This window comes from Peromyscus maniculatus, chromosome 6 (genome assembly GCF_049852395.1).
Source record: "Peromyscus maniculatus bairdii isolate BWxNUB_F1_BW_parent chromosome 6, HU_Pman_BW_mat_3.1, whole genome shotgun sequence".
Lineage (NCBI taxonomy): Eukaryota > Metazoa > Chordata > Mammalia > Rodentia > Cricetidae > Peromyscus > Peromyscus maniculatus.
In genome coordinates, this window is record NC_134857.1 from 11,329,722 (window position 1) to 11,399,083 (window position 69,362).

Genomic DNA, 69,362 nt, shown 5'->3' on the forward strand with positions numbered 1-69,362 from the left:
GTAGACTCAGTCCAGGTAGGTCCAGTCCCCTCCTCCCAGATTGAGCCAAGCGTCCCTGCATAAGTCCCAGGTTTCAAACAGCTAGCTCATGCAATGAACCCAGAACCTGGTACCACTGCCTAGATGCCTCCCAAACAGATCAAGCCAATCAACTGTCTCACCTATTCAGAGGGCCTGATCCAGTTGGGGGCCCCTCAGCCTTTGGTTCATAGTTCATGTGTTTCCATTCCTTTGGCTATTTGTCCCTGTGCTTTATCCAACCTTGGTTTCAACAATTCTCGATCATATAAACCCTCCTCTTTCTCACTAATTAGACTCCCGGCACTCCACCCTGGGCCTATCCGTGGATGTCTGCATCCAGATTCCTCAGTCCTTGGATGGGGTTTCTGGCACAACTATTAGGGTGTTTGGCCATCCCATCACCAGAGTAGGTCAGTCCCGGCTGTCTCTCGACCATTGCCAGCAGTCTTTTGTGGGGGTATCTTTGTGTATTTCTGTGGGCCTCTTCAGCACTTTGTTTCTTCCTTTGCTCATGTGGTCTTCATTTACCATGGTCTCCTATTCCTTGTTCTCCCTCTCTGTTCTTGATTCAGCTGGGATCTCCCGCTCTCTTCCCCTCAACCCTCGCCCTTCATTGCTCCCACGCATGTCCAGGTTGTTCATGTAGATCTCAGCCATTTCTCCGTCATTGGGCGATCCTCATGTCTTTCTTGGGGTCCCGTTTTCCAGGTAGCCTCACTGGTGATGTGAGTAGCAGTCCAGTCATCCTTGTTCCACATCTAGTATCCTCCTATGAGTGAGTACATACCATATTTGTCTTTCTGAGTCTGGGTTACCTCACTCAGGATGTTTCTAGATCCATCTATTTGTGGCACATATACACAATGGAATACTACTCAGCAGAGAAAAACAAAGACATCATGAGTTTTGCAGGCAAATGGTAGTGTCACTTTTAAGAGACAAAGCCTATAATGAAGCTTCTCTGTCATTGGAAGTGCTCCCTTCCGAAGAGATTAATGCTGTACTGGAACCTGGAACTGGAATTACTGCTGATGGAACTGCATCAGGACTATTGTCAGAGAGTAAGACAGCCTCCTTGTCACTCTGTCTGGCTTCCTCTCACACCATGTGGTTTCTCCTCAATGCCCCATCTGTGAGGCCATGTGACATTACCAGGATGCCATGAGCAGAGGACAAACAGTTGAAACTAGGCCATTTGTCCTTTCAAAACACTGAGCCGGGCGGTGGTGGCACACGCCTTTAATCCCAGCACTCGGGAGGCAGAGCCAGGCGGATCTCTGTGAGTTCGAGGCCAGCCTGGTCTACCAAGTGAGTTCCAGGAAAGGCGCAAAGCTACACAGAGAAACCCTGTCTCGAAAAACCAAAAAAAAAAAAAAAAAAAAAAACCAAAAAAAAAAAAAAACAAAACCACTGAGCAACATAAAATAGTCCTGCATGTCTGATTATGGTAGTACACAAGAGTTTGGGGAGGCACATTGCCATTGATTTTAATCTCTCTACTTGCTATTTTCTATCTATCTATCTATCTATCTATCTATCTATCTATCTATCTATCTATCTATCTATCTATCCATCTAACTATCTATCTTTCTCTATATCTCTGTCATCTATTTCTAGCTATCAATCTACCTATCAATCTATGCTTGTGAAAATCTGTTGTTCTTTACAAACACTTGTGGTTCAACAATTGCTCAAAAATAGTTTTTCAAAGCCAAACAGGGGAAGGAAATGAATATGTCACTTTGTCAGTTATGGCATGAGCCTTAGAATGTTGACATCAGTGGTCTGTCACCATGACTACCTCAGAGTGCTCAGACTTCAGTAGTTGGTCTCCAACTGCTGTGGCCATCTTTGGTGTTTAGTGCCAAGAAGGAAAAAGATAATTTCACGTTCATTGAAAGGTTCTCCATTGCAGACTCCACTGTAAAGGTATTTTTAATAAGTAATTTTGATTCTTATAATAGACTAATGGCATCAGGATCTATTTTCTCTTTCTCTCTCCTCTTTTCTCCCTCCCCTGTCATATCTATCACCTATCTATCTATCTATCTATCTATCTATCTATCTATCTATCTATCTATCTATCTATCTATCTATCTATCTATCTATCTAAATTTGTGTCTACCTGTCAAATCTATCATCTATCTATCTATCTATCTATCTATCTATCTATCTATCTATCTATCTATCTATCTATCTATCTATCTATCTAAATTTGTGTCTACCTGTCAAATCTATCATCTATCTATCTATCTATCTATCTATCTATCTATCTATCTATCTATCTATCTATCTATCTATCTATCTAAATTTGTGTCTACCTGTCAAATCTATCTATCTATCTATCTATCTATCTATCTATCTATCTATCTATCTATCTATCTATCTATCTATCTATCTATCTATCTATCTATCTATCTAAATTTGTGTCTACCTGTCAAATCTATCTATCTATCTATCTATCTATCTATCTATCTATCTATCTATCTATCTATCTATCTATCTATCTATCTGTCTGTCTATCTAAATTTGTGTCTACCTGTCAAATCTATCTATCTATCTATCTATCTATCTATCTATCTATCTATCTATCTAAATTTGTGTCTACCTGTCAAATCTATCTATCATCTATCTATCATCTATCTATCTATCTATCTATCTATCTATCTATCTATCTATCTATCTATCTATCTAAATTTGTGTCTACCTGTCAAATCTATCTATCTATCTATCTATCTATCTATCTATCTATCTATCTATCTATCTATCTATCTATCTATCTATCTGTCTGTCTATCTAAATTTGTGTCTACCTGTCAAATCTATCTATCTATCTATCTATCTATCTATCTATCTATCTATCTATCTAAATTTGTGTCTACCTGTCAAATCTATCTATCATCTATCTATCATCTATCTATCTATCTATCTATCTATCATCTATCTATCTATCTATCTATCTATCTATCTATCTATCTATCTATCTCTATACCTCTGTCATCTATTTCTAGGTATCAATCTACCTATCAGTCTATGCTTGTGTAAATCTGTTGTTCTTTTTTTTTTTTTTTTAAAGATTCATTTATTTATTATGTATACAGAAGAGGACGCCAGATCTCATTACAGATGGTTGTGAGCCACCATGTAGGTGCTGGGAATTGAACTCAGGACCTCTGGAAGAGCAGTCGGTGTTCTTAACCTCTGAGCCATCTCTCCAGCCCTAAATCTGTTGTTCTTTACAAACACTTGTGGTTCAACAATTGCTCAAAAATAATTTTTCAAAGCCAAACAGGGGAAGGAAATGAATATGTCACTTTGTCAGTTATGGCATGAGCCTTAGAATGTTGACATCAGTGGTCTGTCACCATGACTACTTTAGGATGCTCAGACTTCAGTAGTTGGTCTACCAACTGCTGTGGCCATCTTTGGTGTTTAGTGCCAAGAAGGAAAAAGATAATTTCACGTTCATTGAAAGGTTCTCCATTCCAGACTCCACTGTAAAGGTATTTTTAATAAGTAATTTTGATTCTTATAATAGACTAATGGCATCAGGATCTATTTTCTCTTTCTCTCTCCTCTTTTCTCCCTCCCCTGTCATATCTATCATCTATCTATCTATCTATCTATCTATCTATCTATCTATCTATCTATCTATCTATATCTATATTTGTGTCTACCTGTCAAATCTATCATCTATCTATCTATCTATCTATCTATCTATCTATCTATCTATCTATCTATCTTCTATCTAAATTTGTGTCTACCTGTCAAATCTATCTATCATCTATCTATCTATCTATCTATCTATCTATCTATCTATCTATCTATCTATCTATCTATCTCTATACCTCTGTCATCTATTTCTAGGTATCAATCTACCTATCAGTCTATGCTTGTGAAAATCTGTTGTTCTTTACAAACACTTGTGGTTCAACAATTGCTCAAAAATAATTTTTCAAAGCCAAACAGGGGAAGGAAATGAATATGTCACTTTGTCAGTTATGGCATGAGCCTTAGAATGTTGACATCAGTGGTCTGTCACCATGACTACTTTAGGATGCTCAGACTTCAGTAGTTGGTCTACCAACTGCTGTGGCCATCTTTGGTGTTTAGTGCCAAGAAGGAAAAAGATAATTTCACGTTCATTGAAAGGTTCTCCATTCCAGACTCCACTGTAAAGGTATTTTTAATAAGTAGTTTTGATTCTCATGATAACTAATAGTATGAAGATGTATTCTGTCTTGATTCTTGCAGATCATGTGAGCCAATTCTTAACTCAGCCATGGCTTCATGAAAAGCTGCCCATGTTTAGTAATATTCACTACCAATCCACTAAATAAATATGGTTATCATGTCAGGGGAGGTATGTTCTAGGCTACACATGAGAATAGTATCTGTAAATCTACAAAATTACCTGTCCAAGTTATGAGAGATGGTTATATTCTGATCCTTCTAATAGTTTTACCCACTATGACCACAAAAGTTTATAGGAAATGGTCAGATTTCAACCCAAAATAGAAAAACTCTCTGGTTTTCAGCAAATTGTTATGGTTTCCAACATATATTGTGTTCTTTAGAATCTATTTCCCTATATTTTAACATTGATTCAGATTAGACAGGAATAACTTTCCAAACATGTCATTTAATTTCAAATTTGTTTATCATGAAACTGAGTTGGTACTATTTTTTAACGTATCTTTACATGTATGAGGACATGTGCTTGACATGTGTGAGGACAATCATTGGCTGTTTGACTCTCTCTTTGATGCTTTGATTCACAGGTATCTTAAAGCTAAATGAAAGCTATGGTGTTTCTGTGCATATTTCTTGAAAGAGATAACATATGTCTTGGGAAGAGTAATATTCACTTGAAGAAATGTATATTTTGAATATTCAAACTGTAGAGCATGGCACAGAAAAGAAACCACTCCATAATTACAGGGAAGAATTTTATTGTGGATAAGAGAGAATGTTCAGAGGCATCTGGAAGAGTTCAGAGCAGAAATAAAAAGAAACAGACTTGATGTGACCAAAACAGTCTGTGAGAGAAGGGAGAATAGCAAAAGAGAGTAGTGGAGATGGCTGGGGCAGGGGGGAAATACCTAGACCTCCTAAAGAGAGCAAGGGGAGTTCTAGAACATTTTGGGAGTCTGCATAGTGCAGAAGGAGGTGGGGTGGTTGTGAAGGGACTGGAAAGTATATGGGGCTGTGAGATATTTAGCAAGTACTTTTGAATCGAGACACAGGGAACCTGGAAGGCAGCATGGGTGTTGATAGGAGCCACAGGTAATTGGGGATCCATATGTCCCTTTTACCAGAGGCAAGGGAAATGACTCCTTCTGCTGTTCAAGATCCATTTCACAAATTCTTGATGAATGCTAATGTTTGTTTTTGTTTGTTTGTTTGGTTTTGTTTTGTTGTTTTCTAACCACCAGAGACCCTCCTATAGTCCATCTTGTGCTGGACAAAGACTGGCATGTCTGGATATATGTGGTCCCTGAGACCTGACTTATTTAAATCATTAGGAAAAAACTTTTATTTCTTTCACATCTATTTATGACAGACTACAAAGGAATGGGTTAATTATGGCATTTCAATACATAGATTACTTTCTTATTTGTTTTCTTTACCACACTCCAACATATCAGTCATTTTAAAACAGAATTACACAGCAGAAAATCTTTATAAAGAACTTTACAATTTGGTAGAGTTTTGCTATCTTAATTAGTACTATATAATTACATGTATCAGTGAAAACACACAGTTTGCAGAAGGTACAATCTATTACTATCACTAAAATTAAATCATTTTAAAGACATGGGCATTCTAGTTTTACATGATCTTTCTATGATTATTATGAGTCCAAGGTATACTTCATAATGAACTATGAGATTTACACAGCATCTTCCAGGTTGTTTCAGTCACAATCCTTTGTGCCTCTAGGCTTTACTTCTTCTAAGCATGCACCTCTCCTCCATAGTCTTCAAAGCTACCTGACTTACCTGTGCATGCAGCTTTCTGACTGTCTCGCTAAGGCACATTCGTCTATAAAGACTCCTGTGATTCTTGCATCTGTTAGACTCTAAGGTTCACAGTGTTAATGATGTCTGCATGCTGCTTTTATCACACGGATCTTTGATAGCTTAAAAGAATTAGGATTGAGAGTCTTTGGGGATAAATCTGCATTTCACAAGGTTTTGCACAAGAATTCCTCCTGTTATTGCACACATATTATTGCAGTTAGGGTTGGCAATGACATCCAAGTTGCTGCTCCAATGGCCATTTTTCAGGAGTCACCTACTTCTGCCCTCATTTAATGTTAGACATTGATCTCTCCTTTCTTGTGAATCCCTCTAGTGTGTGATTATTTCTTCTCTCCAATAGCATGCCTCAATGTGTTACTACTTTATTTATAAATCATGAATAATGTTGGTAAATCCAAATTCTTTTTTAAAAAATTGATATTTTTTAGTGTTCAATTTTTAAAATGATTTAAAATGAGATGGAATTACATCACTCAGCCCTTTTCTCACTCTAGACTAGTGGTTCTCAACCTGTGGGTAGTGACTCCTTTGGGGTCCCTTATCAGATATTCTGCATATCAGATATTCACATTGAGATTCATAACAGTAGCAAAATTACAGTGATGAAGAAGTAATGAAATAATTGTACAGTTGGGTGTCCACAACATGAAGAACTGTACTGAAGGGATGCATCATTAGAAAGGTGGGGAACCACTTCTCTAGACCCTACCAGCTACCCTTGTTCAGACTGTTCCCAGGCCCCTAAGTTGATACCTTCTGAAAAAGAGCCCAGTCCTGCAATCTGTTCCCAATGCTTCCTTCCCTAAGCACCCTCTTCTTTTCTGTTGCATTTTAAAACTGTTAATAAATTAACAGAGTCCTGTTGGAGAACTGAGCCTGTGTTTTAATATCATTCACCCTTTGAAATTAGGTATCAATTAACAACCACTGAATACCTGTTCTGTTAGTTGGAGACCTGGACCAGGAGAAGCCTTTTTTTTCCTACATGGAAACCCTTGAGGAGAAAGCCATGGGAGGGATACATCGAACCTTGCTGTGCCAAGGCCCCGTGGAACTCAGAAGAGGCTGGAGAAGGAAGAAACAACATCTCTCCTTGTTCAGTGATGTTTTGATTGTATCTAATAACCTGTGAGTATGTGCATTGTGCCTTCCTTACTATGAGAGGCTACACTTTGATTAGGCCTTACTGTTCAAAACCACAAAAGTCTTATTTATTTCTTTTATTTTCTGAGATTATAAATACTTCATTATTACTTCCCCTTTCCCTTTCCACTTGACAAGTCCTCCCATATTCCCCCTCTTGCTCTCTTTGAAAATCATGGCTTCTTTTTTTATTAATTGTTGTTATATATATATATATATATATATATATATATATATATATATATATGTATATATACAATACATATGTATTTTTAGCTATACATATATTAGACACTTGTATATATGTTTTCAGGGCTGTCTATATGCTATCGGGTAACCAATTGTTTTGCTGCTTGATCCTGGGGAAAGAACAGCAACAAACTTGAAAAGGAGGCAGGTGTGGTTGCATATGCCAGCAATTCCAGCATGTTGGAAGCTGATTTATGAGCATCGCAAATTTGTGGATCTTGTGGAGACATCTTCTCAAAGTAAAATATTAAAAACATGATAATCAGGGGCCCTCTTGCTTGGTGTTTACAGATAGATTGTAGAAGCAAGAGGGGAAATCCCTGATTATGATGGTTGCTCATAAGGGGCCACACATATGAACCTCTGTGAGCTCATAACTTTCAAAGCAGTATGAAGAGATGAGAAGCAGCTACTGTCCCTAAACCAATCAGGGGAAACTGCAGATATCAACTAGGTCCAGCATGGTGATCATGTGGATGATATAGGAAACTGCTGTGATTGAAGCTTTATACATGGTGATATTGTCACATAGAACCGTGGAGGTATTTTCTGGGATCATCTCTCCAGAGGATTGTAGCCTTCATATTACTCTCAAAGGTATGAAATAGGTACTGGTCTTATCAAGTAAATATTTTAAGGGTGTGTTCTCATAAAGACATAAGTAGACTGGAGGACAGGTATCAATAGAACAACAGTTCACTCAGTTTTGGGGGTAAACTTTCTAGTCTCCAGTGATTAATATTGCTGAAAATCTACTTCACAAATGGTGAGGAGAAGGAAAGGTGCAGGAGAGAGTTCTGTTCTGCATTCTGGACACAACCAACTGGGTCCATTTCCTTTCAACCCTGAACAGTCCCCCAAAGTTCCCAGTCTAGACACTGATGGTCAGTTAGTGTCCGACAGCGGCAAGAATGAAACGATTGAATGACCTGGCTGTCCATCAACCTGTCCATCTTCCTTGTCATTTCTCCTCAGCACCCCTTCATGCCACGGTTGGAAATCCTCATATTTTAATCTGAAAAGATAGTAATAAATTCTTTTGAAATCAATAAAACATACCGATAACTTCCCATATGAGTGTAATTTGTGAATGTAAGTGAAATTCACTGTTTTTTGAGAATAAATGAAAGTAAAATGGTTGACTTTCCTAAAAGACAAAGTCTTTGTTCCCCTTCTATTGTGTTACAATGGTAATTAAAACTATTTTGAGATTGTCGTTTATATTAAGGAAAGAGGATTATCAAGCTTATGAGATGATTTTCATTATTTACATTTTCAAGGCAGATTATCTCTTAACACAAATATTAGAATTAGAGGTTTCTAGTTTAAGCATTTCATATTATATATATGTACGTGTGTATATGTAATAATTGTGTATTAATATATATGCAATTAGATGTCTTGAGGGTGAAAAGTAAATGGAAATACAGATGTTTCATATATTTGAGACATATGTATGTATGTGAATCCTGAAATGAATGTTACATGCTACGCTTGCATTTTAACTAGAGCATGTTCCATTATATGGGGTGGGCCTTCTTTCATGGGAGTATCATGTTAGTCTTCAGATGTTTTGGATTTGAGAAGATTTACATGTAGGATTTTTGAACCAGAGGTTATACTTTTGACATAGTGTCCTCTGAGAGAGAGAGAGAGAGAGAGAGAGAGAGAGAGAGAGAGAGAGAGAGAGAGAGAGAGAGAGAGAATCATCTTCAATTATGTAGCTCAGCTATTAGCTCACTAGTCTCCAATGGAGAGATCCATGCCCAGGTTCATGCAAAAAATGCCCCAGGTAAAACACAGTCAACTATTTAAAAAAATACAAAAAAAGTGTGCATGTGGGAAGGAGAGTGGTCAAGAGATAGAAGGGAAAGAAGTTAGAGTAATAGAAAATAATCAGAACACGTTGAATACGCATGTGAAATTATCAAAGAACAAGCTCCATATAAAAAGAATAAAGAAAGAAGGAAAATTAATACTCCTAAGACAATTGTTTCTCAAGAACACTTTTGATAGCATCAGAAGGCTTGGTAGGAAGACATATTTGTAATCATCTGACTAGGTTATTGGAGAACAGAATTCTCTTTGTGGTTAGTTGTATGAGAAGCACATAGTGGGTTTATTAAAGGAACAATTGTACTGAGCTCAGACTGTCCTCAGCAATTGCTCACATGACTTGCTAGGACAGGGAGAGGGAAAACAGAATATGAATTTTATTAAGTTAGGCAATATTTCTATATTATTTATTTGGAAAAGGTCATTAAATGTAATTATTTATTTAAGTAAAACATAAAACATTTAACTAATTTTCTTGGTATTGAAGTTATGGAAGTAAACAAGAAGAAAAGTTTAACAGTTAACTAAATAGAGGGGAGAAATATTGAAGCACAGGGTTTTCTAAAAATGCCACATCTTTAAAATACACAGTATGGTCATTCTAAACACTCAACTATCAGAAAAAAGACCAGACTATGGCTATTCTTGGCCATCGAAAAGTGTGAGCCTCATAACTTCCTTCAGCACAGACTTTGCTGAGGCGTATCTACCTACCATGGCATGAGCCCTACCTGCGTGATAGAAATGGATGAGTCCTCCTCTGCTCTGGAGCAGGAAGAACTAGGTCTTGCCACAAGTAATTCCCACTGCAATGAAAAGCAAACTAACAGATGCCTTGATTCTCTCTCTAGGTGTAAGGGACACTTTAAGATGAAATATGTCATCCCACTGAGTTATCTGTGGATGGGTGACTATGTGGATGTAGTCGGGACAGACAACAGATCTGCTTGCAAGTCGATTCTCTTGTCCTGGCCCATGGGAAATTTTGTGGCTTCGTTTCGGTAAGACCTACAGCTTGGACTTCTGTTCACAAGAGGCTGGCTGTGGAAATTGTGGGTCAACTTAATGCTGTCTAATTCACAGGGAAGAAATCAAATCAATGAACCAGCATGTTTACTGATTAAGAAACCATGTTAGTCTAATTGTATACAGGCTGCCAACTCAAGTTTTTTCCTTCCATGATGACCCTCATTTGTACTTTCCACCACACACATTTCTTCATGGAACTAAACTCCTTAAATTTTCACCTGTGATGTTCATCAGGACTCCACAAGATCCTTGGGGTAGAAATGAGGTCATCTTGTTCTTTGAAGGATATGGACAGAACAATGCTTTACTCCATTCCCCACATTCTTCTTCCCCAACTGATCTGGTTTTTCTCTGGGTTTTGAAAGTATACAATTTGATCTCACTCCAATGGTATTGTGTAGTATAAATTTGAAAATTACCTCCTACACTCCCAAGTTAATTTCCTAAAAAAAATATAGTATTTAACCGTACAGATGAACCTAGTTACTCATTAAAAGCTCAGGGTCTTGAGTGATTGTGTACTGGAGTATCATTGGTGTCTATAGTCAACACATGAGGACCAGTGTCCTTAGACCATCAGAGTCAGAGTTATTTTGTGGAGTGCAGGTAAATGTCGAATTCACATTCTTATCTTTCATGAGATGATCTGATCATGGTGTACCAAGAATACCTTGAGTGCATTCATTGGAATCACAGGGATAGTGTAGCACATACCTGCTGTGGGAAAGCATACAGCAGCATTCATCTTTTCCAGATGAAGAGTTCATCATATACAACCCCCCAATTTGGACTCTCCTCATTCCTCTGTCCAAACTTCCAGCCTCATTCCAGAATTTACTCAACTAACATAAACACTTGCAGATTTTATAAAATTTCTGGTTCTGTAAGTTTGCTCTTTACCTGAGAAAAACATTTCCACAGAAATCTTTGAGGAAGAAGATCATCTTTGTGTCATTCTCTAAATACACTCTTTTCCCTTGTTAATGTTCCTGAAGATTATCTATAGTTAATGCTTAGTGTTTCTCCCACATTGAATATGAGAGGAAGTACTGTATTTAGGGATTTATGAAGAGTTTCATGACAACATTTCCATTAAACTTTTCTTTTTATGAAGGAGTGAAATTTGGAAGTCATATTTACACTAGTTCACATTCAGTTGAATGTGTATCAGTGTCTTCAGCCAGCACATCACTAAGTGTCTTAAAGTTCCTGCTGTGTCACTTTTGTAATTGGTGACATTAGATGATTACGTAGACAACAGTCTATGTACATGTGAAGGGTGGGAATCACAGGCACAGTCCACCCTTCTGATGATACTGGTTGCAGGCAGAATATAAAGTGGATGAGCAGGTAATTGTAGAAACATGAAATGTGTTGGTCTTTGGGCAAAAATCAGTCCATAGTTCCACAGGAAGTTACATAGAATTTCCATGTGACTCTGCAGCTCCAAACATGGATGTAGAACCATTGAAAAAGGGAGAAGAAAAGTCTGTGAACAAATATTCTTTACAGCATGGATCATTATATTCAGAATGTGGAAACAACTCACATATTAAACTTATGAATGGAAAAACAATACATGGCACAGGGATGTGGGCAAGGGGAAATAAAAGCAGTGAGGTGCACAGCCAGCCTCCACACTATAGTGAACTTCTTATCATGGAAGATTTCCAGTGAAATAACAGGTCAATCAGAATCCCAGCCATGTGGAGAAGGCCACCTACACCTGTACCCTCATTGATGACAACTGGCTTATAATATTTTTATGAGGAATAGTCTTAAAAATCTTTGCATAAGTGTTTCAAGAGTCTAATTGTTTTTCATTTTTTGTATTACAGTTCCATGGAACAGAAAGATTGGTGGTATTTTTATCTCCAAAGGTATTTTACTAGTATTTGTATTTTAATTCCTTGGTGGTATAGGAATATAGGAATGGTAGTCTGATATATATATATATATATATATATATATATATATATATATATATATATAATCTGATAGATTGTCTCCAAATGTGGTGTTGATTAGATGATCCCTGACTACTGTTTCATTCTCTCCTGTTAATAATGCATATTTTGTTTAATTTTGAGGAAGTCCTGCTTGCCATGCTCTTCATCGTCTCCTCTTTAATCTATATATTGGGGTAAACTACTCCCAGACTTATTTTAAACTCCCACCAATACAGGTTACTCTACCATCCACACTCAAACCATCCACTGCTTCCTACTTTGAAATCAAGCAGGTTCCTGCCCTTCCCTGTCACACAAAACAATTGAGGATTGGATATGCTTCCACAATCACATCTTAGGGCAATGTGCTATTACCTATGGGAGGCCAGCTCCACCTTTTAAAGGGTTCCTATTAGGAGGAGAGATGGATAAGAAAATATTAGATAGAAAGATAGTGAAGAGGAGAAAGACAGAAACACAGGATATTTTCAGGAGGATCTAGATCAAAACCCACCAGCCCCTTCTGCCTCTTCAAAAGGAATTTTTATAATGATGTCAAGGGGCAGGGCAAAAGACCTCCTCTTTGCTAGATCAAAGCACACCACCCAGCCAAGTGTAGACCCTTCCAAACACCTGGTTACCATGCCTGTGGTCAAATCTTCCCCTTACGTAGCCCTGCTGGGTAAAGCAAGTACAAATTCTTGGACCCTGAGTAAGTTCTTACTAGGAAACCTCTGTGGTTGTCTATTGCTCCTGCTTTTTAATACATTAAAGGGCCCCTCAGACCCCTCAGATGGACTGTGCCTGCCTTAGGTTGTCCTTCTTTACTAATCTTTACCCATCATGGAGATACACTTTCCATCAAGCATACTCTGTCATCCGTTAGCAGCTAGCAAGAAGAACTTTACCCGTCTCTGACTACCAGCCTTTGGCAGGGGGAAGTACAGAGCTTAACTCAGCTCTGACTCAGGTCCCTACTAAGAGCTGCAAGTAGTTGGAATAACCACAGCAATCCCTATGGCTGCCCCCGCCACCCCTGTAAAGGAGTGGAGGATGACCAAGATGGAATATCCTTTTTGTATGGGTCAAGATGTTTATAACAGCCTTACCTGTGCCAAGCCCTTTCTAAATCAATAAAGTCTTGATGCAAAGGCATCAAATAAATCAATAAATTCCTGATGCAACTGCATCAAACCTAAAGACTCCCTTAGATTCACCAAACCATGGTTCATTAATATTATGGGTGACTTTGCCATTCTGATAGACGACACCCTCCCCCCCCCAGAAGTTCCCTTCTGAGAAGGAGAGACCTGAAGAGCTTCCAGTTTTTGAGAAAAAGAAATTATGAAGTTTTCCAAGCACTTTAGTTCCTCCCTTGTCTAATCCCAATCCTTAAACTGGGCTTCATGGCCAAGAGGGAACTGACCCTGATTGAGTGATGTTGTAAAAGCATTCTCATTGACCAGCAGCTCAGGCAGAGCAGAGGGTTTTGTTCTGCCTGTATCTGCCTCAGGAAAATTCCCCCCTGCTGCTCAGGACTTAGATCTAAACTGTCCTGAATTGATGCCCACAGACTAAAAGCTTCCACTGGAATTTTTTCCGGCCCATGTTCCTCCTAATGTTTTTGCATTTCAACTCTTATTCTCCCCCAGGAGTCTGCATCCAGAGTCCCATAGTTGGAAAACCAAGAACAGAGTTCCTCTACGAACTCTAAGAACCTCTGTACTTGTGCTGTTCTACCTTAACTCCCTAGTTTTCAAACTCTCTACAAATGAGTATACAAACATCTGCCTCCTATTTCCCTGCCCTATAGCAGCTTTTCTCCTCAGACTGCTAAGTCCACAGTGGCTGCTTGTTCCTGGACGCTGTTTTCAGGTCCGGCACTATGAAAATTCTACTCTTAAATTTCTTTCTACGCAATATTCCTATACCCAAACCCTACACTTTTTTTTTTATTAATTTAATAGATAGAAATTGAGAGAGAGAGAGAGAGAGAGAGAGAGAGAGAGAGAGAGAGAGAGAGAGAGAGAGAACCTAGACAGAGAGATACTTGCTGCAGCCTAACTTTTCTATATAGTTTTTGCTCTCAAAGAATAAAATACCACCACCTTAAACTTAATACAAAACCAGACATGTCCAGCTGCTTCTGTGGTTCTTTCTCCCCCACTTACTTCCTCTGCACCCAAGTCCCTAGTTCTGGTGCCAATCTGTGTGAGGCCAGCTCCCACCTTTTAAAGCGTTCCTATGAGGAGGAGAGAGGGATAAGAAACTTTTAGATAGAAAGAAAACGAAGAGGAGAAAGACAGAAACACAGGATAGCTTCAGGAGGACCTGGATCAAACCCACCCAGTCCCTCTGCCTCTTCAAAGGGGTTTTTTTAATAACAATACTAGGGGGCGGGGCAAAAGACCTCCTCCTGTCTAGATCAATGCACACCACACAGCCAATTGTAGACCCTTCCAAATACCTGGTAACCATACCCATGGTCAAATACCCTTTATGCAGCCCTGCTGGGTAAAGCAAGCTCAGATTCTCAGACACTGCATAAGTTGCTAATAAGAAACCTCTGTGGGTCTCTGCAATTACCTAAACATGTCTTTGTTGCTGAAATATTTTTGAACATTCCCTAATCTATAATGCATATTGCTGAACTGATAGTCTTTTATTTAAAACCAACATGATATTGATAAAATATTGATAGTGACTAGTGCAAAATAAGATATTAACAAATTCATTACTGTATTGTGTGTTTTAATGCATTTGAACAGGTCCATTAATGAAGCCACAAAGGGCTACAGGAAGCATGTTAAACTCCCGATATTCACCGAGGACATCCCAAGCTGTGACAGTGTATGTGAATATAAAACCAAAAATGACATCCCAAGTTCATGACTAGGAGAGACATGCAGTTTATAGAGCAATGGAAGTTAGGGACATAAAAAGAGGGTGGAGGGGAGAGAGAGTTTGAGATTTAGGTAGTATTTTGTTAAAAAGGGATATGTGTATGCCATGCATACATGTCTTTCATATGTGATATGTAGAAAGCAACATGAAGCAAGATTGATCTACACTAGCTACAGTGCTAAAACAAAAGAAATAACTTTTGGTTATATGACTGAAGATTGACTCAGGTAGTTCCAACAACATCCATTTCCAAGCTAAGTATTCCTACTGCAATTAAATTTTTTCCGGTCCTTATTGCTTACATAGAGACTTACATGTTGTTTTTACTATTCCTTATTTATTTTAAAATATTTTGTCTAATCATAAATAATTCTAATCATAGATAATCATAAACAAATTTTAAACAAAATATTATCAAGAATTTTATTCACTCTCCATACTCACCTGCTTGATCATAATTGATCTCTATGAACCCGACCCTGTTCCTTCTCTTTGTCTCTCACTGGGCATTCTCTCACGTGCTTTGAAGAACAGCTGCATCACCATGTGAATCTCAAGGCATAAGGACATCCTTTCATGGAACTTCAGTTTAGAATCTACCTTTAGACACTTAACATTGTGTGTGTGTGTGTGTGTGTGTGTGTGTGTGTGTGTGTGTGTGTGTGTGTGAGAGAGAGAGAGAGAGAGAGAGAGAGAGAGAGAGAGAGAGAGAGAGAGAGAGGAGAGAGATCGATCATGTGTGTAGTCTTTAAAATACTAGACAGTTGTTCTGTTATTGAGTTACACCCATGTTTATTAATATACTTGTTTGCTTTTCTGGTTTGTTTTTCTAATTTTTCTATTTTTGTTCCCATTCCACTACTGGATTCACTGAAAATCAGCAATTTAGCTATTATATAGAATGTTAAGCATTGAAAAAACCTTTCCTACTATAAAAACAGGATGGAATCTAGCTGAAAGGATCGCCACCTTTCTGACTTTTATATAAAACACATTAGAGTCAATATTCTAATGTGTCACTGTTGAAATTGAACTCGGGTAACCAAGGTGTGTCTGATGAAGATAGTTTAGATCATGCAGCAATTGGTTCTGCATAGCAGGTCCCCATCATACACAACAGTCCTTAAGGAGAAGTGTTGTATAAAAGTAATTTCTAGCCTGTAATGTAAATCATGAGAACACTCTAGCTGGCTTTGCTGAACCAGATGTGTCTTCAGGGCAGAGCAGAACAGAATGACCAGTAGGGAAATGTTCTCTTGCCCCTGCTTGCTTGATTTCAGCCATGGCAAATGTTCAGTATTGTACACGAGAAATCTCCCCAATACCTTAAGACACCATTGCAAATGAGACCTAATTCTTTTAAAATAAAATTACCTACCAATTTTCATCCAAGATTCTGTTGCTTTTATATTTTATCCTGCAATATTTTATCCAGTACCCTTTTGTGTAGTGCAGGTAATTGGCTATAGATATGTTTTGGTTTTCTTCATGTGATAATGTGTTTATTTCCCTCTTCTTCTTAAAGAGATATTCTCAGAACATAGAACATTCTTTTGATTTTTTGGTTCTTAAATATCATCCATCATTTTTCTTTCTCCATGTTTTTCAGTCAGCAATGATCCTTCATACATATTTTTATATACTTCTTTAAGTTTTTCTATTGATATTCTATTTATAATTTGGCTTTTTGAGGTTTGATACTTCTTTGAATCATATGTGTATTTCATTACACTTAAAATAAATCTGAATTTTTTGTACAAATTAAGGAAAATTTTATAGCTATTCTTACTTGAGGACTATTTTGCTTCCTAATTTTCACAGTAAAATTCTTGGAATTGAACATAGATCCCTCAGACTGTTTATATTTTTAAATACATAGATGCAGATGATTTCTAAAGTTATCTTCCATAATTTTATACAAGTATACAAATCCATTGCCATCTCACCTACACCACTCCTAAGGTATCCCAAAATCAATCATTCTCTCTCTCTCTCTCTCTCTCTCTCTCTCTCTCTCTCTCTCTCTCTCTCTCTCTCTCTCTTTCCCCATTGACTTCAGTTACACATGCAGGAAATACTAACTTTTGAAACTTAATCTTGTGTAGATAATTAACTGTGCTGTCCTCATGAGTCAATGGCTATGCTATGGCTGGAAGAAAGCATTTCACTGCATGCCTATATGATTTTAAATAATAGGTTTTGAAATTCATGCCTTGTTAGTGATATCAATAATATTATTTTACCTGTTCATTATTTTTATTTAGTTTTCTTAATGTATAATTTCATTATTATTATACTTTATATTTCTATCTGAGGCTATAGTTATTTTTAACATTAAACATAATTCCTTTATATCATTAAGAATAATTATAAAAACTTATAATTCCTCATAGTTTCAACATGTGATCTATTATGAGGTTGGTCTTCGCTCTTAAGAATTATTTACATATCCCTGGTTCTTTATGTGTCAAGTAATATTTTAACATACACAGCAAAATTATGTTATATTTTCATCTTTAATTCTCCAGTAAACCCTATTTTCAGAAATAGTTTCTTTATATAGACTCTGTCTCTTGAAATATGTCTGTTTTATGAACAAAATCACCATCAGGAAGGAATGTACACATCCCTGCAATCATTATTTAGATCTTAATATGTTCCAAATGCTTTGAACATGCAATATCTTCCAATGATGTCAATTAAAACACTATTAGCCCATCACACAATTTTTTTTGTAAAAAAATACTTCAGTTTTAAAATTATTGCAAAGAGTTTTCACACATTCACCAAAATATCAGAAGCTTTTCTTATCGTTAAAGATATTACTCCTCTCTCTCTCTCTCCATATATATATATATATATATATATATATATATATATATATATATATATATATATATATATTCTACACTTAGTAAGATGTTAAATCAGTGAGTGAAAGATGTTCTTGTTCATAAAATTCAATTAACCTGGCATGTTACGGCAAAGTTTGGCATCAATCTTCAGCATTGCACACACATTTATTTTCAAGTTAGTCAGTTATGCCCAGCAGTTAGAGGATAATAAATAAAATTGCCCTGAAAGAGGTGGTTTATGGAGTGGTTGCTTTCACCTTGCTTCAGTGATGTTGTTAAGGCTAGGGAGAGGGCATCTGTGCTGTTTTTCTCCTTTAAAGGACAGTTTCCTAGAGTCTTCCTACAATCCTTATTGCAGACATATCTGATATTGTAGAACCCATGTGCATAAAACTATACCTATCTATTGATTGTCTATTGATTATTCTATAAAGATGTATTAGAATTCCACTATATCAGAGCTATCAACTCAGATTCCTATCAATTGGTTTCATTCTATTTTCTACACAGTCTTCCTAGATCTTTGGAGAAGATTCTAAACATGAGAAACAGTAAAGAGCTAATACTATGAGCACATTGTTTGTTCTTAAGAGTTTTGAAAGATGGGGTTTCATTTCTAAAATCTTCTAGATCTATCACCTCAACAGGTTTTTTTTTAATTTAAGAAAATTTTTTATTCATTTACATACCAACCATAGATCCCCCACTCATTTCCTCCCCGCCCCGTTCCTCTCCAGCCTTCCTCCCCACTGTCCCATCCCCCCATCCCCTCCTCCAAAAGGGTAAAGGATGCCATGGGGAGTCTGTAAAGCCTGGTACATTTAGTTGAGGCAGGACCAATCCACTTCCCCCTGCATCTAGGCTGAGCAAGGCATCCCACCATAGTTAGTGGACTCCAAAAGGCAGCTCATGCACCAGGGATGGGTCCTGATCCCACTGCCAGGGTCCCCTCAAACAGATCAAGCTACACAACTGTCTCCCATATGTAGACGGCCTAATCTGGTCCAATACAGGTTCCACAGCTGTTGGTCTAAAGTTCGTGAGTTCCTATGAGCTTGGTTCAGTTGTCTCTGTAGATTTACCCATCATGATCTTGAACCCCCTTGCTCATATAATCCCTCTTCCCTCTCTTCGACTGGACTCCCAGAGTTTGGCCTGCTGCTTAGCTGTGGATCTCTGCATCTGCTTCCATCAGTTACTGGATGAAGGCTCTATGATGACAGGGTATTCACCAATCTGATTACAGCAGTAAGCCAGCTCAAGCACCTTCTTCACTATTGCTAGTAGTCTAGGCTGGGGTTGTCCTTGTGGATTGCTGGGAACTTTCCTAACCCCATAATGTCTCCCTCCATCAAAATATCTCTTTCATTGCTCTCCCACTTCATCCCTCTCTCAGCTCAACTATCCTGTTCCCTTGTGTCCCCATCCCCTCCTCTCTACTGCCCCCCCCCCAGTTTACTCATGGAGATCTCATCCATTTTCCCTTCCCAAGGTGATCCATGGGATCCTCTATGATCCTCCTTGTTACCTAGCTTCTCTGGAGCTGTGGGTTGTAGCCTAGTTACTCTTTGCTTTACATCTAGTATCCACATTTGAGTGAGTATATACCTTATTTGTCATTCTGAGTGGGTTACCTCACTCAGGATGATATTTTCTAGTTCCATCCATTTGCTTGCAAATTTTATGATGTCATTGTTTTTTACAGCTGAGTAATACTCCATTGTGTGTATGTACCACATTTTCTTTATCCATTCTTCAGTTGAGGGGTATCTAGGCTGTAGCATGAATCTTAAAAGTTCTTATTAGTAAAATCAAAACTGAGGCCAGTTATTTGAGTGAACACTGGAAGATCAGAGAGACAGAACAAGCTACAGCTAACCTCACCTGGCCAACTTCTCAGCTGGTCTTGTTTCCTCAGACTGGAAGCCTCTGTGTCCTCATATCCGAATGGCTCTCAGCTGAACCGTGCTGCTCAAAACCTAAAAGCTTAACCAGCCAAATGCTTCTTGTTTCTGGTCCTCATGCCTTATATATCTTTCTGCTTTCTGCCATCACTCCCTGGGATTAAAGGCATGAGTCACCATGCTTGACTGTGTCCTTGAACATATGGATTTCTGCCTCTGGAATGCTAGAATTAAAGGTGTGTGCTACCACTGCTTATCCTTTATGTTTAATAGTATAGCTGTTCTGTCTCTGACCCCAGATAAGTTTATTAGCATGCACAATATTTCGGGGAACACAATACCACACTAGGTTGTTTCCAGGTTCTGGCTATTATGAATAATGCTGCTATGAACATAGTTGAGTGAGTGTCCTTGTGGTATGGTTGAGTCTGCCTTGGGTATATGCCCAAGAGTTATATCATTGGGTCTTGAAGTAGATTGATTCCCAATTTTCTGAGAAGTCACCATACTGATTTCCAAAAGGCTGTACAAGCTTGCATTCCCACCAGCAGTGGAGGAGTGTTCCCTTTGCTCTACATCCTCTCCAACATAAGCTGTCTTCAGTGTTTTTGATCTTAGCCATTCTGACAGGTGTAAAATGGTATCTCAGAGTTGTTTTGATTTGCATTTTCCTGATGACTAAGGATGTTGAGCAATTCCTTAAATGACTTTGAGCCATTTGAGATTGTTCTTTTGAAAATTCTCTGTATAGCTCTGTAGCCCATTTTTTAACTGGATTGTTTGGTATTTTGATGTCTAGTTTCTTGAGTTCTTTATATATTTTGGAGATCAGCCCTCTATCAGATGTGGGGTTGGTGAAGATGTTTTCTCATTCTGTAGGCTATCATTTTGTCTTATTGACCATGTCCTTTGCCCTACAAAAGCTCCTCAGTTTCAGGAGGTCCCATTTATTAATTGTTACTCTCAGTGTCTGTGCGACTGGTGTTATATTTAGTAAGTGGTCTCCTGTAGCTAGAGTTTTCCTGCCTTGCCCACAGTCAGGACAAATCTCTGTCACCCGCCAATCCCACAGCCGCTCAGACCCAACCAAATAAACACAGAGACTTATATTGCTTACAAGCTGTATGGCCGTGGCAGGCTTCCCGCTAACTCCTCTTACAGCTCAAATTAATCCATTTCCATAAGTCTATACCTTGCCACGTGGCTGGTGGCTTGCTGGCGTCTTCACATGCTACTGGTCATGGCGGCGGCTGCAGCGTCTCTCTCTGCCTTCCTGTTCTTTTATTTCTCCTCTCTGTTAGTCCCGCCTATACTTCCTGCCTAGCCACGACCAATCGGGTTTTATTTATTGACCAATCAGAGCAACTTGACATACAGACCATCCCCCCAGTACAGCCAGGTGCAGACCATCTCAGACACCTGCACTCAGGCCCATGGTCCTAATCATCCTCTATGCAGACCTGCTGGGTAACACCACAAGGAACCCAAGAAGGGCTCCCACAGGACATACATTAACATCCCACAGCAGTCTCCTGTGCCGATGCATTCAAGGCTACTTCCTACTTTCTCTTCTGTCAGGTTCAGTGTAGCTGAATTTGTGACCTCAACAGATTTCTACACTGAATATCATCTATTTGCAAAGCCTGACATGGAGAAAGTGCTCATCCATATTGGTATTTTGAAAAGACAGAAAAAATGCAGCCAGTTCTTATCTTGACTTTCCTAGATGTGCACACATGATGTGCAGGAAAATAAAGCTGTAACATGATGGAGGCAGAGCTGGGGTGGAAGGAAAAGCATCAGCCCTCTTTTTAACCCCCACCCCCAATAAGGAAAGAAAATTCACAACGCTGAGTTCCAGCACCAATGGCTCCACAGTCTCCCTTTATCATAAAACCTGGTTACCTGCTATGTTTGAATACCCAGTACCCACGCACTTAAATTGAAGTATATATGTTAGACTTACAGTCTCCAGCATGATGGTATATAAAGGGAAGAAAACAAGATATTTATTCTACATTAGAGTTGTCATGATAGCCCATAGATTATAAGTGATGATTAGACAATAGCTAATTGTGTGCTTTTAAGTTATTTTATAGCATTTTCTCTGCACTTTTTATAGCCTTTATATGTAACAACAACAGACTTGGAGACGGTGAATGATGTTATCAAGAAGTTGCTACCTATGATAGGAATGCCTGTAAGTTACTTTCAAGCTACTTTGACTTAAATTTGAGCTTTTTTTTTTTTTGAGATCTACATATATGCAAATGTGCATATAAAGATATACGGAAGACACTTGATCATGATAAATTTACAAATCATATTTTACAATCTCCTTTGGAACTGAAACATCTAAGATATAATGATAAATTAGAGGGACGTTTTTCTTGAATATTTGTCTAAGGTTCATGTGAAATGAAACTCATAGCTCAATGGTTTTGAGCTATACTTTTAGTTTCCCTGGGCAATTTACATTTTCTATTATAAAAAATAATTGAGATTATTTGGTCATATGCACACATCAAATTTAAAGACTGCCTATCATAGAACGAATGATGTTCTTCTTTTTTATTTTTGATTATATTGTACTTCATATTTAGTATATAATTCCTTCTCTTCTCCCATTCCTTCTTCTTTCACTTCTCTGTGTGTGGAGGTGTAGATGTTGTGTTTGGATGTGTTCTTTTTCCTCTCTCTCTTTCTCTCTCTCTCTCTCTCTCTCTCTCTCTCTCTCTCTCTCTCTCTCTCTCTCTCTCTTTTGGTTTTTCGAGACAGGGTTTCTCTGTGTAGCTTTGCGCCTTTCCTGGAACTCATTTGGTAGCCCAGGCTGGCCTCGAACTCACAGAGATCCGCCTGCCTCTGCCTCCCGAGTGCTGGGATTAAAGGCGTGCACCACCACCACCCGGCTCCTCTCTCTCTCTTAATATTTATGTGTATGTGTCTATTTCTATCTCTGTTCTTTCTCTCTGCATACATGTCTGTGTTTAACTTTGTCTTTTAGTGTGTGAAATACATGTGTCTCTGTGTATTTATGTTTCTCTTTGTGTATATGTTTTTCTGTATGTGTAGATGACCCTCTCTATCACCTCCTGTGAGTTTGTATGATTTCTCTGTGTTGTTCTCTCTGTCTCTGTCTCTCCCTGTGTCTATGTCTGTCTCTCCCTGGGTCTATGTCCCTCTCTCTTTCTCTCACTCCCATGGTGTGTTGGGTGGGTGGTAGTGGTGTGTTTGTCTGCTTGAGTGTGTATGTCTGCTCGTTTTAATAATTAAGACTTCTACAGGAAAGTGCAATTGTTTTTAATCCGGAATCAACAATAAAGTCCAATTAATGATAACTCCAGTTAAAGCATATTTTTACTTTACCCACTATAGTAGGGTGCTAAATATTTCAACAGAATACTCTATTTAGATGGTTGTTCCAAATGGATCCATAGCACTGTGTACAGTAATTGTGTTGTGGAGCTTGTTTCAGCATTTTCTAGGTTAGACACAAGTCCTTCCTCTCCACAGATTGGACATCTCTGAAGGAAAGCCAAAAGTTGTTTTCACTCCTAGGCATCCTAAAAACCTCTCTGTTTTTTGTCTATTTTTCCTGGTCTTGCTGAGGTTACCACATCTTTCAAATGTTACTTTGCTCAAGAAATCATAGGCACTGAGGGTGTATGGCTCTCTGGGTAATAGGTTGTGTGGGCATTTCAAGTCAAAGTTCAATATTCCTCACATACGTGGACAAACAGATGTAACAGATCTTGAAATAAACTTTTTCTTGGTAAGTGTTGATGGGTGAATGTAATTTTTTATTCCATGGCCATTCACATTCTATTGTGGATCAATAGATCTAGGCTCCATGAGAAAGGCAAGCCAAGTACCCAAGGGTTTTCTCCTGAAATCATGGCAGATGACTCAAACCTGTAGTCAAAAAACACATCATTAATACTGATCCTAAAAATTTTCCTTCTGGAGAGCTGGTAATGGTGAGGAAAGGTATTCTTAAAGAATCCACTGTGAAAGATTATCTATGATGGTTGGTTCTTTTTACCCCTCCCCCCCAGAGTGCTCAAGATTACCAACTGTGGTTCTGTCGTGGCTTCCAAGAAGCCCCAAGCCTACTCCAAGGTAAGTAACAGGGAAAAGAGGGCTGACCAAGGCAATGTTTTCACCCTGAATTCTCAATGTTTCCGTCATTCATTCTTGAAGTTAAATCAACATTAAAAGAAAATAACTTAAACATTATTTCATTCATTTAATTCACAATTACCAACTATTTAATAGAACCTAGTCACATGATACTATCTCTTTATGCAACAGTCTATGGTCTGGTGAAAAAAAAAAAAAACCCTGGAAGTTTCCTGTGCATTTCCACCTGAGAAACAGAATTTTCCTAAAAAGACAAACAAAACAAGACTTTGGATTTCTTGATTCTAAATAAAAAAATTTTTAATTTTCATTCATTGAAGATTAAAGACAATGCTAGGGGCTAGAGACATGTCTCAGTGATTAAGAGCACTTTTTAACTTGTTCTTGCAAAAGGACTTGTTTTGATCCACAACACCCACAACCATCCAAAACTCAAGTTTCAGGGGATATGATTCCCTCTTCTGACCTGCTCAGGTACCAGGTACAACATGGTGCACAGATATACATGTGAGAAAAAAACACACACGTAACTAAAACTGAAATTTAAAAACTTTAAAGAATATTCTGTTTACTCCAAACTATACAGCTTGTGTTTTGGAATGAAAATGTGAAATCTAGCCATTTCTCTGAATCCATGTAAATATAGTCAGTTCACATCTCTCTATGACCTCATTGAATGACAGATATTCTGTTCAGACTTTGGGAGCCTTCCTGACTGAATCATCTGCTATTCCTTATATTGCATTTTTCTGGAATTTTTCATAAGATTATTGACACATAGGTAATAGTAATAAAAGAATTATCTGAAGCATTTGGATAAGAATTAAAAATCTGAGATTACCAAGTCTGCTCCTGAGGCTGACCTTCAAAAGATACTGAAAAGGTGATGTTCTAAGACATGTAGTGATCCTCAGACAAGTATCAGTGAGGATGTCTGTTGGAGATGAGAGAACATTGCCTTGTTGTTCAAACTTTTCTCATATATCCTGAAAACAATCTCTGGGGATATTCTTGGTTACTCAAAGTACAGAAATCAGACTATTTTTTTAAAATATTTATTTTCTGGGTTTTAGTACACTGGGCAATATGGGGGGAATAATCCACCCACATATTTGATATTTTTTTCTTTAAGGCACAGGGTATTGATATGGAGCCCAGGCAGGTAAGGGACTCCTGACCCTCACTGTCACAATCAAATGAGTGCTGGGAATACAGACATGTGCCAAAAATGTCTGGTCCTTTTGCTTTTTATAAGGTGGATACAATTACAGCTCTCAGTCAATGATAAGACAAATGTGGGGGCTTATTACAAAATATATTTAATTACTGAAAGGTGTCAACTTGGTAATATTTTAATTCTAAGGTTTGGAAGAGCTTTGTACATCATGGATGCTTCAGAAATCCCAAGAGTCTACTAATTTAAATGTTACTGTAACTCTTGATCTGATTGTAGCACTGACATTGTATCTGTGTCAGAAGGAAAGGCAAAGCAAAAGCTTAATTGTGTTGGTGATTCATCAGAAATGGACAAGAGCAAGGTTCCATCTTCCCAGAAAATCATATCCACACCACAGCACAGACTCTTTAAGGTTCCTTTAGAGAAAAAAAAATGTAAAACGTGGGAGAGCAAAGAAAACATCTCTACATTAATTCCAATTTCGTAGATGTATTTCCAGCCCACAGTCACTGTCAGAACACATTCTAAGAATGGAGTCGTGAGAGGGAAATTCTGAGTGCTTGTGAGAAAACTCCACAAGACCAAGACAACGGTCTTGTGACTTCAGTTTCATCAAAAACACAGAAATGTTTTGTGATTTTGTGCTCTTCCCAGGTGTAGCAGATAGGAGTGAGTTCACTTCAGCTGCTGTTACTCAGCAGCCTCCATGGAAAGTATTTTTGCCATGTGCAGCTTGTCCTTGTGATTGTGCACTTTGCTCAGGAGACGACTCTTCACCCTCAGAGTACCAATTGTCTAATGCTCTCAATAAAGTTGGCTGCTTCATGAGACTTTAATCCACCTCATGTTAAGGCTCCATATCTCAGGTTCGTGCCCCCTCAAGTGGTAAACAACTGCTGTGTGCAGGAGGCTTCTGTGTTTTCAAGGCAGAAACCAGCAGGCCTTAAAACTGTCACAGGGAGCACAGCAAAATCCCCCACACAGTGCGCTGATGGGCCTATGTTCTTCAAACAAAGTGACAAGTTGAAAGTTTTCTGTTTTCAGACTCTTGGCTTACACATCCTTACCTCATCAGAGCATCCCAGGGAGGCTCCTGATGCTCAGCGTGTACAGTCTACTTGGTTGAGAAGCACAAGGAGAAATCCAATATAACAGTGCATGCTAAAGCACATTGGCAGGTTTGCTCACATTCATTGCCCTCAGTTTCAACTCACATTCCTATTTTCTTCTCATAGAGCATGAGCATCCCTATGACATCATCATGAGAAACATTCAAAGTAACGTCAGTCAACGACGACGGAAATCAAGGAAGTGCACAGCTTTTCCTGCCCTGCCTGGGCTGTATGTGGAACAACCAGATCTACAGGGGCGATTCATCCTAAAGCCCAGAGACCCAGCAGGAAGCCAGAAGCAGAGCAGTGAGTCCCTGACCTTCCTTCAAGTGGCCTTTCTCAATTCCAGTTTCTGTTCTGCATACAATATCAATGCATAGTGTCATTTCTTGCTTGGAAAGGGGCACAATAAGGAACAAAATAAAAAACCAAACAACATTCCCCAGGCCAGACTTGAGAGAATTCTAAGTGCTGCAAGACTCAGCTTGTCTACAGGGAGGACATTTTATTCTTCCAGGCAGATTGTCACCATAAGTATGCCAAGATACTGCCTACATATAACCATGTGTGCAGACAACTTTGATCTCATTAGAATATGATTTCTAAGACCTGGATCCTCATATGTTCCCCATCATGTGGTTTCATGATCAGAGCAAAAAATGTCCTAATCACTACACTTAGACAAACCTGTAATGAAAGTTATACAGAAAAGTTACATGTACGGAAGGGGAGATCATCTGTTCTGGACTTGGGTACAAATGGCCTTAGGATTGGAGCCCAGTCTCTAATCTCATTTCAGTTCACAAAACAACTGTGTTTTATGTGTGTCTTTGGATCTGAGTGGACCTAATATTTGTATACTGGGGCCTTTGAATTTATTTAAATACTTTTTCAAATTATATTATACTTTCATTATTTTCCCCTTTCCTCTCCTTTCTCCAAAATCTCCCATGAACCACTTTGATTGCTTTCAAATTTTTGTCTTTTAAAAAATTATTACATATAAACATGTATAAGTACATATGCACATGAACATACACACACACACACATACATACTCACTCACTCACTCACTCACTCACTCACACATCTTACTCAATCTGAATGATATTACTTGTGTTTTAAGGCCTGACTATTTGGTATTGGGAAGCCAACCAGTATATTGTATGCTGAGAAAGACTGTTTATTTTGTGTTTTGTTCTGTGACTCTTTTGTTTACTGTTAATGTGTTTGTAGTAACTTTTTTAAGATTTCACTATGGTCCAATATTCTAAAAGCAATCTTAGAAGAGAAAAAGAGACTTTGATCTCAGCTTTGAACTAACACATGGGGGCATGGGCCCAGAGTCTGCCTGACAAACGTAGTCATGCACACTTTCTCATGAGGGCATCTGCTGCTGAGGAAAGAAATCTGACAGTGGTTCTTCAAAAAGCTCAGCAAGACAGCTAAGAATGGGACACTATGACACTGGAGGACAAGAACACAGCTTGATCTGAATACCAGTGAGGGAGGCTGTGAGAAAGGAAATGACCGCTGAGGCCTCTGATGGTGTATAACTCAGGAAGCTTGTTCAACTGGCTGTCAAGTACCTCATGATGTAATGGGGGCTAGACAGCATTGTGTTGTGAGAATTCCCACCGAAGAACACTCAGATCAAGCCTCTGAGGTTAACAACAGTGTAGAGTATAGAGAAGAAGAATACACACACACACACACACACACACACACACACACACACACACACACACACACAAACACACACAGACAGGATGAGTAACCAACTTAAGAATGTGGGGAATTTTATATCAGAAATTGATAACCTCTTTGTATGTGTTACACCAGGTACATTATAAACTGGGAATCTGCGACAAAGGTTACATAAATGAAACTACTCCGTGTAATGATCTTATCTCCTCTTTAGATACAGAGGAGCCAACAGTTAAGAGAAGACGGCCTTTCAGATCCTGGTTGTTCCACAAGGGCTCTGTGCCCCACGAGGACCAAGTGTGTTCAGCCCCGCCAGTTGTGAAGACAGGAAAACTCTTCGGAAAAGATCTGACTGCCATTTGTGAGGATGGCAATCTACCCACAGCAATTCTGGTAGGTCTCATATGGTTCTTCTCTGGCTGCCCTGAGGACAAAATCCTGCTTCTCCTAAATATCCCCCCTTCGAGTCTATCATCAAGTGGAGAAACAAGTGTGCATCAAATCATTGGCTTAAGAATAGGAAGGTAAGAGAGGGCTGTTCACTATAAACCGTGTATTGGAAAAGTTGGATTAAATCACTTTACTGTAGTGGAAAATCTGATTACAAATAAACATTGCCTGAGGTCTCAGGGTTAACATTAGGGTAGGATTGGTACAACAGGAAATAGAAGCACCAAAACCAGGTCAAGATCCTCGTCATCCACGCCAGCTCTGGCATTGCACCTGCACACACCATTAGCCTGGTTCTCAAGAAGAAGGGACACCTGCTCTGTGCTGCCAGTGGAGTGACAGGTGTTTCTCTTTCTTTTCTCAGGACATACTATCCTTTATTAGTATAAGAGGGCCAATCACTGAAGGCATCTTCAGAACATCTGGTGATATAAGAGCATTCCTATCCCTAAAAGAAAGGCTGGATTCCGGGACAGAAGTGAACTTGAACAACGAAAGTGTCCCTGTTGTGGCATCTATCTTAAAGGTAGGGCGAGTCCTCGCATCCTCTACACTCAGGATTCCTCCCAGTCGGTGTGAGTAGTTTCCTGCATCATGTGTACTCTTGAAGGACAGTAGACAGGACTGATAGAAATCTGATAAGCCAAAGGTTCCTCTGATGCTCACAACAGAAGGGTTCAAGCATAAACCTGTCACAGTGAAGGGTAATGTGACTAAGTATCTTTTATTTGATTCCTCTGTTCCTCATGCAAAACAGGTTTCAAAATAATAATAGGGTATGGAGGGTCATTTTATACAGACACATGAGTGTCACCTGTGTACATGCCTAGTCAGATGTGTTTTGTTACCAGTTTTCATCATTCTCTGTCACTCCTTAAGTTTTTTTCTGAGAGGCGAGTTTTTCTTCCTTAGTAGAGCTTGCATCTCCTCCACATACACTTTGGCTACACATAGCCAGCAAGATCCCATGATTTTCCTGTCTCCCTCTCATGCAATGTTGAGATCCAAATGCAGGTCCTCATGGCTTTGAAGCTGGCATTCTTAATCACTGAGCCATTTCTTCAGCCCCATAAAATGATACTTTTATGTTACTATTAAAATTCAACTTAAATCACATAATTTCATTCCTTCCCTTTGCTTGCTCTAAGTCCTCTTGTTTCCCATCAACTTCCCACTTCCTCTCAAATACAGGGTCCATTTTTTTTAATTTTTGTTATTACATACATATATACATATACATCCATAAAAATGTTAAAACAACCTGATGAGTCCACTAATGGGTAGCAGTATATGCACTATTTCTTAGCCACCAATTGGTATTGGATTACCAATTAGGGGGTTCATCTTTGAGGAAGACTTATTTTTCCACTCTCAGTAGTATTTATGTGTCTGTAGTTCTATATCTAGAAGTCTGGCTTCATGAGATTTCCCCATCCCAAGTTAGTGCTACTGAGGATGATATTTTTGTTCAGGAATATTGTTTAAGCAACCATATTGTTGCTCAGTTTTGAGATATTTATTTGACAGTCACTATACAAAGACATACATTCCATTTCCTCTGCCACTTAGAGGAAGGATGTTATGTTGTTGTTTTGCTCTTTTTGGGAGGAGGGGGCACTCAGTTCTCAAACCACACATAAGGCTTATTCTTAATTATAAATGTCCAGCCTTAGCTTGGCTTATTTCTTGCCAGCTTTTCTTACCTTTAAATTATCCCATCTACCTTTCCCCCTCTGGGCTTTTCCTTTTCTTACTTCTGTATATCTTACTTTCATTCTTACTCCCTGGCTTGCTATGTAGCTGGGTGGCAGGCCCCTGGAGGCCTCATCCTCTGGCTCCTTGATCTCCCCCTTCCCAGATTTCTCCTATGTATTCTTTCTGCCTGCCAGCCCCACCTATTTTTCTCTCCTGTCTCCCTCCTGGCCATTCAGCTCTTTATTAGGCCATCAGGTGTTTTAGACAGGCACAGTAACAGTTTCACAGAGTTAAACAAATGCAACATAAACAAAAATAACACACCTTAAAACAATATTCTACAACAATGTTACTACAAGCATTTTCTCTTGGAGAATGAAGCACATGAAAGAAAGTCCAGGCTCACCCAGCCTTGGCTTATGTGTGCATGGGTCCATACAGTTAGGTCACTTGTTTCAGAGCCGTTAGAGTGAGAAGCAAAAAGTCCTTGATCATGAAGAAATTACTGTAATGCATATGTTTGTCATTTGAACATAAGAGTTGAGATGAGGTATTGATCTCTTAAGTGTGTGCCAGTGTGCTCTACCCAAAATCTGCTCTTAGGTTTCTAGTTTTGATGGACAAAACATAGTGGGTCTACATGTCAGACTAGGCTCCAACTAGGGTATAGGTTGGGAACTAAGAATGAAGTTGGAACTAAGCTGAATTTTAAAGTTGAAAGTATTTTGAGTAATTTCTGTGATATATATTTTTCACAAAATATTTTTCTATGTATGTCAGGAGTTTCTAAGAAATATACCAGGAAGTGTGCTGACATCTAGACTATATGAGGAATGGCTTGGTGTCCTCGACCAAGTGTATGAAGAGAAGAAAGTAGCTGCAGTGAAGAGGTAATGATTCACTAATTTCCTGAGCAACACCAACAAAAAGAGGAATAATGTTTGCTTAGACACATTAGATCCTATACCACAGAATCATTTACTAAACATATTGACTGACAACAAAAGGTTTCAATTGTTCACAACACAGAAGACATTTTGAAAGGATAAGTATGACTTGGGGAGTCACATTGGCCCATGCTTTTAATCTCAGCATTTATGTAACGTGTGTGTGTGTGTGTGTGTGTGTGTGTGTGTGTGTGTGTGTGTGTGTGTACATATCAATTAAATTTGTCCTTTTTTCTGACTTTGGAGAGATATTGCAAGCATAATTTATAGGACACATTCCTACTTTCACTTTACTCTCAAGGAACCATGAATAAGATACAATTACTCTGTTCCCTCTGTTCGTATTTACAATTTCATGAGTAAAATTTATTGTTTTTAAATAACTTGTCTCTGTGTTCAGTCTTTTAGAGCAACTACCCCAAGCAAATATCATTCTTTTGAAACCACTTTTCGGGATATTATATAAAATTGAGAGAAACTCTAGATTCAACAGCATGACATCTTCTAATTTAGCCATTTGCATAGCCCTGTGTATTCTATGCCTGCCTAGCTCTGGCAACTCAACATTGGCAGATATCACCAAAAAGGTAATGAGACATATGTTTTATGCCTAGAGTAAACAAGTCTTCACAATGAGACAGGAACACAGGATTATTCCGAGAGTCTGGGGTTTATTTTTTTGTTTGTTTGTTTTTGTTTTTGTTTTTTAAATGAGTGCACCCTTGATTGTCACTCATCTGGAGAGGAAGAATCATTTGTGGATTTTGAGTAAGTAGAATTTAAATGGGTATTTGAGCTCAGTGACTCAGTCCTTTGTTGATTGTGATTTGGAATATTGTTAGACTAACCCACTGAGAGCTAACATTGTGAAATGATAAGAAAACGCAGGTGTGGGTTAGAAAATCAAGACTGAACCCTTGATGTCATCACTGAGGAATGTGTGAATTTCTACTTGTTTTCAAGGTGGTTTCCCAGTGAAACAAAGGCAATATGGGTTGTTTTATCAGATATGTTGTACTGAGGCATGGTTAGTGTGATCAAATATATCCTTGGCCTCTTGTTGCTGATTATGGTTGAATTAGAGATACTTTTCTATGGCAGGCACATTTCAAATATGATAACAAAATACCAGAATTTATTTAGTATAAAGACCAAATGGTTATTTGGACTCTCAGTATTTGAGTTTCTGATTAACTATTGATTGAACAATTGCTCTTGGTCCTGTAAGAAGTATATCACAGGAAGACCTGACTCAGGACAGCTTTCCTCATATTGTGTAGAATCAACAAACAGAAGAGAAAGCTAGGGTTCCAAACAACCTGTCATTTCAGATCCACAATTACCCACTTCACTGCAAATAGGCCTTACATCAAATATTTCCCAATATAATTGTAGGGAAAGGGGGCTGGCTAAAGAAACCCACCCTGACCCTGGAACCCAGAACTAGGGAAAGATGGATCAGATCAGGACAGAAAGAAATAGAGTTAGGCTCAGATCAGAGTCATCTCTGCTCCTGGACAACTGACCTATGAAACTAACCAATCACAGAGCAGGAAAGTAGCATTCTGGCCCTGGATCCCAGGACCAGGGAAAGAAACACAGCCTGGGTTTGGGACCTGAGCCAGATAAATGAACACTTTATCCCCAAACCCAGAACTAAGGAAACATGCCCTGACTCTGAAACCAGTACCAAAGAAACACTCTTGGTCCCTAGACTCAGAGTGAGTGAAAGAAATGTATCCTGGCCTTGGAATTCCTGTCAGAAAGCTAAGAAAGGCCAGTGAAGGAAACTCAGGCTCAGATCAGGGCCATCTCTGTCCCTAGCCAACTGACCTGTGGAACCAACCAATCACAGACAGGAAAGTAGCACCCTGGCCCTGGGCTCCTAAGCAGCTCGAGGTGTCTGGGACATCTCCTGGGCAGAGCTGTTCTATGCAGCTGGAGGTGTCCAGGATACTGAACCCTCCAGGGCTGAGCTGTCTCTTTGCAGCTCTAGCCTTCAGCTGTCCTAGCAGCCCCAAGCAAACCCCCAGAATTGCACCTAAGTTACTTATATTTTGAAGCTGAAACCTGGAGCCAAGACTACAGAGTTACAAAGTTACTTATAATAATGAACCTGTTTGTTGAACCCTTAACATTGCCTCTGCACTGAGCAATCAGAGACACATGAATGCTCTTGCTCAGTTGGCTTTGCCTGTCTCTTCATTTTTAGTCACCCAGTAGGAACTTTCAATAGGATGGAACCCACATTGAGGGTTAGTCTTCCCTTCTTAACTGTACCTTTCTGTAAGCATCCTTAGAGACATGCTCAGCCATGTCTGTCACAAATGGAACAAAAGTTACTCAAGTTAACAGTATATACTGGCCATCACATTGGGAGCACTAGAAATCATCCTCTTATGTAGTATTGCACTGTGATGATCACATTTTATTATCTGACCTCAAAAATCTTCTTTCATATTTCTAACAGGACCCCCCCCATATTTTGTAGAAGCTGACCTTTTCTCTGAATTTTGAACTACATACTTTTAGCCTCAAGGCTCATATATCAAATGTGATTTACAACCATGCAAAATGACAGAGACCCTTTGTGTTTGCCTTGTTTTGTCTCAGGTTTCTCTCGTCAAATTTCTCATTGAGAATTATCCAAAAATATTTGGAGAGGAGCTCATTTATGAGAGCTCATTATGAGAGCTCATTGCTTTGCTCTGATGGGGAGAAGGCTTACAATTCCCTGAATACTCCAACCACCAACAGTGTTGAGACAGAGGAGAAGGAACAAGAAGACAACCCCTGTCCCAGCGGGAGGACAAGCCCCACAGTTAGTGATGCAGAGCCCAGAAGTCCAACTGCTCCTCTCCACAGTAAGGGAACTATAGGTAAGTATAGATGATGTATTACCTTAACCTATGAGTTAGACACATTTAACCCTGAAAACATCATTTAGCTGGAAGTTTCTTTGGTCCTGCCTGGCCCCACAGCCAGGATGAATCTCCCACTTGTGTCCCACAGCCACTTGGTCCCAAGCAAACACACAGAGGCTTATATTATTTACAAACTGTATGGCCTAATGGCTCAGGCTTCTCGCTAGCTAGCTCTTACAACTTAACTCAGCCCATTTCTAATGACCTATACATTGGCGTGTGGCTTCATGGCTTACCATTACTTTCACATCTCGCTTCTCCTGGTGGTGGCTCACAGCGTCTTCCCCACCCTCCTTTTCTCCTCCTCTCTCCAGTTCAAATGTACTGCTTCACCTTATTCTGCCTCATCATTGGCCAAACAGCTTTATTTATCAACCAATGAGAGCAACACATATTCACAGCGTACAGAAAGACATCCCACGGCACAGCGATTGGGAGTCTGCTAAAACCATTTGGAATTAAAACTTTACCTGTACATTATAGGTATTTTCCTGTTGTCAGAAACTGCCTGTAAAATGTCATTCCTTCTTCACAGTGGTCCTGAATTTATGTAAGAAGTAAATTCTAGAAGTGCCACGTATACAATTAGTTAGGAATATGTGGAGAAATGTCACTTACCTTGATATCTTGACTCCTGACTGATTTTTATAATACTCAGAATAGCCATTCAATTTTGCCAGTCAGGGTTTCTCTCTTTAACAGCCCTGACTGTCTTGGAACTAGCTTTGTAGAGCAGGGTGGTCACAATCCCACAGAGATCCTCTTGGCTCTACCTCCTGAAAACTGGGATTAAAGGTGTGCACCACCATGCATTTTCTTTTGGAAGTCTTCATATAGCATAATATACCCATAGGGGAAAATTATGCTATGAGCTCAGATTTGACCTCATAGTTCAAGGGAGAAAAGCTAAAGACTGTCAGAGAAATACAGTCAGGCAGGTTATGAGATGAAGTGCAGATACTGCTCTTAAATTATAGTTTCCCTGCTGCAAGCCACAGGAATGTAGTAGGAATTCAACCAAATATGGAAAAGCTAATACCTGGAAGAAGCTAAGGGCCTTTGAGAGAATTAAGCCAAATCTCAAGGAGTATTTGGTGTTATTCAGCTTTTAATATATCAGCTATCTTCTGCTATTAATTTCATATGCACTCATAACTTCCCAAGAACTTTTAACAGTGTATTTTTCCTAAAATTCTTCTTAAGCATCCTAGGCTGTAATGGCAAATGGTCTCCTGAATTAAGGTAAACACCCTTCTGGAGACACCACTTTGGAGGCAGGCTAGGTGCATAGCTTTATTTCTTGTGCAGATGAAACCCAGGGACCCCTCCCCCCCCCCCCCCCCCCGCCACCGCCCCGCTTCCTCTCACAGGCCAAGTGACTCAGGACAAAGAGTGTTTTTTGTTGTTGTTGTTTTTGGTTTTTTGTTTTGTTTTGTTTTTCATATCAGGTAGAGGGAAGCAATTGAGGCAAGATTCCTAGCAGAGTGGCATGGCCCAAGGAGAAAGCAACAAGGCAGAGTTTTTGCAGAGTGTAGGTGGATTGAGTCAGGTCCTGACAGCAGGAGAGGAAGTGAGGAAGATGGACAGAGGAATTGACAGAGATGAAAAGAGCTTAGTAGGAACTAGGACAATGATAGGACAGGAAGAGAAGGGACAGTGAGGAGCTAAGTATAAGAACAGAAAAGAAACTATGTAGAGAGAGAACTAACTCAGAAAAATGAAGCATATGAACTAAAGAGTTTCATGTGCATAGATTTATTTAATATTGTCAAAGATTAGATTATCAGCTGGTTGTAGATTTTTCCTGGACCCTGGGAGAGGGCTATCGAGGGGCTGTACCCCCCATAGTCTCATATACTGCCCATGGCTGTTAAGTCAAGAATTCACACAGGAGGACTCAGATTGTATACTACATCACTGCTTGATTCTAATATGTATATGCATAGCTTTCAAGACAAACACCAAAAATTACTGATTATGGGCCATATACCACTAGATATCATGTCCCTCGGGATGCAGTCTTATTATTATAAATGTTATATTATTGGTTCTTGTCTATGTATTATGGTGATGCTGAAGGTATGTAAGCTATAAAATGAAAAGGCATGGAAGGGTTAAGTGAGTCCAATTATAACATACAGTGATTTCCCTTTTTTAGATTCTAAGGAACATGTCAAAACATCTTTAATAAATCCAGTGATTACATGGGGCTCAGATATCTGCCAAGACAACGTGTGCTTAATTCCACCAGCACCAAATGAGGAACACCCCACTGGAAATGCTGACACTCCACCAGCACCAAACAAGGAACTCCTTGTTGGAAGTTCTGACACCCAATCACCAACAAGTGAGGAACAACTCATTGTAAATCCTGACACCCATCACCACCCATCAAAAGACACCTCTTCAGGATGTCTTTCCTGAGTGTGTTTGAGGATGGCAATCTGTCTACTCCAGTACTGGTGAGTTTCACTCTGGGTGTCTACAGCTCTCCTGTTCAACATAATTTCCAGAAACCTCTGTCTTCGGTGAATTGTAAGACTAATGAATGTCTAGATAATCTGTCTATGAGAGTGAGATCCTTTTAAAATACTGCCTCAAAGAAATTAATCCTGCTGAAGTTAGAGCCATGCAATCCAAGAAGACTGAAAAAAAAAAAAACCCGTAACAAAAACCTACAGTGTTTCAACGTCTTCCACTATTTTCCACAAAGACCCAAACCCACCAGCTTATTGGAGGAAATAGGTTTATGGGTGAGACCCTCTGAGTCCCCAAACCTCAACTCTTCCAGCTTCTTTCATGACTCTGAATTACTCTGGGGTCTTCCTTAGTATCATTGCCACTGAGATTATTCCACTTTATAATCCAAAATATCTAGAGTGCTTTCTTTTGTATTGTAAAGGAATTATGTATAAGCATTGTTCTGTGCTATGTATTAACCCTTTCATTCTAGTAGAATGTATTTACAAGCCACCCAATATGACACGAGCTATTTTAAATGTTACTAAATTGCCATTGAAAATAAACATTAAGTGTGTGGCATCCATTTTAGTTCTATACTCAGTTTCAGGAATTTATGCTGCATATGAACAAGCTTGTCATGTCAGAGACACAATAATTACTGTCCACACCTTGTGTATTTTACAAAATTTTTCTGGTAACCATGATTATGATCATCCCAAATCTGATAACAGAGAAAATATTCAGTAAAGGTTATGTATGGTAGTCATTTTTACATACTGAAAACATGGAAGACAAATTGATATTCCCTTGGGTCCTTGACTGTGACAACACCTTATGACATTAATAGTTGAAAAGAAAAGTCACAGACAAAGGAAATGAAAGTCTCTGTCAAAGGAAGTATAACAAGATAAAGCTTTCTTAAAAACACAGGTTTTAAGACTCATAACAGGACCCAGGACAGACAGGAAGTAATAATAACAGCTGGGACACTGGAAGGGAAATATACCAATAGTAACTGAGAAAGGCAGGCGTGGGAAAGATGTTCATAGAAGAGAAGGCAAGAGTAAGAGGGGACCATTCACCAAAACACTTGGGGACAGAAGTGTGAGTCAGTGCCGAGGAATAACTGATTCCAACAAAACCCCAATGTTTCAAATTAGGAAAAAGTAATTAGGGGAGAAGATATATCTAGAAGCTATAAAAAGAAACAAAAAATGAAAGAAAAAATTCAAAATCTTCCTTCCTCCCAGGTGTAGCTCTGCACCCGTGCCTACCCTTGCTCTGGTTCTCAGTAAGAGACATACTGGTGCTTCAAAAGAGTGGATCTATAATAACAGAAGCTTTTCTTTACCTCACACAGGACATGCTCTCTATTATTGAGGAAAAGGGACTACATATGGAGAAGATCTTCAGAACAATAGCCAACAAATCCTTCCAAACCCTTAAAGAAAAGCTTGATGATGGGGAGGAAGTCAACTTGACTGAGGAATCTGTCCTTGTTGTTGCATCTGTCTTAAAGGTAAAGAAAGTTTAGCATCCTTCACACTCAGCATCCCTCTAGAGATGCATAAGTACTTTCCTTCCTTGAGATAAACTGATGATGATAGTTTCCTTCACATAATGACCTAAGGATAAGAGGCCTGGTAGATAAAAGTCTGACAAGCTAAAGGATTTATCACAAAGACACAGTTGAAGAGTCTTCTGTTAGAAGTGACTTCCCCATATGTTAGATGTGCTTTGGTTTGCCATTGCAAAGGACTCCACTGATTTCACCTCTGACCACACCATGTGAGGAAAAACAAAACAAGTAGATAGTGGGGAAAGTGATTTACAAATATATATGTATATATATCCTTCAACTACAACACAATGGCTAGTCCACCAATGACCTGTAATAGGTTCACAGAGAGTTGGATGTTGCCAAGTACAGACATGAAATTGTTTTCATCGCTACCAAAAAATAAATAAGTACTTTCACATTTACCAGACATTGCTATCCTAATCCCATGTCAGAGAATCAAGAAGTAGCCTAACCTACTAATGAAGAGTCTACCACATTGAACTTGCCATGAAGCTGCTGCTTACAATTTAAAGAGTGGAAATTTTGCACAGTTAAGGGAGTAAATGTGAAACAGACATTCTCACATGGGACACAGGGGTCAGGTGAGAAAGTTCAGCCCATCCAAGTGTGCCTGTAAGCAGAGCTCTACATGCACATTAGAACTTTTCTTACCATGAATCTGAATTAAAAGCTCTAATTCATCAAATTGTAGCCTCTGGATGAAGTGTTTACTGACCCTGTCCATTTATGGTTGCTTATATCCAGGAAGAGCACTTTTAACAGAGAATAGGTTTATTTCATTGCCACCACATCCAGACCCTGCTCCTTTGACTCCAGTCTTAGGTGAGAAAACCCAGGCTCCTGCTTCTGGCTTTCACAGTTGAGCTGAGATTCTGGGTAGATGATATGTTGGGAATCCCTTAAGGAAGTGGGGTCTAATCCAGTGGTTCTCAACCCTCCGAATTCTCTGACCCTTTAATACAGTTCCTTGTGTTGTGGTAACCCTTAACCATAAAATTATTTTGTTGCTACTTTATATCTGTAATTTTCTACTGTCATGAATTGTAACTTAAATGTCTGATATGCAAACTCCAAAGGGATCAGGACCCAATGGCCATGAACCACTGTTCTAAACAGATACTTTTCAACAAAACTGTTTCTCAATAATTTCTCCGATGTATATTGACCATTACGATTCTTATTTTTCTTTTTCAAAAAATATAAGGAATTTTTTTGACGTATACAAGGAAGCTTGCTTTGTTTCCACCTATATGAAAAATGGCTTGAAGTCCCTGATAAAGGATTTCTGAATCAAAATATTGCTGCTATCCAGAGGTAATGATACATTAATCACTTGGGGAACAACACAAAAAAGAAGTGGTATGTTCTTAGAGGTGTATTAGCTTGTATTTACATGATTATCCACTGAAAGGATGTCCCATGACAAGAGGTTTCTTTTGCTCATACATGTAGAGTCACTTTATAAACAGATGCATTTCTCAGTCATGTGTGTTGCCTCATGCCTGTAATCTCACCATCTGGGAGGCTGCAACATTATAATTGTCATGGTTTGGCAGACAGCCTCGGCTAGATAGTTGGGTCCAGACCAGTCCAGAATACAGTTTTGAGTTCCTGCATGAGACAAAAGTGTGTGTGTGTGTGTGTGTGTGTGTGTGTGTGTGTGTGTGTGTGTGTGTGCCTGTGTGTGTGTGATGCCTGTGGGTTATTTCTGTCCTAATATTACCATGCAGTATTTAATGATATTTCACATGCTGAATATCTGACATTGATTGGTATATAGAGCTGTTAATGAATTCAACTTGCTGAACTCTAGCAAGCTAGAGAAGTCTAGGTGAGGTTCAACTTCAACTTCTTTGAAACATTTTCCAGTTCAATACTCCATAGAATGATTTCTAAGGTAACAGAGGAGCTTTGAGCTCCTATTACCAGCCAGGACTCTAGCATCTCAGCCTTATCTATAGAAGCAGCTTTTATAAGTGCTTGGCTTAGTTTCATCAGTCCTGTTCAGCTCATCACATTCTAGAATGACAAATGACTGTTACATGTGTTTATATGAAGTTACATATTACATGTGTCCATCTCCATGATGTCTGGAGAGGACAGATGGTTCCATGTTTAACATCTCTGGATGTTTCCATTCCCGGGACCCACATGACGGTTTGTAACAAGTACACATGTGGTGCACAGACGCACATACATGATTTTCAAAGACTTCCCATGGCTCTCTACACAGAAGTGGTTTGCAGAAAATGTCTTAGGCAATACTTTAGCTATATTCTTGACTTCTTTTGAATTCTACCAGTTCTATGAACTAGTCTACAAAAGATTCACCCTTCTTTCTCTTGGTATTTACAGATTCATAAGTAACATTACTTGTAGGACAAACAAACATAACTGTCCCATTTTTCTCTGCTTAGTCTTTTATCACAGATGCCAAAACCTAATTTCATCCTCTTGAGACACCTTATGAGTGTATTATACAAGATTAAAAGTCATTCTTCCATTAATCACATGGACGCTTATGGATTGTCAGTTTGCATAGCCCCTAATCTTCTATGGAGGCCTACTTCTTGCAGCTTGGGATTTGGAGATGATCTCTCAAAAAAAGGTAAGGGCACTTGTTCTCTGCCTTTGGAAACAAAGTCTCCATTGTGATCTAGGAATTGGGCATACCTTGGACAGATCATTGCTGTTAATGGAACCCTGTAGACCAGGTTGGCCTCGAACTCACAGATCCACCTGGCTCCACCTCCCCAGTGCTGGGATTAAAGGCGTACACCACCACGCCCAGCTTGAGTTGCATTCTTGTGAGGTGGACGAGGAATTGGTCTATTTCAGAGAGCTTTGGGAAGGGAAAGAGTAAATGTGGATTGGAAGGAAGTAAATCATTCCTTTCTTAATTGAGATTGAGAATCTGATGTGCCTGAACCATAGAGATGAGAAATGAGATGTGTGCTGGAGTTCAACAAACTAATATTCAGGACTGTGGACAAATATGGAACAATACATAGACTTGGACAAATACTCCAAAGTAGTTTTCTTATCCTAGGGAATGACCTTTACTCCCAGCTGCTCTGGTCTTTAGTCACACTTATGTGTGGATTGAACATATGGGCACCAAGGCTCTATATACAGTGTATTCTGTTGGCTGTTTATGGCTCAGTCAGCAAAATCTTGTCTATCAGCTCCTATGACAGACAGCTTTTCATTTGGATAACTACATACTGTAAGGATTCACTTATAAAAATTAACATTGATATTATTAAAGTATTTAAAAAAATTTTGTGTTATTAATGTTCTGATTGAATGTAAGCTTGTATATTCCAACCTTGCCTAGTGCCTCTGGATGTCAGAATAAAGCTTTGGATTCTTTGGAATTAAAGTCACATACAGCTGTGAGCTACCATGAGGTCCTGAGAATCCAAACTGGATCCTCTAGACTCTCAACCAGTGCCCTTATCTACTGATCCATAATTTTAGCACAAAATGTTTATTTTAATTTGTATGAAGCATGAATGAAATGTTTATTTTTTTACTTTACAGTAAGTTTTATGTTTCCTGCATGTAAGTTTGGGCCCTTGGAAGCAATGCAACATTGGATCCCATGGAACTGGAGTTCCAGATGGTTGTGATCCAAAATACGGGTGCTGGGAGCAAGAGCTGGGTCCTCCGAGACAGCTGCCAGTGGTCACAACTTCTGAGCCAGCGCTCCACACAACAGCTTATGTTAACTTGTGTTGTTGATGTTTCAGATTTATTATTGATATGCTTTCTTTATTTAGATAGCCTGAGAGTAATACTTCATGTGTGGGGGAAAATTCCTGAGAGAACATACTCATCTGCTAGGAAAAAAGCAGAATGAGAGACAGCCAGAGAGGAAGATGGGGTCTTATATTCCCTCTAACGTCACAGCAGCATGATCCATTTGCCTCACAGCTTGGTTTATCTATTAAAACTTAATTACCAGTAGAAGAGCCTGAAAGATTAAGTCATTAATATATAAATCTCCTGAGGAAATCTGCAACGAACAAATCAGACATGATGCCTTTAAGCAAAGGAAGGGTACAAAGTTCAGTAGGAATAGATTATGGGAAGAGTTCTGGGAGTGGAATACGATCAAAACATTTTGTACTAAATTCAGAAAACTGAGAAAATAAAAATAAATAGTAAACCCTTAATGTACAATGTATATTTCAGCTAGTAGATTCCAGGGATAAGGCCCATAGGAAGGAAGTCATGTGACTCACAATGGGGCAGTATAGCATGAGGAACAGCTTACTCACCTAGGACTCTAGTTGGCTTGGGCTATGCACAACCCCCTTTAAACTATTCAACTACCAAGCTACTGGCAATATAAAATCCAAGCCTAAGTTAAGCTGCATGTTCAATCCAAATGGATCAATAAAATATGGTTTTTCACTTCTAACAACTGTTAATGCTTCTCCCATTATGGACAATTCTGTTCAGATATGTTCCTTTATATGTTCAGGTATGAAAGCAAAGAGCAAAACCGTTCTGAACTATTTGCATATGAAATACAGCAATCATCTGAGTGTGATCTTCCTTATAATCATTTCTTTCCTATCTCGTGCAAGACTGGTCAAACATAAAATTAGGTGCATCCTGAGAAGGAACATAAGTGATTAGTAAAGTTGACTTAACTCCACCATCTCAATCAAAAGACAATTATCAGTATTATTCAACTTAGCAAGTGCCTTACTTTGTGACTATTGCTGTGATGAAACACTGACAAAAATAAGTTTATGGAGGAAAGGATTCCCTTCATGATCCACTCCCAGTGAGCAGTCCATTACTGAGAATTGCCAGGGCTCCCACTGATGCAGAGCGGGGACTGGAGGTAGAGCCGAAGCAGAAGGCATGCAGGAGTTCTGCTCACTGCCTTGCTCTGTTCCCCTTCCTCAGAAAGCTTTCTTACATGACCCAGGATCAACAGCTCAGGGATGGCACCATCCTGGCGATCTGGACCCTGCAAATTCATCTGTTAATCAGGACAGTGTCCCCTACACTTCCCAGTGCTATAGGCCAATCTATGGAGGCATCTTCTCAATTCAGATTCCCTCTTCTCAGATATCTCTACATGATTTGCTGCCCCTGAAACCAACTACTTCTCTTGGTTACTTTCTATTGCTTTGGTATAAAACCATGGCCAAGGCAACTTCTAGAAGCATGTGTTTATTTGGGGCTTCAAGATTAGAATCCTCATAATCACAGCAGAGGAGCAGGGCCGCAGGCAGGCAGAGCAACTCAAACAGGAAGCTGAGAGCTGAGGTTCTTACCTTGGATAGCAAACATGAAGTAGAGAAGAGAGTGACCGGAAATGGCTTAGGGCCTAAATTCCAACCAATGACGTACTTTCTCTAGGAACCCAAATCACCTACACCACCCAAATGGTGTCAAAAAGAGAACGGCAAGTTTTGAGATACCTGAACTTAGAGTGCATCCCATTCAAACCACTGCAACCAAACCCCTCCTCCTTCTCATCTCAAAACAAACAAACAAACAAAACCAAGGGAAAATCATGGTACCTGTAAATTCACCAATTCAATTCATTCCCAGTTCCTCTTGGCAGCATATCAGTTCTGAAATGTCTGTTTGCTTTCTAGTAATTTCTTTTTCTTTGAAATATGTATGAGATTTTAACCAAATATTTTTAGTAAGATGCAAAGACCCTAGAATCTCCATTCTAGACAGAGACCTTGGAAAACAGCAGTGTGTTTGCAAAAAGAAATAAAAGCTGGTGCTGAGTGATTTCAGCATTATTTATTCTTTTAGTCAATCTTGGACATATGTCAGTGGATTTGGGAAGACTTACCTCCTCATTTAAGGCTGTCTGGAAATATAGACATACCTGGAGGTTTTGTGTGTGTGTGTGTGTGTGTGTGTGTGTGTGTGTGTGTGTGTGTGTGTGTGTGTGTGCAAGGTAAATCACAATTTAGTCAGGTTAACAGTAAGAAATTTCCATGGGGAGAGATACATGTCTCAAATGTTAATAGGACTCTTGCTGTGGACCTGAGTTGGGTCTCTATCACCCATGTATGGTGCTCTACAACTGCCTGAAATCTCGGCCTCAAGCATCTGACCACCTTTTCTAGTTTCCATGGCCATCAAGTACTCACAAGGGCATATAACTGTGCACACAGAGAGAGAGAGAGAGAGAGAGAGAGAGAGAGAGAGAGAAGAGAGAGAGGAGAGAGGCACACACGCATGCACCATTAAGAAGAAACATAAAACATTAGTCATTGCAATGATATTGAAACTTTTGAAATATTGAAGCTTTTTCTATTTATTATAATGTATTATAATGATTGTATAATTAAATACATGTTCATAATATTCTTAGTCATTCATGGGTTCATATCTGTTTGTAGTAACTGCTATTCTCTTCATAATTCTGGATTTCAAGTTTTTCTTCCTTTCAAGACTCTGATGTCAAATATGTAAACTATGTGGAATGACAGAGGATCCTGTTTTTGCCTTGTGGTGTTACAGATCCCCATTGTAGAAATTCTTATTGAGAATTTTCAAGAGATATTTGGAGAAGATACCACTGTATTTCCTGAAGACATCGGAAAGAGTTGTGATGACATAGAAATGTCTTCAGATTCACTATATGATGGTGAGTCTGACGACATGAAGGATGCCAGTGATGACCACAGTGGCTGTCCTGTTAAAGGACCTGTCCTAATGGTGATGATAAAGTATTCAAGAGTCCATCTGCTCCTCCTCAGGAGGACTGTCCTGCATGTAAGGGAAAGTTTTAAATCATCATCAAGTGAATGGAAGGATGACACCATTCCCTGATTCCATAAAGTTGTATGTGACCTCTCAGCAGCATTGGGCACATCATGATGTCACAGCATGGGGAAAGTTCTTTAAATAACACTTTATTTAAATATATACATGTACTTATATACACATGTATAAGCATGTGTATATATTTATATGTATGTATATATGCTTATATTTGTATGCAATTCAGTTAAAGTACTTACACATATATAAGTATGTGTATATATGACACATGAACTCCTAATTTAGCACTGTAAGGACCCCAGAATATTGCTTGCTATATTTCTCACCTTTCTTCTTCATGGTCCATGAGTCATGGAAGATATCTTAGATATTAAATTATTAGTTTTGAAAAGATCATTTACAATAACTTGATTTAAAATCCATCAAACATTCTGGAAGATAAATCCCTCAGGACTACTGTCTATGAACTGTGCTATCCTTGTGCATAAACAATATTGTTGGTTTGATTTCATAACAGAGATCAATCTTATCAAATACTTAGCATTGGTGTAAATATTAAATGACACAGAATCACTACAATAGATATGTGAAGAATGGTCAAGAGGCTAAAATTTACCAGGACCAACAGTTGTCATTCAAATTCAGGTAGATTGTTAACACAAGTAATTCACTGGGTAGAGCTGAGATGAGGTTCATAGTTGACTTTCTTGGCTTGATAATATTTATCTCATTGACTTGAGAAAATACACAGAAAAACTTATTTTATCTGAATTGATGTGACTCTATAATCTAACAATCTTTGTATCAAGATGACATTTTATGTTTCATTTAGCAGTGAGCAATGGAACAACTTCCGCATCCAGTACCATCGAAGGTCATAGTGTTCTACAGAACCAAAAACTGGAGGATGATGACTGAGTCAGCATCTGGATCGATCAAGCTATCTTCCTGCCCATGATTTTCTCAGTAACTGGAGACTTGAATCCCAAGAACTCCATTGGGCTACATCCTTCACTTTCTATATTATTCCACTGAAAACTAGTTTTGGAAACCACTTACAGCATTTAACAGAATTTGTTTGAATCTTCTGGTTTTTTCCAGAAATGAGAATTCCTTTTTAAAAGATATTGAGCATGTCACCATTAACCAGAGGAGAAACCCAAAGTGAGGCTTTTAGAGTATGAACTTGAGCCATGAGTAAGAACTTCTCAGGTTCCAACTCATTCCATTTGAGGGTTTCCTTCTACCTCACACTTACCCATAGTTCGGAAAACCTTATTATATGACATTCCTTCTGTTCTTCTATTTTATCCTATTTGTTACAGATAGTTTCACTTGCTATATTTTATGCTGTATGTTACATATTCTTTACTGTTTTAGTAAATGTCATCCAATAACTTGATTGCTTTGACTCCTTCTGTTCTTCTATTTTATCCTATTTGTTACAGATAGTTTCACTTGCTATATTTTATGCTGTATATTACATATTCTTTACTGTTATAGTAAATGTCATCCAATAACTTGATTGCTTAGACTGCAGTGTGTCTGTTTCATGATTCTCCATAGTCTTTGGAGGACGCCGTCCGGCAGTCTCCTCCTCTGCCTCCGTTACTCAGGCTGTGCAGTTATGTGGCAGAGCTACTGGAATCACATGAATGGATTTCTCAAACTGTCTTTATCTGTAATTCCTTCAAGTTTCATACTTAGTTCAGTAGCTCTGACAACACTGTTTGCAAAAGTAATATTTTGGTATTCTTAACTGAAGCAAAAGTAATACCTTGGTATTCCTAACTGAAGACAATCTTATATTTTATGCTTGAATGAGTTCATAAGGGAAGTATTTCCAGTCTCAGAGTTCAATGTTTCAAATACTTAATGTGAGTACTTATTTGTTTTATTAGTATCTCCAGCCTCCTTACAACTTCATCAAGTAGGTGTAGTTTAATAGTTTTTGAAAGATCACCACTAATTATTTCACAGAATTTACCTGAGATACTCATCGATACCACTTTTGCCAGATACTTTTTATCCCTTTGAAAGTCAGTGCATGGTGATCACACAAGCATAAAGGTAAATGGAATTGATACAGCCCAGGAATCTGAAATTACAAAGCAGACAGCTCAGAGGTTGAACAAGGAGCACATGGCTGCAGAGATACAAACACAGAGTTCTTAATGTTCTGTTGCCAGGGAGAGAAACCTGACCCTTCTGATAAAGCCACTTTCACCACCAACAGGGATTGGAGAGCCAGTGTCTCCAACAGCAGGGAGGGTCCGGTACTGTTTCCAGCAGCAGGAAATGCTGCTGAATAAACAGGGCTTTGAAATCCTCAGATATTCAGAGATGTTCTCAGAAGGTGAGCCTCGAATTGTTAGATCATGATGGTCATTATCATCACGATAATCAAAATTATTATCAAAATTATCATCAAAAACATCACCAACTTCCTCATCATCATCACCATCACCATCATCACCATTATCACTATCATCATCCATCATCATCATCATCATCCCTCATCTGCACTCAGACTTGGGTCACACCATAGACTTTAGATTAGATCTTTTCTGAAGTGTGAGGTCCATTGCTAAGCACTTTGCATAGAACATTTCATTTGTTAAGTTTTTAACCTAATTTTAGAGATAGGAAAATTAGCTTTTTTGAGTCAGAAGTAACAGAATCTTCAACACAATTAGAATTTAAAGTATTGTGTAAATAGCAATCCATCCAACTTTGTGTATGTGTGTGTGTGTGTGTGTGTGTGTGTGTGTGTGTCCTAGATGGGGAGATGGTGGGGAGGAAATGATGAAAACAGCACTTTTGTATGAAATTAATAAAATACAAAAATAAGCCAGGCGGTGGTGGCACACGCCTTTAATCCCAGTACTCAGGAGGCAGAGGCAGGCGGATCTCTGTGAGTTCAAGGCCAGCCTGGGCTACCAAGTGAGTTCCAGGAAAAGGTGCAAAGCTACACAGAGAAACCCTGTCTCGAAAAACCAAAATAAATAAATAAATAAATAAATAAATAAATAAATAAATAAATAAAATAAAATACAAAAATATTACTACCAGCTCTCAAATATTTTTGTTTATATGTATATACATACACGTATATGTGTATATATAACAAATTTCTATCACCCATGATAAGAATGTTTTATCAGAATGTGAAATGTAGATAATATTTCTCAATGTGTCCCCAGACATATCAAACTTGCTGTCAAACTCACTAAATATTTATTGAAAAAAATGAATAAATTCTCAGATATTAGCTAATCTCAGAAATTATATTACTGTAAATTCAAGAATATCTGTTTAATAAAAGGGTATGTGTGGAGAAAAGTAGGAATTCAGACACTGACCACCGAAGTTACAGTCCATTTATGGTCCACAGCCATGATACATAGATGTGGATTGGACAACTAAATGATCATTTTGATAACTGTCACTTATTATAAGAGAATATTGTCATGAAGTCTGGACACACTTAATTTGATGGAGATATCATTTATCCTCTATTTTTAATATTTGACATTATAATTTAATTACCACATTTCTCCCATTTCATTTCCCCAAATCCTCCCATATACCCCTCACCACTCTCCTTAACATTCATGGCCACTTTTTTCACTAAGTGTTATTGCACTCATGTATGTATATGTATACACATATATATTTTAAAATATTAACTGTTAAGTCAGGATAAAGTTACTTTTATGTTTGTTTTCAGGGATGACTGTTTGGTACAGGACAACCAATTGGTGTGTTCTTCCCTGGGGATGATCACGATTACCCCTCCCAGCTTTCCTCAGTTGCCTGTGTTTCTTTGTGTAGAATTCAGCCCTCAGGGACTTTTCCCCATTCAGTTTCTCGTGTACATGGGTGTTATTCTTGTTCAGCTAACATGTAGACAGTCATGTCGAGGCTTTATGGGTAAGGCTCAGGGAACATTGCAGAAGAGAGGGAGAAGAGTGTAAAAACCAAAGGATCAGGAAGTTTTCTGTGAGATTGTTTTCCTAGTAATATCAGAAGCCTTACAAATTTTATCAGGCTGAAAAAGGATAGAATCAAATGATATTTTATAGGCTGTTCATTTTTATTATATTAATTCTACCAATTCTTGAGCATGGGAGAATATTTTCATCTTCTGTCATCTTCTTCATCTTCTTTCCTCAGTGTCTAAAAGCTTTGATCATACAAGTCTTTCACTTCTCAGAGTTACCCCAAGACAGTTCGGATTTTTGAGCTGATTGTGCAGAATGGTGGTGTTTCCCTGGCTTCCTTTTCAGTAAGTTTGTCGTTTGTGTACAGGTGGGTTACTGGTGAGTGTGTGTTTATTTTATACCCTGCCACTTGCTGAAAGAGTTTATCAGCTGTGAGTTTCCCGGTGGAATTTTAGGCTCACAAATGCATACTATCATATAATCTGCAAATAAAGATACTTTGACTTTTTCATTTCCAACTTGTATTCCACAAGTCAAACAGATTCCAAGTTTTTCACTCGGTGCAGACACCATCAAGGCAGCTCACCCTTCTTGTGACAGTTTGGCCTTGGCATTGCAATGGGGGATTGTGTTGAGTGTTAACTGACATTGGAAGATACAGCCCACTGTGGGTGGCACCATTCTCTAGGCCTGAACACTGTATGACTGAAGGAAGTCAGCAGGCAGACAGGCAGTGTGGGTGCACCTGTTCCTCTCTGCTCTCGACTGTGGATGATATGTGACCAGCTGACTCATGCTCCTGCCTCTATGACTTCCCTGCAGTGATGAACCCCTTCCTCCTGAAGTTGTTTCTTTGGTCAGGGCATTTTATGAACAACAGAAGTAAAAATGGGACAGGAAATAATGAGCACAGCTTTGGGTTCCTCCAGCACGTGGAAATGACCACATGTCCTAGACGACTCCAAATTTCCTATCAACCAGACATTAGAAAAGCACACACATTTACCTTTGAAGTCTGGTCTCCACTGCCATCAACTACTATCACCTCGGAAGTGAGGGTAGGGTTTTGTTTCTTCAAGAAGCAAAAATAACACCAAAATTTGGCAAAATTATGATAGAGATTAATAAAGATATAACAGTATTTTTAAATTGTCTTTAATGTTTGTGGGCATGTGTGTACATATGTATGTGTGTGTGGGGGGGATGATCATGGTGCACATATGAGGTCAGAAGACAACTTGTGGGGGTCAGCTCTCTCCTACCATGTGACTCACAGGCATCAGACTCAGATGGTCAGGCTTGACAGCAGGGGTCTTTACCCAGTGAGCCACCTTGCCAGCCTGTAAAACTGTAGTTTAAAAAACATTTTTCTCTCAAATTTATTTTTAATAGTGTGTGTGTGTGTGTGTGTGTGTGTGTGTGTGTGTGTGTGCGCGCGCGTGTGTATGGAGGTTAGAGGACAACTTGCAGGAGTTGGTTCTCTCCTTCCACTGTGGGGTTTCAGGATGAACACAGGTCATCAGGCTTGGACAACAAGCACCTTCACCTGCTAAGACATCTTCTCAGCCCTAAGGAAGTTATAATTTAAGCAACAGGTGTTCTAGTGTTGCTAGGGACAAATACACATAGTAGTAACAAACCACATGAAATACAAAAGGCTCAGAAGGAACAGGACAGATGATGGGCAGACATCTGCCCTGTACCACATGAGTGGAGGCAGCATGCATCTGTGATGCTAAGGCAGACTGGGGAGGAGAGCCATGTATGAGAAAGAAGTCCCTGAGGTCTAGGGTAGAGGGAGATTCAATGTGTGCACCAATCCTCAGCCCAGTTCAGTTCTGCTTTATCTTACACAAGTCCAAGTCTGTAATAGTCCTTTTCAGTCAAAAAATCTGTCTTAAAACCAAAGCAAAGCAAAGCAAAGCAATATAAGGAACGTTCTAGACAGAGATAGAAAGAGATGAGGTTTAAAGCTCACTCCATCTTTAACTGTCCTAAGTCAACTCCAAAGAGATATATTAATTGCTGTGCTTCTGAGTATAGAAAGTGCAAGCATTTAAAAAATAGACATCTTTTAGGGTTTGATTTTATATAGCCCCTGTAGCATGCCTGCCTAGGATGTTTGAGTGCCTGCTTGCATGTTTAGATGTAAATAAGCCCAATATTGGGATTGTTTCTGAAGTAAGGTTGTACTAAAATATTTTATTTTTGTGCGATTAGTTTATAATTAAAAAATTTAAGGCTATAACTTTGAATCACTTAATCGATGTGATTTCATTTGAGAAACAAAGTTCTACAGACGATGTTATAAAGACTCCAGTGGATCTCTATACATGAATCTATGTGGTGATATTTTATTTGTGCTGAAATGTGGTGATGTTTTATTTGTGCTTTGATAAATAAAGCTTGCTTGGAGATCAGGGGGAAAAGGCCAGCCATTTTAAGTAAACAAAGTCGGGCACCACATGCCCTTAATCCAATCACTTGTCAGGCAGGGTCTCTGTGTGTTCAAGGCCACACTAGGGAACAGAGCCAAGTCTGATGACACATTCCTTTAATCCCAGTACCAACCATAGAGACCTGGAAGTCTTTACAGACAGAAAGTGTCAAGGAAGTGAGGTAGCTGGGCTAAGAGCCAATGAGAGGACAGAAAAGCAAGGCATATGAAGACATGGGTAGACAGGAAGTAGCTTATATTTGGAAGCTGCAGAGTTGGTGAGGTAAGGTTGGCTGGTGGCTTTTCCTATTTCCATGATCTCTAAGGCTTTTTTACCCCTACATTTGGCTTCATGTTTTTTATTTAATAAGACCATTTAGAAATTCATCTACATTTGGTGCCCCATGTTGGGTGCCATTTGTAGCTGAAAGTTTTCCTGTGTCCTGCCCAGTCTGCAGCCGCTCAGACCTAAGTAGACCCATAGAGGCTTCTATCAACTAAAACTGCTCAGTCATTAGCTCAGGCTAACTACTGACTAGCTTTTACATGTAAACTCAGCCCATTACTGTTAATCTATATGTCACCACATGTTCTGTGGCTTTACCTGTGTGCCATTACATGCTGCTCCCTGGATGGTGGGATGGCATCTCCTGACTCAGCCATCCTCTTCCCAGAATTCTCCTTGTCTGCTTATCCCACCTTTACTTCCTGCCTGGCTACTGGCCAATCAGCGTTTTATTAAACCAGTGTACAAAAGCATTATTCCACAGCAGGGAGGCTTGTGACCCTTTGCAGCCACCTGGCAGAGACACTGAGGGCAACTGAGGCAACGAGGTGACAGGAAGCCTGTTACTCAGAGCTGCTGTGGTTAGAGGAGGGTGCACCATGAGGAGAAACCCTCTGTCAAAGCAGAGACAACAAGACAGAGTGACTGTTCTGTCTCCAGGACAAACGGCCACAGGAGCTGTCTGCAAAGAGGGCATATCACTAACCCTTTAAGTGGTTGTGCCAATGGCCACTATGAAGTGCTCCAAGTCTCATTACCTGTGACCCAAAACATCTGCTCAAACCCCAGCACAGTGTGCAAACATTTCATGTAGTGGGTAGCTGTTCCAGCTTTGATCTGGAAGTACTAACCCCAGTGAGGCTTCTGGTAACTGTCATGCCTACTGATGGCCTGCCTTAGGCAGGGCTGAGATGGGAGCCCTTAAGACCTGAGATCCAGATGTGCTGGCTGTCTTGGTTCCTGGTGATCCTGAATGCTGGATGGTAGACTGAGCAGAGTTCTCCAGAGAACCCAGCTGGATTGCACCTCACTTCTCCCAGATCCTGTAACCAACCCCTTTACTGGCTGTAAGTTAGCTCCCCCCGCCCCCCAAATAAACCTCCTTTTTAACTATGTTGAGTTGCCTTAATATTTCCCCTATTAATTTCATTCTGGCTGCACATTAATTACAATCTGGCCAGCTGTTGAGGAGTTTTTGTGTCTTCTCTGCCTGTCTTCCATAGCCACACTGTTTTCTCTTTCCAGGTGATCCCTGCTATTCCATAGTTTTTGAAACACCAACAATAAAGAGAGTTCATTGGTGATGGTGGTTGGAGTTAACAGAGATGAGTTTTGAGAGGAACTTTAGAGTCTCAGACATTAGACAATTCTCCAAGGACCAAATGAGTCACAGAAGATAGGATGCAGGCAGCTTTCTGTTGGTGACATATTTAAAGCCTTTCTGCATCCAGGGATGGGCTGGGAGATGGCTCAGTGGGTAAAGCACTTGCTGTACAGGCATGAAGACCTGAGTTAGAATTCCCAGAACTCACATAAAGCCAGGCACAGTAGTGTGTCCGTAATGCCAGTGTGCTTATGGCGAGGCGGCAGGCAGCAGCACGTGAGCCCTGAGGAGCTTGAGGACAGCCAGCCTGTAGAAACAGTGAACAGTAACAATCACAGGGAAGAGACCCTGTCTCTAACAAGATGGAAAGTGAAGACCAACCCTGGAGTTGGGGCTGCCCTCTGACTTCTGCATGTATACCATGACATGTGCATGACTGTAAACACACACATGCACATACACACACACGTGCACACACATTACATACATTGTAGATGAATTTCTAAACAGCCATTAAATAAGAAATAGAGCCAAATACAGGGGCAATAGCTGAAGAGATCAATGAAATATCAAATAGCCACGGCTAGCCTTAGCTTACCACCACGCCATAGCTTCCCCAGAGAGAGCTTCTTCCTGTCTAACCTGCGCTTTTATTGCCTTCCTGATCTGCCTTCTCATTGGCTCTAAGCCCAGACACATCACTTCCTTGTCACTGCCTGTCTATACAAATCTCCAGGTCTCTATGGTTGGTACTGGGATTAAAGGCTCATGTCACCACACTTGGCTGTGTCCTTGACCACACAGAGACTCTGCCTGCCATGTGATTGGATTAAGGGCATGTGCTACCACCACCTGACTTCTGTTCCTGGCTTGCTATGATCTCTGATCTCCAGGCAAACTTAATTTATTAACATACAAATAAAATCACATTTCAGCACATAAAATATCACCACAACACATACACAAAGATATAGATATAGATATAAAATTCAGGAATGATTAAAAGTCAAGGTCAAATTCCAATTAGAAATGGCAAATTGAATAGTCCACTTAATATCATTTCTCCCACAAATCCTATTAAAACAGCAATAATAAAAGTTTGAAGCATAAACCCACAAGTTAAAAAAGAATGAAGATAAGATGAAAACAACCTTTGGAAGCTGGAATCCTAAAGGAAAGAGTGGTAGGCAACTTCAACATAGTCAAGAAGGCTAAATCCTGTGCTGGAAGATCAGAAAGGTGAGAAAAGAATTGGCAGCCCAAGTGTTATTTATTATGCGGTGCTGTTTACCGTGCGAGAAAAGCTACGAGGCTCAACAGAACCCACTCTAAGAGTTGATTAGGGGAAGGGAACGGAGGGACATGCTTAGGCCTATGGAAAGATTGTGGAGGAAGCGGGGAAGGGTGTGCAGGATCCGTTCTTATGGATTCCGCCCCCATGTGCATATGGGCTTACATAGCTATGCCACGCATGTGCATAGATTACATGATCCCACTGTACACGGATTATGTAGGAAGTAAGGCCCCCAATGACTAAGTGTCTTGCCAGGGCATGCGTGGTCATGGGGGAGTGGCTAGGAATTCTATCACCAAGATCTCTGAAAGTCTCTCTCTCTGTCTCTCTTTCTCTGTCTCTGTCTCTGTCTCTGTCTCTGTCTCTCTCTCTCTCTCTCTCTCTGTGTGTGTGTGTGTGTGTGTAATTAAGACAAGACTGAAAGTACTTTAAAGATGCATTTGAAAGCTGGATCTACTGTCACAGATTTACATTGCCAGCACCTGTCGAGGCAGGAGCATAAGGACTTCACAGATAGCCTCAGCTACACAGCAGTCTGAAGCGAGCCTGGGCTGCAAGAAGCTCTTTGTCAGAACAGCAAGACAAAAACAAGACAAAAGAAACATTAACCTCCACAATCCTCTCCCCAAGCCCAAATGGCTGTTCTTTGCCTTCCCCAGGCTTGGCTGGCAGCTGGAGAGCTGCTTGGTGAACACAGCGGACCCTCGGCCACACTCTTGCAGTTCCTATTGTTATGTGGCACACCAGCCCGCGATGGAGTGGGACTGATTAACTGTATGTTTTGCTTATTTAATGATAACTCACAAATGTCAACCAGTTTACTTCAATGGTACAGGATAAAGACGGCTCATAGCTGCTGCACATGCCTGAGATGTCTCATCTGGGAAGCCTTAACTGTCTGCTGCTGGCGTCATCCAGAAGTGTCTCCACACAACGTGTCTGAGAGTTGATGCTGCTCACAGCATTCTTAGCTGGGTTAAGTTGGCCGGATGCCCATGTGTGGGCTTGTGCTCTGTGCCATGGTCTCTCTGCCTAGGCTGCTTTGGGCTCCTTCAGGGAACGGTGCTGGATTTTAAGCACATGGGTCCACAAGAGTGAGAGAGGGTTGTGCAGATTTCTTGCCATAAAATCTTTTAAGATATTGGGAATTCTGAAAGGTGGAGCTAGCTTTTGCTTTTGAATTCTCAGCCCATCCACCCCTTCTCCCTTAAAAGAAATTACGATGTCATCCTGTCTACCTGGGATGCCATGTTTCCCAGAGGCTGCTTTGGCTTCGTTTTAACCTCTGATGATTCATCACACAGAACACCATATCTCACTTCCAGAATGATTCCTATAGGTGGCTTTGTTCCTGTCTCTTGCCCTCAGAGCTCAGCAGAGATGCATTTCCTGCAATGTTTTAAGTTCAATTTTTGAGTTGTCTTGGTTACTTTAAGTTTGGCTTATCATTTAGATTGGCATTTGCTGAGTCCTTTAGCCATTTTATATTTAGATTTAAAATTTCTCCATTGTAGGAGAAGGAAGGAGTGTGGGAGGCAGAGGGTCAAGGACACCATGGGAAGGCTCACACCATCAACTAACCTGGGCTCACAGGGGCTCACAGAGACGGAACCGACAACCAGGGAGCCTGCATGGGACTGACCTAGGCACTCTGCATGTATGTGACAGTCATGTAGCTTGGTCTTCTTGTGGGACTCCTAACAGTGGGAACAGGGGCTGTCTCTGACTCTTTTACTGGCTTTTGTGACCCTACTCCTCATACTGGGTCACCTTGCCCAGCCTTAATACCAGGGGAGGTGCTCAATATGCCGTGTTTTATTGATACTCGTGGGAGACCTGCCCTTTCCTGGATGAAGACGGAGGAGGAGGGAATTGAGGGTGGAGGAGAGGGACTGGGAGGGGAGGATGAGGTGTGAGGCTGCAGCTGGGCCATAAAATAAATAGATGAATAAAAAAATTCTCCATTGTAGAATGTTTCTATGGTATGTGTTTAATGATCAGAGGTCACCTGAGGTTTCTCCATGTTGGTCAGAGAGTTTGTCTTGCAGGTAAATGAACTGAGAAAGACACTCTGTTTCTTTGCCCAGCAATAATATAAAATACTATATTTAAGGAATAGATATAAGGGATGTGGGTGTAGCTCACTCGGTAGAATGCTTTCCTAATATGTATGAATCCCTGGGCTCCATCTTTAGCACCTCCAAACCAGGCATGGTGGTGCACGCCTGTTACCCCAGCACTTGAGGCAGGGAGGTAAGAAGCTCAGAAGTTCAAGGTCATCGTGGCTACATAGTGAGTTGGAGGCCATCTGCGATAGACCATCAAAGAGCACTAGTTATCAACACACCATTTCTTTTTTATATAATTTAACTTCTTATTGAAAATACGTTTTTTTCATAAAATATGTTCTGATCACAGTTTCCCCTCCACCCACCTATCCATCCACACCTTTTTTCTCACTCCCTTGAAAACAAACAGGCAACTTAAAAAAAAGAATAGGACAAAGCAACCAAGCAAGCAAACAAATGAGCAAACAAACAAAGGGGGAAAGAGTCAGATAAAAAGAAACACGTGATGCATAGACACACATGCTTAAACACACAGAAGCCCCATAAGAACAAAACTGGAAACCATGATATATAAGCAAAAAGTCTGGAAGGTTAAAAAAATGCCCAAACAAAGCACCATTCTTAAACAGCAAGACTTCCAGGAATGAATACCCGTGTGTATTTCCCTTTCCATGTCCTCCTGTAGACAGAGCTCCAGTCTCTCTCAGTCTCTCCCCTTTGTGGTTTTTGGAGTCTTCCTTTAGTCTCTGAGACCCTTACCTCTGCAATGAGGTAGCAGAGCAATTCTTATAGCAATGGCCTTCCATGAGTGGCCCCCACTGGACTGCTTTTGACTCCCTCTAGCTGCTTGCTCTGATAAATGGGGTCACCCCTTAAATCAGAACTGTTCCCAGTAGGTCTTCCAAACTCTAGCCTGATTAAGTTTGGCAAAGTCCTAGAAAAGTCGTCATAAATGTAGGACCACCTGTGCACTGAAGAGGAGATAGTTTGAGACCAGTGGCTTTGGTAGAAAGTGTCAGGGACAAGGACAGAATCTCTAGTTAGTGGAAAAATACAGATCCCCCAATAAGATGGGGAACTAGATCATCTTACAGTCAGGTTGCCTAGCAACAGGACATTGAGTCAGAGCCCTTGACCCTCTCACCCTGTAAACATCCTATACAAACATCCTGTTAGCTTGCCCCACCTTATGCAGATGGCAGCTTCTTGCTCCCCCCACCCTGCAGGAACTATATAAACCTTTGTGGAAGAGAAATAAAGTGGCACCTTGATCAGAATCCAGACTTGGTGTCTTTCCTTTCTATCTCCTGCCCCTACAATCCCTCCTTAGGGTGGTCGAGAACCCGTTGTGGCCCTGCAGGCGGGGCAGAAAGGCCGTTACCTGCTCAGTGTCTGAGTGTTAGAAAGAGGTGTGCCCTCTCTCTCTATCAAACTCTTCATAAGCATGGAACGGGTTCCTGGCTGGGCCAGACCTTGCCTAGGCACTGGGTGAGGACTAGCTAACGCAATGCCAGCTCTCAAAGAGTTCATGGTTGAAGGAAACAGGAATTTGATTCTGTAGCCATTAGAGTGGGGTTCAGTGAGGCTGGCGGGAGTCACGGACGGGGAGATTTGAAAACAGTTGGGGAGGGTTGTTTCAGCCAACATGGTAAGATGTACTTTCTCAGTGTGCTCCTGACTAAGTCCTCTCCCTGCTGAAAGGCAGCCGTCTCAGCAGAGGAATTAGCCATTTTCTTACTTGGCTCCCTGTGGTGGTATTGTGTTCCCAAAATATTGTGTACTCTAATAAATTTATCTGGGGTCAGAGAACAGACAGCCACTAGATACAAAGGCTAGAAAATGATGGCACTCACACCTTTAATCCTAGCATTCCAGAGATAGAAATCCCTCTGGATCTCTGTGAGTTCAAGGCCACCTTGGAAATAGCCAATCATGGTGACACACGCCTTTAATCCCAGAAAGCCAGCCTTTAATCCCAGGGAGTGGTGGTAGAAAGCAGAAAGATATATAAGGCGTGAGGACCAGAAACTAGAAGCTTTTGGCTGGTTAAGCATTCAGGCTTTTGAGCAGTAATTCAGCTGAGACCCATTCCGGATGAGGACTCAGAGACCTCCAGTCTGAGGAGACAAGACCAGTTGAGGATCCGGCGAGGTGAGATAGCTGTGGCTTGTTCTGTCTCTCTGATCTACCAGCATGGACCCCAATAACTCGCCTCAGGTTTGATTTTATTAATAAGAACTTTTAAGATTCCTGCTACATCTCCCTGCTGTGGGATGGTCTGTATGTCAAATTGCTCGATTGGTCAATAAATAAAACACTGATTGGCCAGTGGCTAGGCAGGAAGTATAGGTGGGACTAACAGAGAGGAGAATTGGAACAGGAAGGCAGGAGTCACTGCCAGCTGCCGCCAGGACAAGCAGAATGTGAAGATGCTGGTAAGCCATGAGCCACGTGGCAAGGTATAGATTTATGGAAATGGATTAATTTAAGCTATAAGAACAGTTAGCAAGAAGCCTGCCACAGCCATACAGTTTGTAAGCAATATAAGTCTCTGTGTTTACTTGGTTGGGTCTGAGCGGCTGTGGGACTGGTGGGTGACAGAGATTTGTCCTGACTGTGGGCAAGGCAGGAAAACTCTAGCTACAGCTCCCCCAGGGAGGGGAAAACAGAGTCTGAAGGTTTGCATTCTTCTTGCAGAAGCAGTACAGGTGCTTGAGACACATGTCTCCATCTGTCTTCTGGACTCCACATTCTGTGTTCCTAAGGACATCTCAGAAAATGGCCAGGGCTTTGCCTCAGCAGAATCGAGCTGTAGCTTTAGAACTGTTCTATGCTGCATGGATGGTTAGCCCTCCCACACTTCAGCTCTGGTCCAGAGGTACCTTCTAATGGTTGATGCACATCACCAACTCCTTGCTGTTACCACCTCCACTCTGGATTAGGTAAAACAATGTCTTCATTCCTTTTAATTCGATCCTTCAGAGTTTCATCCACCAGACCTGTTTCTTCTCAGGCTGAAAAAGTCGGTTTGCTGAGGAGTGGAGGGAATTCCCCGATTCCACTCAGAAACTAAGATATGAGGCATGCTGTCCTTTTCACGTCACCACTGCCCTGTGTGACACGGGACACTGATCTTCTGGATGGGAGATGGAAATGGGGTTGAAATAAAACATCTGCAAGTGGACAAATGCTGGGAAGCTGGAGAAGCCCGGAACCTGGGTCTGGCTGAGCGGTAGAAGTGAGAAAGATGTCTCATTAAGTAGAATTCAATGACTTAATGGGTGAGAACGCTTGCTGCTCAAACCGAGGGCCCGAGTTCAGATCCCACAGCGTAAGTCAAAAGCCAGATGCGGTCACTACAAGCACCTCTAACCCCAGTGCGGTCAGGAGTGGAGACAGGAGGATCCACGGGCCTCACAGGCTGCCAGCCTAGCTCCAGGTTCAGTAAGAGACCCTGTCTCAAGGGAATGAGATGGAGAGTGACAGAGCAGGATACCCGATGTCCTCCTCTGGCCTCCACAGCTACCCACAGATGTGACATGTACATACCCTGCCCCCTGCAAAATAAAAATTTAAAACTAGGCAGAATTCAGCACAAAATGACATGATTGAGAGTTTTTTTAAACCCTGTGAATTATTAAAATATCATAGAAACAAACAAATCTCTTACAATATTTTATGCTTCCATGCTGACAGTTGTAACAATTTTTGTTGTTGCTGTTGTGAATCACGGGAACTCATTACAAATTAGGGAAGATTCTGGAAACACCCCCTCAGGTCCTAAGAAGGAGTCACTTATGGATAAAGAGAGAAGCTCAGAAAACTTCCCTGTTGAAACACTCTTTCCACACGTCTGTGCGAGTGTGTGGTGCCACAGCGTTACTGTTTCTTGGTTTGTGAACACAGACGGGGGCTCCCTGCTGGGAAGGGCTGTGCTGTTCTGCTGACTCCATTCACAGTTCTTCCAAAGTTTAATGAATGGAAGCAAGACTAAAATAACAGAATTATAGACTTAAACATAGAGGAGACATGTGATCAAGAGGCCGGTCTACCCAGGTTTGGACTGCCTTTCTCCCTCTCTGCCCTGAGTTTCTCAGGGAAAGGACTCCGTCCGCCCTGCATCACTAACTCCTGGTACACTTGAGGCAGAACTATTGCTGTGGTTTGAATGAGAATGGTCCCCATGGGCTAAAATATGTGTAAGCATAGTCCCCATTTGGAGAACTGTTTGAGAAGAATCAGAAGGTATGGAGGTATGGACTTGGTGGAGGAAGTGTGTCACTAGGGATGGGCTTTGAGGTCCAGTCTCTCTCTCTACCTCTCTCTCTCTCCCTCTCTCTCTCCACCCTGCTGCCTAAAGATATAAAGCTCTCAGCTACTTCTCTAGCACCATGCCTGCCTGAGAACCGCCCTGCTCTCCATTATAGTGATAATGGACTAAGCCTCTGAAACGGTAAGCCATCCCCCAGTTGCTTTCCTTTATGAGTTGCCTTGCTATGGCGTCTCTTCACAGCACTAGAACAGTGACTAAGAGCTACCTGAAAGTATTTCATGACTTGAGGGAGACTAGACATGGAGAGACGTGACATGGAGAGGGAGAGGGATAGGGATGCCGAGACAAGAATGAGGAGAAGCTCTTTTCTAGATGGCCCTGGCAGAGCAGTGAGTGAAGGAAAAAGCTAGCTTTTATTGGACACTAACTGTATGCCTGGCACTTGTAATATTTTTATATATTATAGTGGTAAATTACTTCTAAAATTTCTAAGACATATATTGTCCCTGATTAGCAATATCTCTGAAGTCTGGGTACTTTACTTCAAAGAGAAAAAAATAATTTGCTAGACTGTCATTTGTGATTTAAAAAATGAACAATTTTTGAAACAGTTATAATTTAAAACAATTTAGTATAAATGCATCCTGCATACACCCTTTGCATTTTATACAAATACATTTTGCAAATTGGTTGAAGAAAGCAATATATTCCTATCACTATTTTCCATAGATTAAAGCATCTGCATGTACCCAAAAAAGAGAATAAATAACATGTTCTGTAAAGCCCCAAAACTTCAGGTGCATAAGCAAGCATACAAAAACATTCTATTTAGTTTTCCACATGATGAGATTCAGGATTTGCAGCGCTCACTCATCATCTTAGAACTGCTGAGAAAAGCGTGGTTTTTAATCCTTTGGAAATGCTTCAGGAAGAGCTGCCATCCTTGAAGCTGACATAATTGCATCTGCAGAACCAGAGGAGCAGGCAATGCAGTTGCTCTGCCCAGGAGTTGGCCCTGCACCGACTCTTCTCCAAGCCCCTCCCCGTATGTCGCAGTGTCTCCGTGATATCCAAGGTCTTCACAATGTCTCCTGGATGACGTCATTCAGGTCACTCATCAGTTTCCTTTCCTTCTGTCTGCAAGCCATGATGACATCACCCAGAAGCCACCTTCAGCCCAGGAGCACCTTCTCACCATTATCCCCTAAGAAACAGCCCTTACCGAAGTCCTCGGTGAGGAACGAGAGATGAGGAAGGGCCGGTGTCTTTCTCATTGCAGTGATATACACATGACAGAAGCCACGGAGGGAAAGGGGGTTGGTTCTGGCCCATAGTCTAAGGGTGTGGTTGGCCACGGCAGGAAAGTCAAGACAAGCGGAGCCTGAAGCAGATGGGTACATCACATCCATAACCAGGAACAGTGTGAAAAATGTGCTCAGTTTTCTCCCTTTTGTATGGTCCAGGATCCCAGCCCAGGGAATGGAGCCATCCAGAGTGAACAAGTCCTCCCACCTGGATTATATCAATCAAGATATCCCCTTTAGTTCCACCCAGAGGCCTGTCTCTCAGGTGGTTCTAAATCTTACCAAGTTGATGACTGAGAGGGAAATGGTGGGGGATGGGGGTGGGTATGATTAACACACAGTAGACTTTTAAATAAGAACTTACAAAGTAAATATTTTTAAATCCCTCAGTATATAATTTTCTATCATTTTTTATCCTAAATAAGGTGTATTTATTTATTTATTGGAGAGCTCCAATTAGATTTTTAGATTAGTGTACACAATAATGCATATGCTGGCTGGGTTTTATATAAACTTGACATAAGCTAGGGTCATCTGGGAAGAAGGAATCTTAGTTGAGAAAATGCCTCCTCGGATTTGCCTGTAGGCAAGTAAGTCTGTAGAGCATTTTCTTGATTGATGATAGATGTGGGAGGGCCCAGCCCATTGTGGGTGGTACCACCCCTGGGATGATGGTCCTGGATTCAACAGGAAAGCAGACTGAACAGGCCTTGGAGTACAAGCCAGTAAGCAGCATCCTTCCCTGGCCTCTGCATCAGCTCTGCCTTCAGGGTAGTTGGGAACCTTGCAGGATAGTCTGGGATCAGCATATGACCCCTTGTCCAGCAGGTTTCCTCAGGGCAAGGCACTGGTGGAAACGGACTCTCACTTGACAAGAACCAGTAGTCCATGGGACAGTGTAGGAGTTTGCGAAATTCGTGTGTCTTGCAGGCTCTTTTCTCTTTTGGCAGTTTTTAGTTTTGGTTTGTCAGCCACACATGCAAAAACTATAATTTTCCCTTTCTCCAATATTTTCCTCTAAGTTTCAACAGAGGGCTAATGTTTCTCAAATCTCTTATCTGGAATTACTAACTACAACTCCTAATCCTGGGAACTTTCCTGACACAACAGAGACAGTTAGGTACATATGAGAAAACAACACTTGGAACATTAACCATGTCTCACAGTTCTGGAAAAGAGAGTAAGGCATGCATACCCAGAACAGGGAAAATCCTCAGGAATCTGCACAGTGCCAACTGTTGAGAGTAAGTTCCCTAGACACCAAAACCACAGAATCAGTGTAGTATCTAATATGTTCCAATGGGGAAAAACACAGTGTAAAATATGGGACAGATAGATCCGTCTTTACCACACACAGGAGCTTCTGTTGGTGGAGAAGTGTGGTGTCGTGAGATGGGAAAGAGTGCCTGATCAAAGTCTGCCTTTACAGAGAGACGGAGACACGGGAGCCTCCTGTCAAAAGGGAATTTTATAAAAGTCTATCTTGAAGACATGAAAGACGTGTTTAAGTTTGAATATTGTTGTCCTTAAAGTGTTGTGCCCATGTCTATGACTTTTTAACTTTGTAACCGCAGTAGCCGCCAGCTGACATCAGTGCTGCAGAGCAGGATGTGTCTGGCTGGATATTTAGTTCATCCTGCAAAAATGCTGACCTCTGTGTCTAGAATAAAGTTATGAGGGGGTGGGAAAGTGTAATTGGGGAAGCATAAAGAGGAACAATGGAGGGCTTTCATAATGGTTACGATGTATTCCTTAGATTAGGATGTATTTCTTAAAGTCAAAAATAGGAGCCAATAATAAAGCTGTTCATGTAACCCTGGTAAGAGAAACTCTGTTTAAATATAAATAAAAATGGCTCGAGCTATTTGGGGCCACTTGATTGCAATCTACTTGGAGGTCAGAAGTTTTCCTTGTGCCGACACCCCTTTCCCGTCTCAGGACCTAAACCTGAACAAAGCAGGACCGTGGTACAGGGTCTGGCCTTGAGTTTCTGCCCTGACTTCCCTGGATGATGGACTGCAAGATGGAAGCTGAAATCAAACCTTTCCTCCCTGAGTTGTTTTTGGTCGTGGTGTTTTATCACAACAATAGGAACCCTAACTAAGACAGTGCACTTCATTGTGACATTTTCATGTGTCTATATCACTGGGCTCCGTTTATATTCTTTTACTTCTCCCAACAACTGGCATACAGATAAGGAAATTGAAATGCAAAAGGACTTAAATACAGTCAGTTTTCCTATGATCACAGTTAGACTAGGAACTAGAGTTAAGTTGGTATTTAATCATAGTCTGTCTGACTCTAAAACTACATTCTCCTGATGTCACCATCCTACGGGTTTTCTCTCAGTGTAAGAGAATGCTGGGGACAAGAAGAGCTCTTGATTTACACACTACAGCACAACAGAGATGTCCTGTCTTCATTTTCCTCTTTCACGTGTGTGTGTGTGTGTGTGTGTGTGTGTGTGTGTGTGTGTGTGTGTGTGTGTGTTCAGAGAACAATCTAGAGGTCAGTCCTCATCTTCCCTTTTGTTTGGGTCTCACTGCTGCTATTCACTCCAGGCCAGCTGGTCCATGACCTTCCAGGAATAGTCCTGTCTCCGCCCCTCCCTTCACCACAGACTCCAGGGGTACAGATAAGCACATGTGACCTCCTCTGGCGTTACGGGAATCTGGTGATCTGAGACCCAGTCCTCATGCTTGTGAGGTGGCAAACACTATCCATCTTCTCAATCTCTGTCTTCACTTTCCACAATTCAGTATACTTTCTATGATAGACTGCATTGTGGGAAAGAACTCTCATGTTTTTAGGGTTTGGAATTAATTTCACCTAGGTTTACCTTTAGTCTAGCACTCGGGTCTTTGACATATTTTCAGGTGACTTTCGCTCAGGATGAGTTTCACTCTTCTACATGTTGACATACTGTTTACCTAGTGTGCCTGTTGAAGTTCTTTCTAACATACAGTTTACACACTTCTTGAAAATTAGCCCTCTGTAGCTGTGTGTTTATTTCTGAATCCTCTTGTAGTTTGTTGATTTTTTTGTGTCTGTTTTTTGTGCCAATACCATGCTGTTTTTGTTACCACGTCTCTGTAGTACAATTTGAGAAAAGGTGCTGTGCTGCCTAGAACATTGCTCTTTATGCTTAGGATTTATTGGGCCATTTGGAATCCTTTCATATGATTTGGGGGGTTTTATAGTTCTGTAAAGAATGGAATGGAGTTTTGATGGGAATTGTGTTGAAACTGTAACTTTGTCCTTGGTAATGGAGCAGCTTTTATAACGTCAGTTCTTCCAATCCATGAGTACAAGAAGTCCTTCCATCTTCTGATGTCCAAACATTTCCATAACAGTCTCCCACCTCTGACTAGGTGTTTGTTTGCTTGTTGGAGCTATTAATTGGATTTTCCCCTTGATTTTTTTCTTGGCAAATTCATTATTGGTACCTATAGAAGAGCTGCTGATTTATCCACATTGTTTTTTTGTCCTAACACTTTACTAAACGTGTTTATTAGTTCTCAGAGTTTTCTGGTGGAGTCTTAGGGTCTCATGCATTGAAGCTTGTCACCAGCAAAGTAGGCATACTTTGACTTTTCCCTTTCCTATTTGTACCCTTTTTATTATTTTTTTTTTGTTCCAGAGGTAAAACTCTCAATCCAGATAATAATGTCTGCTAGTTTCTGTGGTCCCTTCCAAGCTCCCAGAGAACTTAGGGTGTTTGTGGGAGACATCTAGTTCTTGGCTGTTCTGTTAACACTAGTCCACTCAGCCATCATCATGTCCATTCTTGGGTCTTGCCCAGCACTCTTCAATCACATGAGAAGACACCCTGCATGCCTAACAATTTGCTGCCTTCTTCCTCGTTGGCACATGGTCTCCCTCCACAAACTCTAGCCATTGCTTAGGACCCCCTACCTCCCATGATCACACTTGGCCTTGGAAATCTCTGAGGCTCTCTAAGGCTGTCTCTACCCTAGCATGCTGTAGAGATGCCTTTGCTCTCTGTTCCCATCTTCTGATCTGAGGGTTCTGTCCTTCTTACTAGATGACAAATAAAAGCAGGGATTGTGTTAAATTGCCTTCCTGCTCTCTTGTTTGTTTGTGGGCCTGGTAGACGAGAGACTAGAAGCCCCTCTCCTCAACGCCTAATGGGCAAGTGTCGGCCAGTCCTACCTTGCTCTGTACTTGGCATTAGCTACTTTTCTCAGAGTTGCAATCAAATGTCTGATGGGAAGCAGCCTGAGGCAAGACAGGCTTGTCTTGATTCACAATTCCATCGTGACTCAGAAGGCATGCTGACGAGAGTGTGCGGCAGCTCATCCCTCTGCATCACATTCAGAAAGCAGAGTGAGGAGGGGAAGTGAGGCTGGCCTCAAGGCCTGCCCCAGTTGTCCACTTCCTCCAGCTAGGCCCCATGTCAAGGCCCATTACAGCTGGAGAGAAAGTGTTCAAACACGTGTGTTAGGATTCTGCCCTCACTGCACTTCAGCGTCTTTTGTCTTACATCATCGGTGTGTGCAGGTGACTATGTACGAACCTTAAAAGCCGGACACAGGCCACACCCTCTCTCTCTGCTCTCTCTCTCCCCCTCCCCCACCTCCCCAGACCTGGTCACCTCTACCTCACCCTTTCCCTCCTAATAAAGCTCTGAAAACTAACACTGGGTCCTGTCGTGACCATGCACCACAAACAGCGCCGTTTATCATCCTTTCATTGGTGCCATGACTCGGATAGGAAATTCTTCTCCCTCAGTGTCCGGGGCTGAGCATTGTGGGAAACCTATACTGAGGACCTGCGACTGCAGTCTGAGCTATATTCCTCACGCCAGACCCCCGGGGATCCTCGGGCTGCCCTGGCACTGACTCATTCTCTCTTGATGAAGAGGTCAATGCTGTCGGACCCCCTGGGGGTCCTCGGGCTGCGGATGCTCCCAGCCCTTACTCCTCTCTTGTCGAAGCAGAGAGTAACCCATGCTGATTCATAGATCCTTCTCCAACCTGGGGGGTGCCTGGGACTGGAGTCTGATCCCATTTCTTTATTTTAATTTTTTATTTTTCTCTCTCAGCACTGCAGCCATGAGACATGGGGCAGATACCAGTAAATTTGGCTGTTTCGACCCCGATATTTCACTGGAATTATCTAACTTCTACCAGCAAACGGGCAAACGAAGAGTTACCTTATGCCCAAGCTTTCTACTGAAACTCTGAATCCCTCTCCTTCTCCATTTCTGATTCTTTCTCTGCCATGTGCAGCCACTTCTGTCCATCTGACTTCTGCTCTCCAGTATTGGGCGGGCTGCTTCTGCCCAACCCTGGCTCTCCCCTTAACTCACCTTAACTTCCCCCACTTGGTTCTCAAACTGCCCTGAGAAGCACAGATGGGTGGTTCTGAAAGCAGGCTGGATCCATGCAAATAAGTTTACAGTAATCAGGATGGCTCTTTAGCCAGAGATCAGTTCACACCCTGCCTCCTGGTCTTCCTAAAGCTGTCCCCAAGCCAGCAGATATTAAAAAAAAGATTAAAGACATAGAGTAAAATCCATCTCTTGGCCCCCAGACCTCCCTGACATAGGGCTAAAAATTAACCATCTGGAGAGCAAGGCTCCTGATCCCACAGGCAGAAGTTTCAGCTGTGGCATTTAAGGTGTATCCAGGGGAGATATATAAAAAAAAAAAAAAAAGCCCAAGAACAGAATTGCCAAGTGCTGGCACAAAGCCACTGGGTCCCTGTTTTAAGTGCGGCCATGACCTGCCAGGCCATCAATTGAGCCTTGTTTAAAGTGCTGCCTAGAAAGACAACCAGTCAGCTGACTGCACCCAGGCACCAAGGGGCAGGGGGACAAAGACCTCCAGCAGACCTAGGCTTGGCCACAGGCTCGTTTGCAGAACACCCAGAATGCAGCATGGAAGCGATCCATTTCTTTCCTTCTGGACACCAGAGCCACTAACCTGGTCCTGGGAGTTTGGGGGTCTCCTCTCCTCATTTCCCTGTTGTCAGGGTAGGGAGGGCAGCCTTACCCACCTCACCAGATTTAATTGTACTTTCAGGATGACTTAAATGGGAAAAGATTTTCCAGCTAAGGTAGGAGCTTTCATTTCATTGCCACCTCCATGTGCCTCACTCCAGACCCACCCGCCTGTGCTTCTCCTCCTCATGCACACAGACAGGGTCCTGATCTCAGCCTTGTCCCTAATCCCAAAAGAATGAGTTCCCACCCCATAAGCTTTTCTCTTCCCAGTTCCCTCTTCTAATTAACTGATCAGCTGTGGTACAGGACCACCACAGAGCTGGAGTCCAGGGATCATCAAGTAAGAAACTGTAACAGCTAAAAGGTATTTACACCCCCAGACCCAAAAGTGGGCTCTGCAAAAACAGACTTTAATATAACCATCAATTACTGTTGAATGCTCTCAACAATTGATCACCTGTGTCTCCTGGATGCTAAACTAGTAAAGGAAACAGGTGCCTTAAATAGTCTGTCTTTGCTAAAACTTAAAAACATGTTCCAATCTCTCTGACTCTCATTAACACTAACCAAAATAAGCAGAGTACTAAACACCACAATGGTCACTATTTTTCTCATGGCTGCTTCTTAACATGTTCAAAAATTTTCCCCAAGCTCCAGAAACAAGCTTAAATTCATCTGGAGAGGCCAGATCTACTTCAGATAAGTGCCAACTCCCCTGGTCTGTGAACACTCCAAAGAAAATAAAAGTAATAATGATTTTTGTCTCCCAAGCTTTCTCTGTCTCACCAGCACAAAAGCAGCCAAAGAGTTCCACAAGGCAGCAGGACAGCCCACCATCCCAGGGTGCCTGTCTACTTCAGAAGCTCCCTTTCCTGTGCCCCCCAAGAGCCAACCGACGCCCACCAAGTCAGCTGGAAGCAGTTTTTCCGGGAGAAACGACGGCCCTATTCCTATTCACTCACTTTTTTATAATAAGCAAAAGTCTTGAATGTTAGGATTCTGCCCTCACTCCAGTTCAGGGAGTGTGTGCTGTCCTTAAAAGCCGGATGCAGACCCCACCCTCTCTCTGCTCTCTCTCCCTCTCCCTTCCCCACCCCCCCAGGCCTGGCCCCCCTCTTCCCCACTTTCCCTCCTAATAAAGCTCTGAGAACTAACTCTGGGTTCCGTCATGACTGTGACTTTTCCATGTGGTAACCAGCGTCGTGCGCCACAGCCAGCCCCGCAACCAGCGCTGTTTACCGTCCTTTCAACATGAGCCTAGGAGCATTTCAAACTCAAACCGTGACACCCGCTTTCTCCCACCATGTGCCAGTCTGTCTTCATAGCTCAACCAATGTTCAGTGGGTATGTTAGAGAGAAAGAACAGGGATTTTAGAGTGTGACTCTCTTCTTTTGAGGACTGGATTGTCATATTCCAGGAATTCAGCTGTGCATCCCTAGGATAATGGCATCCCGCTGCCTAGGGGTTTTCTCTGGCCACTGGTGCCAGTTGCTTGCCTGTGTCAAAGGAGATGCCAGGGTTTTAGTGTCTTTCAGCACAGCTTTCTATCAGTGACTAA

General features: G+C 40.7%; 1 protein-coding gene and 1 long non-coding RNA gene across 2 annotated transcripts; one reads left to right on the top strand and one right to left on the bottom strand.

Moving 5' to 3' along the window:
* Positions 1-1,834: 1,834 nt before the first annotated feature.
* Positions 1,835-46,306, top strand: LOC107401894 (rho GTPase-activating protein 20-like). The gene is given in 20 exon segments (XM_076573944.1): positions 1,835-1,950; positions 6,975-7,192; positions 10,144-10,293; positions 12,160-12,201; positions 15,039-15,120; positions 22,056-22,133; positions 23,989-24,052; positions 26,486-26,668; positions 28,284-28,462; positions 28,884-29,045; positions 30,995-31,104; positions 31,562-31,748; positions 33,775-33,825; positions 33,827-34,040; positions 36,244-36,547; positions 37,909-38,067; positions 39,335-39,444; positions 40,548-40,738; positions 44,641-44,767; positions 45,737-46,306. Coding segments are annotated over 14 exon segments (1,911 nt in total). The 5' UTR covers positions 1,835-1,950; positions 6,975-7,049; the 3' UTR covers positions 36,510-36,547; positions 37,909-38,067; positions 39,335-39,444; positions 40,548-40,738; positions 44,641-44,767; positions 45,737-46,306.
* Positions 23,697-26,450, bottom strand: LOC143273817 (uncharacterized). The gene is made up of 2 exons (XR_013052011.1): positions 26,318-26,450; positions 23,697-23,845 (listed from the first exon to the last, which is right to left on the bottom strand). It is a non-coding gene; the product is annotated as an uncharacterized LOC143273817 (long non-coding RNA).
* Positions 46,307-69,362: the final 23,056 nt, after the last annotated feature.